This window comes from Oryctolagus cuniculus, chromosome 1 (assembly GCF_051225735.1).
Source record: "Oryctolagus cuniculus isolate XC-2025 breed Fujian yellow rabbit chromosome 1, ASM5122573v1, whole genome shotgun sequence".
In the NCBI taxonomy this organism is placed as follows: Eukaryota; Metazoa; Chordata; class Mammalia; order Lagomorpha; family Leporidae; genus Oryctolagus; species Oryctolagus cuniculus.
In genome coordinates this window covers 28,236,437-28,308,525 of record NC_142867.1, presented here as the reverse complement: position 1 = coordinate 28,308,525, position 72,089 = coordinate 28,236,437, and the positions used below count along the sequence as shown (strand labels likewise).

The 72,089-nt window shown below is 38.5% G+C and overlaps 1 protein-coding gene and 1 long non-coding RNA gene across 3 annotated transcripts; both read left to right on the top strand.

Annotated features, from left to right (window-relative positions):
- Positions 1 to 28,810: 28,810 nt before the first annotated feature.
- LOC149128326 (uncharacterized) lies at positions 28,811 to 48,123 on the top strand. Of its 2 annotated transcripts, none has more exons than XR_016212678.1 (3): positions 28,811 to 29,100; positions 32,366 to 32,526; positions 47,932 to 48,123. It is a non-coding gene; the product is annotated as an uncharacterized LOC149128326 (long non-coding RNA). The 2 variants fall into 2 exon arrangements; XR_016212677.1 differs by lacking the exon at positions 47,932 to 48,123 and adding an exon at positions 39,937 to 40,209.
- A 23,365-nt stretch (positions 48,124 to 71,488) lies between these two features.
- On the top strand, positions 71,489 to 71,872 carry LOC108178648 (large ribosomal subunit protein eL39-like). The gene has a single exon (XM_051827345.3). The coding sequence runs from the start codon at positions 71,546 to 71,548 to the stop codon at positions 71,699 to 71,701; it is 156 nt and encodes a 51-aa protein (XP_051683305.1). The 5' UTR covers positions 71,489 to 71,545; the 3' UTR covers positions 71,702 to 71,872.
- Positions 71,873 to 72,089: the final 217 nt, after the last annotated feature.

The window sequence follows — 72,089 nt, the reverse complement described above, 5'->3', positions numbered from 1 at the left end:
GCTAATGTGCTTGGGAAAGCTAAGGTGATAGCACCCACCACCCATGTCTAAGATCCAGAAGAAACTCTAGGGTCCTGGCTTTAGCACCGTTGTGACCACTTGGGGAACGAACTAGAGAATGAAAGCTATCTCTCTACCTCTCTCTCTCTAAGTCTCTCTCTCTCTCTCTCTCTGTCTCTCTCTTGCTCTCTCTCTCCCTGTAACTCTGCTTTTCAAATAAATCATAAATAAATTTTTAAAAATAGACTTGGTTTCCCAACTCTTAAAAAAAGAAGTAATTGTAGTGTTAATTGTAATAATACTGGTAGTGTAAGTGGTAATAGCTGCAGAAGTGGGCACATTTATTTTTATATTATGTTTAAAATAGAAATATATTAGGCTGCTTTTATCAAATTGCAATAAACAGATGAGCCATTTAAATATACATATAAATCTAAATATATATATTATATACTTAGAAAAAATGTTCAAGAAATATGAGTACAGTGCAGGAATATTATTCTAAAAAATCAGAAACTTCTTTATAATACAAAAATGAGACAAAGGTACAAATCAATTACTTTTATAAAAAAAGATGTATTTGATTTTACTCGTTTGAAAGGCAGAGTGACAGGATTAGAGAAAGTGAGATAGAAAGAGAAAAGGCCATAATATCTGAAGCTGAGCCAGGCTAAAGCCAGGTTCCCCACAAACTCCATCAGATTCTTCCACATGGGTAGCAGAAACTCCAGAATTTGAGCCAGCATCCACTATTTTCCAGGAACATTAGCAGGAAACTAGATTGGAAGCAGGGTACCTGGGACTCCAACCAGTGTTCCAACAGGGGATGTGGTTATCTGAAGTGGCAGCTTACGTGCTGTGTCCCAATGACTGCCGCAAATCAATTTTTTGAGTTCTTCATTTGAAAGTCAGAGTGACAAAGAGAGGAAGGGTCACAAAGAGAAATCATCTATCCCCTGATTCACTCTGCAATGGTTGCAACAGCCGTGTCTGGGCCAGACCAAAGCCAAGAGCCAGGAATCCCATCCTAGTTTCCCTATGGGTAGCAGGGGCCTAAGGGCATGGATTATCTTCCACTGCCTTTCAGACACATTAGCAGGAAGCTGGATCGAAAATGGAACAGCTGGGACTCAAGTCAGCACTCCTATATGGGATACTGGCCTCAAAACTAGAGGTTTAATGCTGGTGCCCTGCACCAAATAAATTTAATTTAATTTCTAATGCAGAATGAGAGTTAAATTAGATCTACACTTTATAAAACTATAATCAGGATTAAAATATTTCTAATACCCATTAGAATCTCTCAGAAGATGACACAGGACAAAAAAGAACAATCAAATCCTAAACAGTTACCATGAAGACTGTATTTTACATACAGATGCCCTAGTCTGTAGGAGAAATCCTGGCTACAGAATACCTGAAAGGCCATCACACTCTGCAAGTTGTGTGTGTACATCAAATGATTTGTAATTTCATCTCATGGTCTCCTATTGTGCCTTACTCTCCAAATTCAGATGCAATAAGAACCATCTAGAAACATAGCTTGGCAGAGATCATTTATAACAACAACAAATTACTACAGTCAAAACTTGGAGATTCTATCACCATTAGTTTTTTAAAAAAAATTGATTAAAATACAACTTTTTGACTGAAAATATAACTTTCGGGTGACAGTCATTTGGTGCAGTGATTAAACTGCTGCTTGGCACACTTGCATTCCGTATTCTTTGGACCATGTGTGAGCCCTGACTACTCCATTTGGGAACCAGCTTTCTGCTAATGCACATCCTAGGAGTTAGTAGGTGATGGCTCAGGTATTTGGATTCCTGCCACCCACATAAGATGCCTAGATTAAATTTCAGGCTCATGACCTTAGCCTGGTCTATGTCTGGGCATTGAGGGAATGAACCATCAGATGGAAAATTTCTCTGTATCAACATCCTCCTATTGTCCGTCTGTCTCTTTCTGCCTTTGAAATCAAAAATGAAAATAAACAAAGAAAAAAGCTTGTAAGATGTAGTATAGTCATATATAATAGGAATTACATCTATAAAAATATAAAAACATATAATATAAATGAGTAAAATGATAATAGACAATAAATTTAAACACAAATAAAATATAAATTATAGTATATAGAAATGCATGAAATTCATATATATATATAAAACTTTTGGATTTATAGATTGACACAGCTAATAAAAATTTCATGCCTAGAAAATATTTATAAATAAGTGACCTTGTGATTTTTTGAAGAATAATTTTCACAGAAGGAATTATTTTCAAAATTCTTTAATACAAATTATGGATCTACCATTGATACTACTGTGTTTATTTGGAGTACTGAATTATTGCTTTATCCCAGTAATATTTTTAGGGATATTTTCAGTAGCTGGGAGAGTGATGTTTGATGTTGGTGTGTTTGGGTGCATTGTAAAGCTAGATAAAGCCCTGTTTAGAAGAAAGCGCTGTTTGTATGATTTGACTTCACAACATTTCACTCTGAGAGTAAAGTGAGACTATGTGAACATAATTAAGTATCTGAGATTTCCCAAAGAGGAAGTATTAAGATCTTTCAAGTTTTCAATTAAACAAAAAATAAGGAAATATTTAATGAAGTGATTTTAGAGGTAAAAAAAAAGAGACTTTAGAATGAGCAGGAGTTGTGAATATGATGAAAATCACTTTCTAATAATTTCTGCCTTTCTCTGCTTCTCTTTCTCCCCTCCATTTATGTGTCATCCTCCTGCCCCCTACACTCACACTCAAACACACACACACAGAACGTAGTGTGAAAAAGGGATGCTGGGAGACAGAAAAACAAAGAAGAGACAAACAAAGCATGTTCCTTAGTGGTGACAAGAATACCATCAGTCCACAGGTGTTTTATTGACTATTCTCTGAATTAGGAGTGCATAACAAAAGTATTGGAAAAGATTGATCTGGTATTTACCCTCTTAGACCTTACAATATACTAAGAAAATCACATTTACTGATTTATTACACACATACTGCTTTAAATTGGACAATAGAAGAATTCTTTTAGAACATAAAGTGAAAATAGACTACATAGTTTGGGATCTCAGAGAATAACTCAAACATTATTAATAATCCAAATACCCCAATAAATATTTGGACTGGGATCAAATAGAATTTATCTATGAAAGCAGATAAAGGATGCAAAACATTAAATGCAATGAGAAAAACATTTTCAAAATCCTTGAAACTAGAAGCAGCACTTTTAAAGAACTGAGAGTAAGGGATAGGCCGGCGCCGCGGCTCACTAGGCTAATCCTCCGCCTAGCGGCGCCGGCACACCGGGTTCTAGTCCCGGTCGGGCGCCGGATTCTGTCCCGGTTGCCCCTCTTCCAGGCCAGCTCTCTGCTGTGGCCAGGGAGTGCAGTGGAGGATGGCCCAGGTGCTTGGGCCCTGCACCCCATGGGAGATCAGGAAAAGCACCTGGCTCCTGGCTCCTGCCACCGGATCAGCGCGGTGCGCCGGCCGCAGCGTGCCGGCCGCGGCGGCCATTGGAGGGTGAACCAACGGCAAAGGAAGACCTTTCTCTCTGTCTCTCTCTCTCTCACTGTCCACTCTGCCTGTCAAAAAAAAAATAATAAAATAAAATAAAAAATAAAAAAAATAAAAAAAAAAAGAACTGAGAGTAAGGGATAATAAAAAGCTACACTTGCTGATGTTCAGAGAAGAAAGTAGTAAGATATAAGCCTAGCAAGATAGGGCATGGCCAAACCACACAATTGCATAAGGTCATGTATAGGGCTTTTCTCTTTATTCTAAGAACACTAGGAAGAATTTGCAGATTTCAGGCAGAGAAACAGCATTGGTTCTTTCAAAGATCACTGTAGGTACTATTCAGCAAAGAAAATTAAAGAGACTCGTGTAGTTGGGGAAATAAGAATTCATTTAAGAATACAGACTGGTATTCTGCATGAGAGATAATGAAGAATTTTAGACTACTTGCAAGTTTAATTAGAAGGAAGAATGATAAACATGCATGTGATGTGGGCATCCATATTGATGCCCTCAGTGTAGAGATAATAGGAATCTAAAATATAGAGGCCATTCACAATACTTAGCTTCTGGGAGTCTAATTAGTACATCTCTGGAATGAGCTTGAAGGTCAGAATTCCATCTAGGGTGGATCATGTGAATCTACAGAGTTATGGAAATGGTTTACAAAATGTAGTGTTCATAAAGGCAAAATAGATGGACTGAGCTTGTGTTAGTCCTTTGTTATCATCCAAGATTTTTTTTAAAAAGATTTATTTATTTATTTGAAAGAGTTACACAGAGAGATAAGGAGAAGCAGAGAGAGAGAGAAAGAGAGGTCTTCCATTCACCGGTTCACTCCCCAGATGGTTGCAACAGCTGGATTGCAACTATCTGAAGCCAGGAGTGAGGAGCTTCTTCCCAGTCTCCCACTGGGTGCAGAGGCCCAAAGACTTGGGCCTTCTTCTACTGCTTTTCCCAGAGCAGAGAGCTGGATTGGAAGTGGAGCATCCGGGACTCGAACTGGAGCCCATATGGGATGCCAGCACTGCAGCCATCTGCTTTCCCTGCTATGCCACTGAGCCAGCCCCTGTCCTTCAATATTTGCTTTTTTTTTTTTTTTTTTTGAAGGACACAGAGTCATGAGCTAAGTGGAGATTAGATATGCACTGATACAAACGCATCAAGAGTACTGGTCTATTCATACATAAAGTAAATTAAGCATGTATACTTATGATTTTATTGAGAATTTCCCCTGTGTAATATCACAACCCCTTGCCAAGGTTTTTGTCCTGAGATCTTTTAGAAACTCTCATGGATTCTCTGATTAAGCATTTACTACAGAACAGGAAATATGTGAACATTCTGAGACTGTTAAAATGAAATCTTGTTGTCAGATCCAAGATGATCTGAATATTGAGAAGCTGCACTAACCTCAGCCACAGACAGATGCCAAAGGAAGGACCACATTCTCATAGAACTGACAGAGAAATTTTTAGTGGATAATGGGCAGAACAGAAGAGACATTTGTGGAGATGCGAGAAGAGAGGATAGACACACTGCCACCAACCGCTCCTGTAGCTACATGGCTAGCTCCAGGCTGGGAAACACCATCTTTCCAGGGGAAGATGAGAGGAGCCTGCATGGTCCTCAACACTTGTGTCTTTGACAGAGAGTTCCAAGGTACCCTCTGGCTTTGAGTCCAGCCTGAAAAATTGGCAGGGTTCTGGGTGACCATTTTGCTCCATGAAGTGAGGCCACATTGCTTCCCTCTCCTCCTCCACCACCAAAGTGCCAGTCCCAACCTGCTGAGGAGGAGCTGTAGCTGAACTTTGCCCTGAGTTAGGGAAGAATGGACAATTCTGATAATGGCAGAGTCTGCTGGGCCTGGAACAGGGCAACTTGCAAGATGGAACATGGAACCCATACATTTTATAACTGTGGGAGTTCTGGGCATTCACCATGGAACTGAGAGGGTCACAGGTTGCAACTTGATTCCTGTGAACCTGCCCAGTTTGACTCTAAAGACTTGATCTCCCTGCATTACGGGGATAGATCTCATGGAGGTGTCAAGGGACATTTTGGGAGTGGGTTGATGGTCTCTGTGGTGCATGTGCCTGTGTTTGTGGTATGCACTGGCACTGTGAGCTCACTCTAGGCTGTGAATCAACTGGCTCACACTGGAACATAAAAGGGCCGGGACTGTGAACACACTAGTCACCTCCAACGTTCCCTCTCCCTGCTAATTTTAGCCAGAGATGCTCCACTATGCCCAATTTGGGTGTCATTCTAGATAATCGTTCCACAAAAAACTCCCTGGCCCTACCTAAAACACAACCCTGGAAGTAAAGAGTAAGTCTTAAGTATTCCACAAAGCCCAGATGCACATTTCCAGGGAATAAAGTATTCAATCAATTAAAAAATCTTCTGGAGGAAATAGTAACAAGAGATTCTTCCTGGTGTACAAAAATCAATGTAGAAACACACACACACACACACACACACAACACAAACAAGGAAAGCAATATATCTCCCAAAAAGAACACAATAATTCATTAATATTTCAACGTTAAGAAGAAGAGATTAATAAATTGCTTGAAAAATAATTCAAAAGAATGATTAGAATGATTAGAGTATCTGAAAAATACATGGAAATAAGTAAGTAAAGTTAGAAATTTTTTTTAACTTTTATTTAATGAATATAAATTTCCAAAGTACAGAATATGGATTACAATGGCTTCCCCCCCATAACGTCCCTCCAACCCGCAACCCTCCCCTTATCCACTCCCTCTTCCCTTCCATTCATATCAAGATTCATTTTCGATTCTCTTTATATACAGAAGATCAGTTTAGCATACATTAAGTAAAGATTTCAACAGTTTGCTCCCACACAGAAACATAAAGTGAAAAATACTGTTTGAGTACTAGTTATAGCATTAGATCTCAATGTACAGCACACTAAGGACAAAGATCCTACATGAGGAGTAAGTGCACAGTGACTCCTGTTGTTGACTTAACAAATTGACACTCTTGTTTATGGCATCAGTAATCAACCTAGGCTCTTGTCATGAGCTGCCAAGGCTATGGAAGCCCCCTGAGTTCACTGACTGATCATATTTAGGCAAGGCCATGGTCAAAGTGGAAGTTCTCTCCTCCCTTCAGAGAAAGGTACCTCCTTCTTTGATGACCTGTTCTTTCCACTGGGATCTCACTCGTGGAGATCTTTCATTTAGGCTTTTTTCATTTAGAAATTTATTACATGACACGGGTGAATAATTCAACAAATAGATAGAGATCCTGAAGAAAAACCAAACATAAATATAATAAGTGACATATTCAATAAGTTAAATAAAAATACAGTGAGAAGCCTTCACAAAACACATGGTGAGGCAGAAGAAAATGTATCAAATCTAAAATACAGATCTTATGAAATAATTCAGTCAGACACATACAAAAAAAAAAACCCAAAATGACAAAGACCAACAACAGTTTTATAGGATTTGTGGGAGGTTTAGAAATTCCTGAAAGTATGGAAAATAAGAATGGCTTTGAAAACATATTAAATGAAATAATAGCAGAAAATTTCCACAATTTGCAGAAAGATATGGGCATCCAAATACAGGAAGCACATAGGCATGATCAGAAATTTTCCTCCACAACACATGTAGTTAGTTTCAAACATAAAACAGAAAGATAATATACTAAAATTTGTGAAAAGGAAATGACAGATCACTTTTAAAGGCTGTTTCATGATAGTAACAGATTTCTCAACAGAACCCCTATATTCCAAGAGAGAATGGAGAGATCCAATCCAAGTGTTTGAACAATAAAAGCCTGCCAACGCAGAATATGTTACCGAGTGAAACACTCATTCATAAACAAAGGTGAAATAAGGGCCTTCCAAAACCAGCCCTCCTTCAAATGATAATTAAGGATACAGTGCACACAGAAACAGAGAAAGGTAATCAGCATCTTGAAAAGATGTGAAAGCAGAAAATTTCCCAGTAAAAGAACAAATTATATTCATAACAATAGGGATATTTATGGAAAAATTGCAAGTTGAAGTTATTAATTATCAATAATAACCTTCAATGTCAATGGAATGAATTCTCAAAAGAAACAGACTGGCTGAATGGATAAATAAAAAAGAAGACCCATCTCTATGCTGCCTAGAAGAGATACAGCTTACCCAATAAAAAAAAAAATGAAAGGATGAAAAAGATATTCCATGTAAAAGGAAATTGGAAAGAGGAAAGAGTGGCTATACTTACACTAGACAAAATAGACTTTAAGACAAAAACTGCTAGAATAGACAAAGAAGTTCATTATGTAATGACTAAGGAATCAATTCAACAAGAAGATGAGACTGTGTTAAGTGTACATGCACCAAATTCCAAGGCACCCAATTCTGCAAAACAAATGTGAAAGGATCTAAGGAAAGATGTAAATTCCAATACAATAATAATGGTGTACTTCAACAGTACCCTTTCTTCAATGGATATATCAATCAGATAAAAATCAACAAAGCAGCAGAACACTACACCACACTATTACTACACTACCCTATTACTACAGCATTACACTATCCCAAATGGAATGTAAGTTATGTAACCATTTTGGAGGACACTGTGGAAACTTCAGAAAACTAAAAATAAGACTACCATATGAACTAGTCATCCCACACCTGGGAATATATCCAAAGGAAATGAAATCAGCATATGCAAGAGAGTTATCTGCACTCCCATATTTATAGTATGTCAATTCATAATAGCTGAGATGGTGAATCAACCTAGATGTTTGGATAAAGAAAATGTGGTGTACATATACTATGGAATATTACTCCACCACAAAAAAAGAAATGCAACAACATAGATAACATTGTATAGGGTGAAGTAAGAGAACCCCAAAGACTTATGTCAATGTTTTCCCCTATGTAGGGTAATTAATTCGTACAGAGTGTAAAAATTGTTTGAATGTGGGAAGAGTCGGCATTCTTGGGGTATCAGTTTTTGTTCTTAAGCATTGGTTGGTTACAAGTGTGATCAAATCACCACAATATATCTTTGTATATTTCTTGGTATGTATACTGTATTTCAATAAAATGTTTTAAAACAAGAAATGAAGTCTGAATTGATTAAGATTAACAGATCTAAATCATCATCAGATGCTTCTGTTAGAAGTGAAATAGAACCCAGTTAATAAATGGACTCCTGATCCAGTTCACAATGGCTGAAATAATGAGCTATATGATCTCTGAATGTAGAATTGGAATATACTTATTTAATAGTTAACAGAACTTCCACATTGGTTTCTTAACTATGAGTTGTCATATGGGGCAAGGTCAAATGGAAGACTAGCTGCTCTGATCCCTGAAAACAATGACAAAAATATTAGTGCCTGCCATAAGTACTGAAGTATACTATGATAATGTGTGTTGACTCCCTTCTTATTTCTACCCAGTTCAACATTTCTGGCCCCATACAAGCAAGACAATTGTCAATGGATATCAGAGGACTCATACAGACTTAACCAAGAAGCAGATCCAAAAGCACATGCTTTGACAGATGTGATAAAGAGCCAATTAACTCGGCCAGCGCTGCGGCTCACTAGGCTAATCCTCTGCCTTGCAGTGCCGGCACACCGGGTTCTAGTCCCGGTCAGGGCACCGGATTCTGTCCTGGTTGCCCCTCTTCCAGGCCAGCTCTCTGCTGTGGCCAGGGAGTGCAGTGGAGGATGGTCCAAGTGCTTGGGCCCTGCACCCCATGGGAGACCAGGATAAGTACCTGGCTCCTGCCATCGGATCAGTGCAGTGCGCCGGCTGCGGCGGCCATTGGAGGGTGAACCAACGGCAAAGGAAGACCTGTCTCTCCGTCTCTCTCTCTCACTGTGCACTCTGTCTGTCAAAAAAAAAAAAAAAAGAGCCAATTAACTCAGGATCAGTTACATGATATGTAACTATTAATTCAATAAATGTGTTCTCATCAATTCCTTTTAAAATGAAGAATATGACTGTATATATGGCTATTTTGAACAGACAAATATACAAATCTAAAGTCTCATTTCAAGGATCTGTCGATTCTTTTCCCTAGATAGAATACAAAGACAGCTGAACACTCCATAGAACATCACAGTGGTTCATTGTGTTGATTTTGTCAAGCTACCTATACTGGGCAAAAAGGAAGAGGCTGGTAGAGACTGAAATGTGGTACAGTGGGTTAAGTTGCTGCTTTCAAAAATAGCAGCTTATACAGGAGTGCCAATTAGAGCCTCAACTAATGTACTTCTAATCCAGCTTCCTGCTAATGCTCCTAAAAGCAGAAGATGGCCCAGATGATTGGGCTCTTCCAGCTCTTGTGGGAGACCACAGTGTAGTTCCTGAGTCTTGGCTTTGGTCTGACCCCAACCTGGTTGTTTTGGTCATTTGGAGAGTGAATTAGTTAATGGAATATCTCTATTTCTCTGTCTCTCTCTCTCTCTCTCATATCATCTCATTTTTTTCTCTGATGATCTACCTTTCAGATAATAAAATCTTTTTTAAAATAAAATGTTTGATTGCTTTAAGTAACATTCAAACCTCAGAATCAGCCCTTAAATCTTCCTGGTCTGACTGAAAAGCCTGTGAGAGCAATGCAGGCATGGAAAGCCAAGACACTGAGGCAAAAAATGCACTACATGAAGGATCTCTGTGAGTGAGACCCCAGTGGAAAGAAGTGGCCATCAAAGAGGATGTACTTTTCTCTAAAGGGAGGAGAGAACTTCTACTTTGCTTATGACTTTGTCTAAACACTGATAGAGTTTGTGGATTCAAAAGGCTTCCATAACCTAGGCAGCTCATGTCAAGAGCCTGGGGTGGTCACTGACGTCATACATAAGAGTGTTAATTGTTAAATTAACAGGAGTCACTGCACACTAACTTCCCATACAGGACCTCTGTCCTCAATGAGTTGTATTATGAGAGTTAATGGTAAAACTAGTTCTCAAAAAGTTTTTGTATGTGTGTGTACAAATTGTTGACTGTGGTGGAATGAGAAGGCCATGCCAAGGTGGCTGCTGGCAAGCAATAAGCAAACAGAGGGGTGGGCATTGTGGTGCAGTGGGTTGAGCTGCCACTTGGGACACCCACAACTCATGTTGGAGTGCCAGTTCAAGTCCTAGACACTATATACCTCCAATCCAGTTTCCTCTAATGTGCCTGAAAAAAACAGCAGATGATGCCTCAAGTACTTGCGTCCCTGTAGCCCACATGAAAGATCCTGGCAGAGTTTCTGGCCCCTGGCTTTGCCCTGGCCTAGCCTTAGCTGTTGTGGGCATTTGGGGAGTGAAAAGGAAGATGGAAGATTCCTCTCTCTCTCTCTCTCTCGCTTTTGCTCTCGCTCTGTCATGCTGCCTTTCAAATAAATAAAGAAATCTTTAAAAAAAAAAAACCAAGTAACATATGAACCATCAATATTTGAAGTTAAAAACAATAATTAAAGAAATATGTACAAATTCACTAAACTGATTAAATAGAAAACAGGAAACTTGGTAAATATGAATTCAGAATTAAACTGCTTTATGCTGGAGATGGATAGGTACTGGAGGCCCATTGTGTTGATTGTCTATTTGTTTGCTTTTTGAGGCCTGAGCTTTTTTATTTTTAAAACTTTTATTTAATAAATATAAATTTCCAAAGAACAGTTTATGGATTACAATGGCTTCCCCCCCCCATAACGTCCCTCCCACCCGCAACAATCCCATCTCCCGCTCCCTCTCCCATTCCATTCACATCAAGATTCATTTTCAATTCTCTTTATATACAGAAGATCAATTTAGTATAAATTAAGCGAAGATTTTAACAGTTTGCATCCACACATCACACAAAGTATAAAGTACTGTTTGAGTACTAGTTATAGCATTAATTCACATCGCTCAACACATTAAGAACAGAGATCCTACATGAGGAGTAAGTGCACAGTGACTCCTGTTGTTGACTTAACAATTGACACTCTTGTTTATGGCATCAGTAATCTCCCCAGGCTCTTGTCATGAGCTGCCAAGGCTATGGAAGCCTTTTGAGTTCGCTGACTTCAATCTTATTTAGACAAGGCCATGGTCAAAGTGGAAGTTCTCTCTTCCCTTCAGAGAAAGGTACCTCCTTTTTTGATGGCCTGTTCTTTCTACTGGGATCTCAGTTACAGAGATCTTTCATTTAGGTCTTTTTTTTTTTTTTTCTGTCAGAGTGTCTCGGCTTTCCATGCCTAAAATACTCTCATGGGCTCTTCAGCCAGATCCGAATGCCTTAAGGGCTGATTCTGAGGCCAGAGTGCTGTTTAGGACATCTGCCATTCTATGAGTCTGCTGTGTATCCCACTTCCCATGTTGGATCATTTTATCCTTCTTAATTCTATCAGATAATATTAGCAGACACTTGTCTTGTTTATGTGATCTTTTTGACTCTTTGACCTATCAGTGTGATCAATTGTGACCTGAAATTGATCACTTGGACTAGTGAGATGGCATTGGTACATGCCACCTTGATGGAATTGTATTGGAATCCCCTGGCATGTTTCTAACTCCACCATTTGGGTGGGGCAAGTCCGATTGAGCATGTCCCAAATTGTACATCTCCTCCCTTTCTTATTCCCATTCTTATATTTAACAGAGATCACTTTTCAGTTAAATTTAAACACCTAAGAATAATTGTGTGTTAATTACAGAGTTAAACCAATAGTATTAAGTATGACAAAAAATACTAAAAGGGATAAAGTATTAAGTTGTGTATCAACAATCAGGACAAGGAGGCCTGAGCTTTTATTGTACGAACTCTATTAAAAATATATATAAGACGGGGCTGGCACTGTGGTGTAGCCGATAAAGCTACCGCCTGCATTGCTGGCATCCCATATAGGCGCTGGTTTGAGTCCTGGTTGCTCCACATCCTATCCAGCTCTCTGCTGTGGTCTGAGAAAGCAGTAGAAGATGGCCCAAAGCTTTGGGACCCTGCACCTGCGTTGGAGACCTGGAAGAAGTTCCTGCCTCTCGGCTCCTGGCTTCAGATCAGAGCAGCTCTGGCCATTGTGGCCAATTGGGAAGTGAACCAGTGGAAGGAAGACTTCTCTCTCTCTCTCTCTGCCTCTCCTCTCTCTGTGTAACTCTGACTTTCAAGTAAAATAAATAAATCATATATATATATATATATGAGATAAAGATTTATACCAAGAATGTAATGGAGCACATATAATATTAGTTTCCATATAACAAACTTGGTTATTAAATTGAAAGTGCATAGCAAAATTCATAATTAGCATCAAGTAAGAGGAAGAAAAACCTTGAAAATAAGTCATTCCCCAAGTCAACAGAACAATCACAATCCCTTGCCATTTAGTATAAGGAGGCAATCAGTCTCAGCCCTTGAGAACATCTTAATTTTATAAATGATGATGGCAGAGTTGCCAAGCACTAGCTAAACTGTCTTCAATGTACTAAGATTAATAAACCTAAGTAGTTGGAATTCTTATGAAAGCTTTAGAGAAAAATCTTCTTGATAGTGGTCTGGGAAATATTTGGATATTATCATAAAAAGACAGATGACATAGGAACAAATCAGATTGCATCAAACTTAAAATATTCTGCATGGCAAGAAAAACCATCAACTTAATGAAGAAATATCCTATGAAATCAAAGAAAATAGTTATAGACAATATGTTTCAAAAGGAGATAGAATCTAAAACACAAAGAACTCAAAAACTCAATAGTCAGAAAACAAGTAACTGATTAAAAACTGCACAAAGGACCTGAATATATATTTATTTAAAGAAGTCAAAGACCAACAAATTTATGAAAAAATTGCTCAACATCACTATTCATCAGGAAAATGCAAAGCAAAACCACAATATGTTATCATTCATGTTTATTAGAATGACTGATATCAAAAATACAAAAGACAACAATTGACAGGGATCTAAAGAAAATGGAAACTGTGCACCATTGGTAGTAATATAAAATATCATAGCACTGTAGAGGTTGTACAAATGTTCCTCAAAAAATTGAAAATAATACTGAAATATAATCAAGCTAACCATTAATAGGATACCAATAAAATTAAAATTATATTTCCAAAGGATATCAGTACTCCTCTGCTCATTAATCCATTATCAAGAATAGTCAGGTAAGAAACATCCTAATTGCCCCTTGATGGAAGAATGAATGGAGAAAGTATGTTATATTTACACAAGGGGGTATTATTCAGTGTCCCCCACCCAAATAAGAAAATGATGTCTTTGCAACCTGAATGAACCTGGAGAATACCACAATAACTGAAAAAGCCAAATCCAGAAAGAAAATTGCTGAATGATCTTACATTTGAAATCTAAAATGTTGAACTGATGCAAATAGAGAGTAGACAGGTAGTAACCACAGGGTTGTGGATGGTGAGGGGAGAATGGAAAGTATTGATCAAAATATACAAAATTTTTGTTATGCGGGATGAATAACTTCTGTAGAACTACTGTACAGCATAGTAACTGTAACTAATAATACTGTATGTATATTGGAAATTTGAAAGAAGAGTAGATGTTAAATGTTCTCATAAAATTAGTAAATAGGTAAAGTGAAAGTATGTTAATGAACTGGATTGTGGTAATCATGTAAAAGTATGCTTGTGTCAAAATATCACATAGTGGAGCAAGCCTTGGGCGTGATGCTGAAGAAACTGCTTGTGATGCATACCTCCCATGTTGGAGTACCTGGATTCGAATCTCAGGTCAGCTTCCTACTAATGCAGAACCTGAGAGGCTGTGGTGATGATTCAAGAAGTTGAATCCTTGCTATGTACAGGGAGACCCAAACTGAGCTCCCTGCTCCTGACTTCAGGATAGTCCAGCTCCAGCTATTGCAGGAAAATGCTGTCATGAACTAGTGAGTGCCAATGTTTACGCTCTATCTCAACATAATCTTTTTAAAAAGAAAGATTATTTTAAAAACCACATAGTATACATTCAATTTATACATTTCTATTGTTAATTTCCCCCACTAAATACAGAAAGGAAATTCTAACAAAGATTTCAAAAAGGATGAATTTTTCTTGCAATTTAATAATTTATCAGCTTTTCTCATTTTGAAGGCAATTTTTGCCTGATGCAAAGAAAAATAAACCTTGGCAAAAAGAATTAGGTACAGAAAACCAACAGCATAACAACTATATCCAAAGACAACAGGTGTTCACTGTGACCGGAAACACACACACACACACACACTCTCATAAATAATTTTAAGCAAAAATCATACTATAGTAGCAATATAATTTTATCATATTTTGAACTTAATACATCCTATGTATATATACATATACATAAATATATATTTTTGCTTTTCATAGTTTTAACAATGTTTTAAACACAGTGAAATCTATTAGAGAAGGTCTTCGAAATGTGCCTAGAAAATGTGGATTATGAAAAAAATGCATGGATTTAAAATTTTTTTCCACCAAAATAAACTTAACTTTCAAGTCCATTTACCACAGAATTTTTGAAGTGACAATGAACATAATGTCACTAGAATATCTAAATTAACATAATTCTTGATAAGTTAACAGATGTTTGCATTTATAATATATTAGAAAGATAATATTTAAAGTAATTAAGTGTAAACTGAAAGATAAGCACATTATTTAGATGTTGTTATGTATTTATGTTTCCTAATTACCCTGTAAAAATATTATAAAAATTAAAAAAATGAGAAAGGAATAAGGGAGAAGGATGGAATCATGGGCAGGAGGGAGGGTAGGCGGGAATACCATTACACTCTTAAATATATATATATGAAATACATAAAATTTGTCCACCTTATATAAATAAAACACTTTAAATGCTATGAAATGTTAATCTCACCAAAGCTATTTTGTTATTTTCCAGTATTTTTCCATTTGAAAGGTAATAAATGCAATTATGTTTTTGTCTTATATGTATTTTTTATGATTGCTATATTTGCCTTTTAAAATTTTATTTTTTCTCACTAAGCTTTCTGTGCAAGTGGTCTATTCATATACATTATGTTCTTCCTTCTTTCTTTCTGTTTTGCAATTTTGTGTTTATCATCATCTATTTGATTTTTACATGTCCTTTTGTTACCTTATCAACATCTATTTAAAAAAAAAAAAAAGCTAGATACCACCAGGATTTCCTATAATTAAAATCTGACCCTTCTCTTCATGAATTTCAGATAATCCTGATTTTAGCAACAATGAAGAGAAAAGATGAAGCAACATTAGTAACTGAGAAGAAAATGGCAGAAATTGCTTTCAGAAAATATAAAAAAAGTCTGGATAAACAGGAAATTTTTTTTAAAAAATGTAAAAGTTGTAGTCAAACAATTGGAATCAAATTTTCAAAGAATAAAAACACAAGCAACATTCTATTCTATGAAAATCCATAATGTTGGGCACAGCAGTATGGTGCAGAGAATTAAACTGCTGCCTGTGATGCCAGCATCCCACATGAGTGTCACTTAGAGTACTAGCTACCCCACTTCCAATCCAGTTTAGTGGAAAAGTAACAGAAGATAGTTCAAGAGTTGGGGCCCCTGACACCCATAGAGGAGATTTGGATGGAGTTCCAGGCTCCTGGTTTTAGCCTGGCCTTGCCTGGCTGTTATAACCACTTGAAAAGAAAACAGTGCTTGGAAGATATCCTTCTCTCCATCTCTACTTCTCTCTATATAACTCTGCCTTTAAAACTAATAGGTAACTCTTCTTTAAAAAATTTGTAATGTTAGGACTAAATTGGTGCAATCATAATACAAAAAGAAAGAATAATAAAATCAATCAATAAAAGTTCATAGATACAAACTTCACATATATTTATTATACTTAGGTAACTTCTTGAAGATGTAAAGTGAAGTAAGACAAGCAATATTTTAAGAGTTATTACGTGTAAATTTTATGGACTGAAAATATAATGGAATACCACATAAAAATATTAATAGAGAAACAAGCACAAAGAGATGATGATATGATACTTGTGCAAGTTTTATTCACTATCTGAGTATATAAACCTGCATGACAGAATTATAAGATACTTCTCTTTTTGCACTTTGTTATCATTTTGCATTCAAAACCATATCATAAGGCAAATATTTGAAAAATAAAATGATTGACTTTTAGATAGATCATGAGATACTACACAATTAAGACAGTGTAAATGGAGATCCAAGTAGATGTAATCATCTCAATTTCATATATTTTCATCACATTCATCTGAATTGATTAAGTTGCATCAGTTTTAATGAATTTTTTATTTCAAAGATAAACAGAAAACTAAGACTTATAAAAGTAGAAAAATAAAGATAACCTCCATTTTCTCTAAAATAGTACAATGACAGGATATATTTATCTAAGGTAAAACAGTAGGCTTAAGCATAAATTGGTTAAATAGATCTCATTAAGAATATTTTCAGGAATGGACATTTGGTGCAGTGGTTGGGACCCTGCTGGCAATATTTATATTCCATATGAGAATACCTGATTTGAGCCCCACCTCCCCTTCTGATTCAGCTTCATGTTAATGCAGGCACTGTGAAGGAAAGATTATAACCCCAGGGCCTGGATCCCTGTCACTTACCTGGGAGACCCAGATTCAACTCCAATGACAAAATTCTATGACGACTGCTGTTGTAGTTCCAGCAATCCATCTGAGAGAGCAAATTCTCCTTTGCCCATCTTTTTGTTTCATTCCGTTTTCAACAGATGGGATAATGTTCAAAGGCACGGAGGAGGGCACCCTGCTTTATTCTATGTACTGACTCAAGTGCTAATTTCATACAGAAAAATGAGACACACCCAAAATAATGTTCACTCGAATTTTGGAGTAGCCTATAACCCAGCCAAATTGACACATAAAGTTAACCAATGTACATCTCAATTGTACGGAATATTTCACTCATCATTGCAAATAAGCCCTAATCCTTGTCCTTGTCTTGATAACAATGCCTTTCACAAACAAATCATCAAGCTTACAGAATAAATAATGTTATATTTTATCCCTCTTTCAACTCTTTATGTATTTTCATTTTGATCTTTTTATGCAACCTGTTCCAAAACAGCAGGAAAGACTGGGAAATTAACATTTATCCAACATGAGGAGTACTTACAAAATTATTTAACAAGCTTCTAAGTCTCTGATAATTATATCAGCAAGATTAAAAATATAGAGATCAAAGGAGGTAAAGTTAACAAAAACATACTTTGAAATATTGGAAATGAGTACAAGGGTATATTGGCTTCCTTTTACTCTTGCAACAAATTATCAGAGCCCTGATGGTTTAAAACAATATAAATATTATTGTAGTTCTGGAGGTCAAAATTAGTTAAAAATTAACATATTGTCAACATTCTGTTTCCTTTCGGAGGCTGGAAGAGAGAATCTGCTCCCTTGCCTTTTTCAGTTTTGAAGCTGTTTAAACACCCTTTGACTTGAAGCACCATTTTTCTGATTTCAAATCTAGCAACATCACATTAATTGATCACATTGCTATTTTTCTGGTTCTTTCTTTTCTTTCTTAAACTTAGAACCCTTGAAATCACATAGAACACATGTGGATAATGTTAGTCTCTTCCCATTTTAATGTCAGCTGATCCAGAATCTTTTTTTTTTTTTTTTGATTTTAGTTATTTATTTGAGAGTTACAGAAAGGAGGGAGAGACAGAGAGAAAGGTCTTCCTTCTGCTGGTTCATTCCCTCAGTGGCCGCAATGGCCAGTGCTGAGCGGATATGAAACCAGGATCCAGGAGCTGCTTCTGGATCACCCACATGGGTGCAGGGACCAAAGCACTTGGACTACCTTATACTGCATTCCCAGGCCATTACCAGACAGCTGGATTGGAAGAGGAGCAGCTGGGACAGGAACCACTGCTTATATGGGATGCCAGTACTGCAGGCAGAGGCTTAGCCTACTACACCCCAGCACTGGCCCTCTTCTCCTTTCCATTCCTTCTTCTTCCCCTCCCCTCCCCCTCCCCTCCTTCTCCCCTCCCCCTCCCTCTCCTCCTCCCCCTTGTTCTCCTTATTCCCTGTTCCTCCTCTTTCCCCTTCTCCTTCTTTGAATGATCAGGAATCTTAATTCTGTCTGCAGTCTTCAGTCCCTCTTTGTCATGTATATAGCATATTTATGTATGTATATGTAGCATATATGCCTTTCATGGAGTAGGACATGAACATTACTTGGGGGATAACTAGAGTGCCTAACATGCTATGCTTTGTTTCTCAAACATTTAAACTCATTCCATATGCAAAATATTTACTTCATTCCAACATTTCCAAAAATCTCGATTATTTACAGTATTAATTCAAATCCTAGATATTATATAAGTCTCATTAAGTCAAAAGTTCCAAATCTCATTCAGGAGTAGGGAACCTTTTTTCTGCCAAGAGCCATTTGAATATTTATAACATTATTCATGAGCCGTACAAATAATAAGCTTATAAACCAGCCTGCTATAGATATATTGGATTTAAAACCCCACAGGTGTTTGCCTTGGCAGGGCCATACCAAATGATTTCAATTGCCTTATATGTCCCAGAAGCTGGACATTCCACAATCCTGAATGTGAAATACATCTGGATAATAAGCTATTGATAAAATCCATCCTGGGTCATAATTCCTCTTTATTTGATTCCAAATCATCTTTGAGTAATATTGTCTTCAAATTTTGAAAAAGTAAATATTGAAAGGGTGAATTTGAAGACATTTACATAGGAGGTTGGCTATAGTAACATTACTTGAGAGTGAGAATGCTGTATTGCTCATAATAAACTATGAAAAATGTTGAAGATTGAGTTTAAGCATTAGATAATAGACTGAGAATACAGTAGTTCCTTTGGTCAGAAATCTTAACTCCTACAGAGATTTTTCTGATCAAGATTTGATGGAATTAGTTAACAGGAAATAGTAGGAAGATTAAATTACTCAATAAAAAGGGAAACATCTTTGGAATCTGGAATGAGATAACTGTAGACAAAGCAGAGACAACCAATCCTAAAGCAATTTTTGTTGTTAATCTTACCAAGCTGGCAAGGTAGGAAGAAGTCATTATTTCAATAAAGTGTTTGCAAAATATTATTTATGTCACAATATTTGTGGGTGTCCACATAATCAACTGAAAGACTTATCACTTAACAAGCACAGGTTAAAATTTTGTGTGCCTGTTGGGATAGTATGGTGTGTTCTCAATTAAACATTTCATCAAATATTTCTGTGAATGCCTTAATGGGATAGCAGTAATGTGTGAAGCACATTCAATATGTGGTAGAGACCTAAAAAATTCCTACATGGGTAAGGTTTGAGAGAATTAGAACTGTTCACAACAGAGAATTTTGAGATAATACAAAGTTCAATGGAATGTTTAAGATCTGATATCTTTATTTGGGATTATATTTATTTTATTACTTCATCCATTCACTTGTTGAATAAATATTCTTTGAATGGTTAATTATGTACTAAGTACCTTTTAAAAATGAGTGCACATTGGAGAGCATACATGTCTGCAGATACACATCCTGTTTTATGTATTTTTCATTTGTGTGATGAAGCATGAATTTTAATAGGAGACACACTGGTACAAAATTTGTAATAAATTATATAAAACTTCCACCCAAATATGGACTACATATCAGAGTTATATTTTGCTATTTAGTCTATGGAAAGAAAACCTACAAATATCAAGAAAATTCACTGAGCTAGAACTTAAAGAAATATTTAGGAATGAAGGTCAGAGTGGAACAAAAGAATTTCCAGGGAAAAAAAAATAACATGACTGAAGGCCTTTGGGAAAGAGCAAACTAGGGGTACCTACAAACTGGAAAATACCAGTACAACTTAAGCCAATAATTTGACAAAGGGCATTGTTGTCGGAGATAAATCTTAGTTTACTGTAAAGAGGAATTTCATAAATGTTACTGCCATTTACTAATCTTTATGAGATTTCATAGGCCCTGACTTCTACTTTGTGGTAAACACTAAGCCCTATTGCTTATGCCAAGTATTTTCATGTGCTGTCCAGCAAATGTTTTCATATTCATTATTTGATTTATTGTTGAATGTAATTTCCATCATTGAGTGAAAGGGATTTTCCAAAATTCTTCTAAATTACAGAAATGAATTACATTTTTACTGTAACAAGGATGATCAGAGTGTTGAATATTCTGTTTTATTCTTAAAAACCATAACTTTACTATAGCTGGTTTAAACATGAGTAACATATATCTTCCTTGACAGAATCATGCTTGGTTACTTATTTATATTTTGGCATATAAAATGTCTGGAAGTTAACACTTCACCCAAAAATAAGTAAAAAGCAGAACACACTGAAACAATCATTAATTTCTTAGAATGAAAGAGAAATAAAGCTATAGTGTAAAAAGTTGTAGCTCTCATCCCCCAAATTGTAGAGATTCATGGTTGAATACAGAGAATCTCAGTTTCCTGAAGTAAAAACTCATGAGTAGTAACCTCTGCAAGAATCAGTGCCCAGGTACAAAAATCTGAACTCTAATTGACAAATTGCTAGAGACTCCTTGTGGACAACTCTGAGAGCCATGGGGTGGGGGCATACCCTGAGTGTTACTTCCAGAAGCCATGTCACAGAGAAAATCAGAAAAGCATCCCCTGTGCTTCCAGCAGCAGCAGGGGCAAAGGAACTGTTTTGAAATACACAATAACATCTTGCTCTTTTAAATAAGTTCTGTCTTCAGGAGATACTATTTAAACAGAGCATATCATGCTGGGGTCTTATCAGAGAATAAGTAACCTGGAAGAAGAGAAATACCCAACTCCAACCCACTCTAGCCATCCTGTCCTACCTAACTAGTGAAGGGCGGGCAAAACCAGCAAGCAAGCAAGCAAACCTGAGAAGCATGTACGAAATTCACAGTTCAGAATATTCAATCACTGAGAGATTGAGGCCTAATTATAGGATCAAATATAGAATATTTGATATTCCAACACACCTTACACATTACTAGTAGCTTCTGTATAGCAATTCCTTTCACCCGTCCATCATGTCCCACTATGGAGGAAAATTATAAGACATACTAATAGGCAAAGCACAGTTTACAGAGAAAGAGCAAGCATAAAAAATAGACTCATACATGAAAGAATGTTGTTATTAGTAGACCAAAAATTTAAGACCACAATGATTCACTAGGCTAATCCTACGCTTGCAGCGCCGGCACCCCGGGGTTCTAGTCCCGGTTGGGGCGCCGGTTCTGTCCCAGTTGCTCCTCTTCCAGTCCATCTCTCTGCTGTGGCCTGGGAAGGCAGTGGAGGATGGCCCAAGTGCTTGGATCCTGCACCCACATGGGAGACCAGGAGGAAGCACCTGGTTCCTGGCTTTGGATCGGCACAGAGCTGACCATAGCGGCCACTTGGGGGGTGAACCAATGGAAGGAAGACCTTTCTCTCTGTCTCTCTCTCACTGTCTAACTCTGCCTGTCCAAAAAAAAAAAAAAAAAAGACCTCTCATGGTAAAGCAGACAGCATGCAAGAACAGATGTGCAGCATAGGCAGAGATGTTAGAAATCCAGATCTTTTTAATATTAGATACTCTTACAAATTTTGGAATTTTGCTTATGGATAAAAGTTTGCATTAGTGAACTTAAATGCTTGAGGCAGACCAGCATTATAAAAAGAGCTGTATTTTTGCTTATGGTTTTGGGGGTACAAGGCTGAAGAGCTTCAGCTGGAGATAACCTTCTTGCTGTCAGAGTCCTGTGGTGTGGCAGGAATGACAAAGAAAGACATAGGGAGCAGCCAGAACCGCGGCTCACTAGGCTAATCCTCCGCCTTGCGGCGCCAGCACACCGGGTTCTAGTCCCGGTCGGGGCGCCGGATTCTGTCCCGGTTGCCCCTCTTCCAGGCCAGCTCTCTGCTGTGGCCAGGGAGTGCAGTGGAGGATGGCCCAAGTGCTTGGGCCCTGCACCCCATGGGAGACCAGGAGAAGTACCTGGCTCCTGCCATCGGATCAGCGCAGCGCGCCGGCCGCGGTGGCCATTGGACGGTGAACCAATAGCAAAGGAAGACCTTTCTCTCTGTCTCTCTTTCTCACTGTCCACTCTGCCTGTCAAAAAAAAAAAAAAAAAAAAGACATAGGGAGCACCCCTGTGTGTGGGGTCTCTTCTGCTCTCTTCTTATGACAAAACCACCCAAATTCAGTGATGAGGGCTCCACCCTAATGACCTTATCACATCCTCATCAACTGCTCCCACAAGCTCCAGCTCTATTAAGCTCCTATTATCTTATTATCTCAGGAAAGATATTAAATCTGAACACATGACACCTTTGGGGACATACTTTTGTAAACTTCTAGAAAAGAAAGGGGAGATTAGTCTCATATCTTTTTTTGTTTGTTTGTTTTTTTGGACAGGCAGAGTTAGACAGTGAGAGAAAGACAGAGAGAAAGGTCTTCCTTTTCCGTGGGTTCACCCCCCAAATGGCTGCTACGTCCGGTGCTATGCTGATCCAAAGCCAGGAGCCAGGTGCTTCCTCCTGGTCTCCCAAGCGGCTGCAGGGCCCAAGCACTTGACCATCCTCCACTGCCTTCCCAGCCACAGCAGAGAGCTGGACTGGAAGAGGAGCAAACGGGACAGAACCAGCGCCCCAACCGGGACTAGAACCTGGGATGCTGGTGCCGCAGGCGGAGGATTAGCCAAGTGAGCCGCAGCGCCGGCCTCAAATCATTTTTGAGATCAATAAAACCGTGGTACTAAAATCTAGTGAAAGTGATACAATATTTTTCATAGACAAAAAGTATGGAAATGCATGACAAAATATTAGCTATTTAATCTTCAGGGAAAATACATCATAGAGAAGCCTGTTTAATATTTGTAATGCAGTAATCTAGATGATGCATATATTTGCAACAAAAAAAGTGATAAATATATTATCTTCCCATTGAATTGTCTTAGTGCCCTTGCCAAAATCAATTGAACCTAATTGTAAGGGTCCATTCTCAAATAAATAAATAAAATCTTAAAAAAAAAATTTGAGAGGTAGAGTTACTGACAGTGAGAAGGAGAGACAGAGAGAAAGGTCTTCTTTCCGTTGGTTCACTCCCCAGATGGCCGCAACGGCCGGAGCTGTGCCGATCCGAAACCAGGAGCCAGGTGCTTCTTCCCGGTCTCCACTTGGATACAGGGGCCCAAGGACTTGGGCCATCTTCTACTGCTTTCCCAGGCCACACCAGAGAGCTGGATCGCAAGAGGAGCAGCCGGGACTAGAACTGGGACCCATATGGGATGCCGGTGCCACAGGTGGAGGATTAACCTACTCTGCCATGGCACCGGCCCCAAATAAAATCTTTAAAAAAGAAAAAAAAGTAGAAGGTATGTACTTTTGCCTCTCTATTCAAGCTAGTATTGGACATTTCAACCATTTCAGTGAAAGAAGCAATAAAGTAAAAAAAAAAGAGAGAAAGTAATAAAAGGTAAACGTATCATAAAATAAGGAGTGAAAATGTCCTATTTACAGATGTTACCATTAACTGCCTTTAAAATGTTGAAAAAATCCACCAAGAAAAGCTCTTAGAAAAAAAAATTGAGGCAGCAAGTATGCAGTAGAGTAAGATAAACATGCGAAAAATAGTCTTTCCATACACTACTAATCAACATGTGGAAATCAAGATGAAAAATGAATAACATTTTCAATCACCCAAGAAATGAAACACTTGACTTTATATCTAACAGAATTTGTACACTTTTGTACTGAAAACTATTTTATACTGAATACTGTTGATGAAACTTATAAAAAAAGACCTAAATAAATGAAGAGACATATTGCATTCATGGATGCAAATAAATCAACATAGTAAGATACCAATGCAGCCCAATTTGACATATAAATTTAATAAAAGTCCCAAAAGATTTTGAACAATAAATTTTGGGGTGATAAACCAGATTCTTCCAGGATATGTGAGGGAAATTGAATAGCTAAAGTATCGTTAAGATGCACAGGAAAAGTATTTGATAAAATCAAGCAACCGTTCCTGATACAAATTCTCAACAAACTAGTAAGAAAATTGTACTTTCTCAACTTTATGAAAAATATCTTCAAAAACTCTAAGTAATGTTGTAATCAAAATTGAGAAAATAGAAGCTTTCCTAAGAAGATCAGATACAAGGAACAAATTTCCTGTCACCATTCCTTTTCACCATTTTACTGTAAGAAGTATTTAATAAATAAGACAAGTTGGGAGAATAAAATGTATACAAGTTGGGAAGAAATAAATAAAACTTTCAGCAGTTTTATTATTGTTTTAATAAAAAAATAAAAATTTCATCACATTGTTAGCAGATGAAATTATAGTATATGTGAAAAATCCAAAAAATTCAACTCCAAACTCCTGGCACTGGTAAGTGATTTGTAATAAGGACACAAGATACAAGATTAATATACACAAGCCAGTTACTCTTCATATATTACCATGATCTTTATTTGAAGTAAAATTTGAATTAAAAGGCATGGTAACTTTTGTAAAACTTGCTTCATTGAAGGCTTTAAATATGCTATATAGTCTAAATGTTTGTGGGAAAAAAAAAGTATGAGTTCATTTTGGTGCAAAGAATTTTGAAATCCATTGATATGAGAAATCTTAAAAAAAAAAAAAAAGAAAGAAAAGAAAACAGGAGCCAGCACCGTGGAGCTCTAGGTTAACCTTCTGCCTGCGGTGCCGGCATCCCATATGGGCGCCGGGTTCTAGTCCCGGTTGCTCTTCTTCCAGGCCAGCTCTCTGCTGTGGCCTGGGAAGGCAGTGGAGGATGGCCCAGGTGCTTGGGCCCCTGCACCCGCTTGGGACACCAGGAGGAAGCACCTGGCTCCTGGCTTCGGATCTGCGTAGCTCCAGCCGTTGCGGCCATTTGGGAAGTGAACCAACAGAAGGAAGACCTCTCTCTCTCTCTCTCTCTGTAACTCCACCTGTCAAAGAAATTAATTAATTAATTAAAAAAAACCATAAAACAGAAAAATCCTCAGTCTCACAGGTTAGAAAACAGGTGGTAGCTTTAAGGAGCCTAAACATCTGGTATGATAACATGTTGATTGGATTTGAATCCTGTATCCTGCCTGTAGCTGTCTGTATAAGCTATGTAGTTAGAAGGAATTATTTACTCTCTTGGTGCCTAGATTTCTATATCAGTAAAAATATGGTTGGTGCATTAATTAAAATTTTATGTTTATAAGCTACTTACCAATACTTTCCAAGATTTCAGGTTAAAGCAATTATCCATAACAAACTCCCTTGCCTTTAAAATGTACACATCTTAGTAGGGGATAGTGGGGGATGCATTACACACAAGAAAGAGTAAAATGCATATTTTAATGTCTAATGCTTATTTTTATGTATTTGAAAAGTAGAGCAAGTGAGAGAGAGAGATACCTTCCATCCATTGGTTCACCAGTTCACTCCTGAAATGCTCAGAACAGGTAGATTTGGGGCAGACCAAAATCAGGAGTCAGTGTATCGATTCAGGTATCCCACATTGGTGCCAGGAATCCACACATCATGATCTGTTGCCTCCCAGGGTGCACATTAACAGAAAACTGTCCCAGAAGTGGAGGGGAGATTCAAACCCAGGTATTTTGATATGGATGCATGCATTCCAAATGGCAATTTAATCAATTGCATGATAATACCTACCCTTGTAAAATGTAATTTGGCAAGAAGTCAGGATTTTGTGAAAATAAGAGGATGTTTTAATTTAGATAGGTGAGCTACAAAGTGCTCACTGGAAACCTGATATTTTATTAAAGACCATAAAGGACGAGCAAATGGCCTTCCAGACCTTAGTTTCAATTGGCTATGAATCCACCAGCCACCCAATAATATCAACAAGCTGGCGTTGATTGAGCGATTACAGAGGATTGTGTATTTAGAGGAGCAGACAATATTACCCCAATTCAGTATCCTCAGAAAGTAGGTGTTATAGAGGTTAAATAACTTCCCCAAAGTTGTACAACCAGAAACTAGCAGCACTCATACCTGATTTGGAGTCCTACAGCTTCCGTCCATCTTACTTCTTCAAACACAGAGAGGATACAGCGGCCATTCAATGTATACATATTAAGAACTGTATTAAAATTGGAGCTCCATCAGTAAACGAAACAGGTGAAAATCCTATGTGGTTGTGCCTATAATCCCCAGTCAAAAGAGATAAGTGTACCACATATTTTTATATATATAATCTAATCATAAGAGATGGTTATTCTGAAAAATGTAGAGCCAAACAAAGGGTATAAGAATGATGAGGTAGAGTTGTAATTATAAGTAACTTGAATGTAATGTTTCACTTAATGAACACTGATTAAGCCAGGATGTTCCTACCAATCCAGGTAGAATAACCTTCAAAAAACATGAAGAATTCTCACATGCAGAAAATGGCATGATATGTTACAGTGCTGCACTTTCAAAAAATTAGGGTAATCTGAGAAAATAAAGGGGGTGGGGGTAAGGGGAGTCTGCCTTTTCAAGCAGCAAAAACAATTGTGTGTGTACACAGATACGTAAATACACACATTCACCAATCCATAGACATGTATGTATGCACATACTCATTGTACAGATAATATACAAATAAATGAAAACATGCATATAAATACAGCAAGTGTGTTTCACTATTTAAGTAAATCTTTGTTTTGCATGCATATTAATGTTATCATAATTAATAAGTGACTTCTGTGACTATCAAAGTATTTATTAAGAGAAGCATCTCTTTAAAGTTGGCAAGATAATGTCACTTGAAGTTATTCGAACTAGAAGAAAATAAAATGCAAAAAAATGTGAAAAGTGAATTACTCTGAAACTCACCAGTTAAATGGCATCTTTATAGCTTTCAGAATTTCAATAATAGGTTTCTTCCTCAAATAGAAAAACCTCAATTTAAAAGAATTCTCCTCTGGGTAACATTTACCTTTTTAAAGTAGAAAAGAAAGTGTCAGTGACAAAATGGTATAAATACAGTTTCAAAGAATATGGTCTGCCATCAAAGTTTCTTTTTTAAAAATCATTATTTAAAGGGGAGAAAACAGGCAGCAACGTTAATGATCAAAAGGCAAGGTTGGTGTACAATACTAGCTTTGTCCTTTGGCTTTTTCTGGATTGTGATCTCTCCTATCTCTAAATGTAAGATCACAAGCTCTTGCTTACTCAAAGTACAGGACTGCTTATTTACAGGGTTTTGGAAAAATGGCATTTCTAACCTTCATCTCCTTATACCAGTGCTAAATGCCAAGGTTTCTTCATGTAACCCTTAGAAAGCTTTGCTTATTGAAATCAAATCAGTAAGGAATACTTATTTTAATATTTTAATAGACCCACAGTCATTAGGAATAACCTGCATATTTCAAAAATTCAAAGGGAGAATGTTAGAAAATGAGATGAAGATGTGAGACATGTAGGAATTAGGAATGGAATCTCTCTCCTTTCTCAGTCCAACCATATTTTAGAAGGCAAAAATGTTTTTAGAGTACTGGATGAGAACTTAAGATCATTCTCAATGAAGCCATCTATATTTTAAGTGTTTTTCTTCCTGATGGTTTGTTTTCTTGTCTTTCTGTATACTAGTTGACATATTTTCTAATCACTCTAAAAATCTTTAGAATCATTTAGTATGTATGTTTCCTTTGTGAAATGTCTGCTCATATATTTTTTTAATGATTTACTTATTTGTTTGAAAGGCAGAATTACAGAGAGGCAGAGGCAGAGAGAGAGGTCTTCCATCCACTGGTTCACTCCCTAGATGGCTGCAATGGCTGGAACTGTGCAATCTGAAGCCAGGAGCCAGAGCTTTTTCCCTGTCTCCCATGTGGGTGCAGAGGCCCAAGGACTTGGGCCATCTTCTACTGCTTTCCCAGGCCATAGCAGAGAGCTGGATTGGAAGTGGAGCAGCCAGGACTCGAACCAGTGCCCATATGGGATGCTGGCACTGCAGGCGGCGGCTTTATCCACTGTGCCACAGCACCAGCCCCTGCTCATACATTTTACCCAGGTTTTCCATTAAGTTACTTGTCTTTTTCTTACTGATTCATAAGACTTCTCTTATATTAATTTAGTTCGTTTATTTATTTTTTTTTTCACAAATGTCTTTGGCCAGTGTGTGACCTGTGTTTTCACTTTTTCAAAAGAATGTTTTTGTTTTTTATCAACTCAAGCCCATAACAAGTGAACTTCCTCTATGCAAAATAAGCTACATTGATGTCAGTCCCCTGATTGGCTCATAGGTTTTAACTTTATTTGCATCTGTACAGGCCAATCAGATGAACTTCCTACTTTAGAAACACATAAACACTTGAGATGCAGCTCTTGATTGGCACCCCCTTTCAGGTTCCCTCCTGGCTGTCATCTGTCAGGAGTTTTCTGTCAATGAGCTTGTTTCACTCCGTACATTCTTCCTTGTCTACCTGCTTCATTGTTTGCGGTTGTGAGAATAAGAACCCGGCAGGGAGAAAAGAGCTGGAACACAAAGAGCTGTAAAACAAGGAACTGTAACCGAAGAGCTGTGACATTTCTAAAGAATTCAGCAAAGATAAAAATCTATAATGCTTCCTGGGGCTTCATCTGGGTTTTTCAGAAGGGTAAGTAAAACAGATTATTTCCACTTTTTTCCCAGTCTCCACACTCTAATCTTTCTCCACTAAAACACCAGGAATGTGTCAGCCAGTTAAAAGCAATTAGTATGGCTGCCAGTCTTAGGACTCAAAGGACAAGCTTGCTGAGATGGGCCTGATCAATCCCCCTCTATCTCTTGCTGTCGGGAATGTTGGACTTGTCCTGTCTTGGTTTCCTTTCGCAGAGATCTATCCAACACACAAGACTGGGATGAAGTCTTGGAGCACCTACAGGTTTCTGGCTAGAATGACTCCCCAGTGTCACCTGAAGGCTCCTGGTTGGACCCAGACTCCAATTGCCCCTCAGAGTATTGGACTGAAATCTGCGCTCTACTCCACTTATTCCTTCCTTTACTTTGAAATGTCGTCTGGTCAGAAATTCTGTCCCACCAAAGGAATTGAGTTTAATTGGAGCATCCTTTTGGACTAGAATTTTAGACTTAGCCTTTTTTGTTTTTGACAGGCAGAGTGGATAGTGAGAGAGAGAGACAGAGAGAAAGGTCTTCCTTTGCCATTGGTTCACCCTCAATGGTGCATCGCGCTGATCCGAAGGCAGGAGCCAGGTGCTTCTCCTGGTCTCCCATGGGGTGCAGGGCCCAAGCACTTGGGCCATCCTCCACTGCCTTCCCGGGCCACAGCAGAGAGCTGGCCTGGAAGAGGAGCAACCGGGACAGAATCCAGCGCCCTGACCGGGACTAGAACCCGGTGTGCCGGCGCTGCAAGGCGGAGGATTAGCCTAGTGAGCTGCGGCGCTGGCCCTAGACCTAGCCTTTTAAGGATGCAACATTAAGAATGCTGCTCAGTGATCTTTTTCCCCAGTTTGCTTTCGGGCTAAGGCTTATGATAACTAGGCAGATGCCTTGTGGCACAGATGACTGGTTAATGTAGGGCCTGTCAGGAATTCCAGACTCAGGGGACAGAGGCCCAGAGCAGTGGTAAAGTGAGAACAACTACTGCTGGCTGGGAGCTCCCTGATTGTGACTGATGTGGTGCTACATATTCGCAATCCCAACCCTACGGGTCCTGGGGACAGGAGACAGAGGACTGAAGTTGAGCCCAGGTAAGGGCATCTACTCCTGTTGGCTAGACCCTCCATGATTGTGAATACTGGGGAGCCACACATTCGCAGTCCAGACGTTCAACTAGATAAAGGCAGAGGAACAGAACCTAAGGATGCCTTTTTCTCTCTCCTTTCATTCCAGGTGGGTTATCATCTTTCCCTGGTCAGCATTCCTCTTGAGGACATCCTGAGAGTTTGGGACTCCTTTGAGTCTCAGACACTGAAGAAAACATGCCTAACATTTTTCTGTGAAACAGTATGGCCTGGTTATAAGCTGGAGGCCTCTGGAGGGAAGTTTAATTCCATCATCTTTCAGCTGGATCTATTCTGTCAGAGGAATGGCGAATGGCCAGAGCTCCCGTATGTTCAGGTCTTCATGGCCTTAAGATAAAATCACAAGCTCTGCTTCCTGTGCAAGGTTGGCCTTATTTTATTGATCACTGTAACCTCTAAAGGACCTCCTTTCAATGCACATAAGACCTTGACTCACCGGAAGGAAACTCAACAGGAGAATTCTTAAATGCTAATGAAGGTGGCTCATCCTCCCCCTATCCCTTCCTGCCTTTCTTATCTGGGATTTTTCTTGGCCCCTGGGCCCCAGAGGGAGAAGCCAAAAGTTATTTTTTCCTTGTAGCTGGTACATAGTGAATTCATCACTGCTCTGGTACAGGTCTCCCCATTACAAGACCTGATACAGATAAAGGGGGAGCTGGAAAGATTTTCAGATGATCCTGACTTATACATGGAGGTCTTCCAAAATTAGACTCAGATTTTTCAAGGTTACTTGAAAAGGTACAGTGTTGGGGCCGGCACACACAACATACATATACACACACAGAGAGAATTCTCTTAGATATTTGTAAGACAAACCTCCAGGTTTTCACGGTTTGGGTGTTATTTAAGGAACAATTTAGTGGTTAATAAGAGACACTATAAAAAAAAAAAAAGGCTGGCGCTGTGGCTCACTTGGTTAATCCTCCACCTGCGGCGCCAGCACACCAGGTTCTAGTCCCGGTTGGGGCGCCGGATTCTGTTCCGGTTGCTCCTCTTCCAGTCCAGCTCTCTGCTGTGGCCCGGGAGTGCAATGGAGGATGGCTCAAGTGCTTGGGCCCTGCACCTGCATGGGAGACCAGGAGGAAGCACCTGGCTCCTGGTTTCAGATCGGCACAGCACGCCAGCTATAGCAGCCATTTAGGGGGTGAACCAATGGAAGGAAGACCTTTCTGTCTCTCTCTCTCTCTCTCACTGTCTAACTCTGCCTGTCAAGAAAAAAAAAAAAAAAAGAGACACTATGATTTGTCCTTAAGATTAACTAAAAAAAAATTTGCTTGTCTTATTTGTGATATTGGTTTCCCAATTTGAGTAATAGTATCTAAAGCCTTCCTTCGAAGCTATTATAGTAATGGTGAATGAGCAAACCTGTGACTTATCATGGCCAGTGTGTGGAAGCTAGTTTTTCTGCATATTGACATGTTTAATCTAGAAAGAAATTTAGAGTCATTTAAAAGTTAAGATAGTTTTCACAAAAGCAGTATCTATGAAACAGTTCAATAGAAAGCAATAAGCAATTCTGACTTATCAGAGTCAAGTTCTCAAGCCCTGGCTTCCTCAAAATATTGCCTGATGGTGTTGTTGGGATCATTGTTTGATTTTTAAGATCATTGCAAAATAACTTCACATTAATAGGTAATAATTTTTCTACAGAAAAAGGTTGACATACGTTTTGCTTTGTTTCTTGATTTTTTATGAAAAATTTAGTGTACGTTCAATTATATATTGTAATTTTTATTTATATTCAAGTATATATGTATATACATGCATGCATAAATAAGTATTATGTGTGTATATATCAGTTAGTTTAATTAGGATTTTTATTTTCTTTCTCCATTTCAGAAAATTATTGCTTATGGGCACTTGACTGGCAATGCTCCAGATAGCACAATGCCAGGGGAAAAATTAATGGATAGGATTATTGAAATGATTTATGGCTGCTTCTAAGTCCTCAGGCAGATGAGGAGTTCAGTTACTGATAACAAAGATAATTAATTATATAAAGTGAATTTGTTATTTGTAATCTATACTTTTAAAATCAGAAGTCTCTCAGCTGGGAAATATTGGAAAAGGTCATTTCATGTATATTCCATCTCTCATAATGCTACTGATTAAAATTAGGTCTGGGCTGCTTGATGCTGATTGAGGACCAATAAACCAGAATCAAGAATTACTGCAAGGGAACAGGTTTATTTGAGTGGCCACTCATGCGGAAGAGTGGGCTCCTGTCCCAAATACGCTTTTACCAGGTTGCAAGTTGGCAAGACTTTTAGAGGAAAAAGGTGAGTTTGGGGAGATTGGGGAGATTGTAAAACAGGTTTCCAGGGTCTGTGCTGATGTTACTTAAGTGGAGGCTTCTTTGAGATATGAAACCAAGTGGAAATTCCTTAGATACGAGAAACTCGGCTGCTTTTTGGCTGGTGGTTGTGAATTCTTTCATTACTGGGGTCTGCAGATGGGCCATCTATCTTTCTGTTAGCCATTTCTGAAATTCTTGAATCTGCATTTGCTTGAATAAATGTTTTAAATTTTTAGTCATGATATTAGTATAAAGAGGGCAGCTTTACTGTAGTTCTTAGAATTCTAAGAATATTAATGATATTTCCCTTCCTCCCTTTCACTGTCTCTCACTCTCCCTCTCACTCATTCTCTTTCTTTCTTTCTTTTACAGTCTCTGAGATAACATATTTTTAGTTTACATTGTAGTCACTTGTCTTCTTAAGCATGCCCAACAGCCCAGTTCCCCTACTGGGGAGAGACATCTTGATTTTGATAGGAACCACCTTCATTGTAGCCCCAGGACAGAATTTATGCCTCCTCTTTGTTGAAACAGAAGTCAAGCCAGAGGTTTAGGCAACCCAGGGAAAGACCAGTGACTGCATGTCAGTCCACATCCATATGGACAGACCTCATTGAGAGACCTCTCAAAATTCACTCATTCTCAGACCACTGTTTTGCAATTTGTAGATGAGGAGATACCACAAGAAGGTTCTAAGACTCTTCTCAAGTTCTTGGTGGAGACGGGCTGCAGAGTATCCGTATCCAAAGCCAAACTCTGCCATCTCTCAGTAAAGTAGGCCTGAGTGTATCTGAAGGAGCCAGTCAGTAGGAAAGAAAGTGGTGGAGGATAGTGTTAGCATCAGAAGGCATTGTTGCCATTGCAAGGTTAAGAAAGAGGGTTTTGATGGAAAGAAATGTTTTTTGATAGAAAGAGAAAATGAGGGAATAAACGTGCTGTAGAAGGTTTGTGGAAGTGGAAAACTGTGTAAACTGAGAATGGATTCGATTTGATGAATGAGGGAAGAAAGGTAGATGCAAGCCTTGGAACAGGGAACCCGTAGAGAAGAGTATGCAGGAGTCACCCTAGAAGGGGCTATTGGGAGTTTTCCTCTTTCCCTGGGAACAAGTGCTCGATTGGCAGAGTTGATAGCTCTGACAATGGCCCTCAAGCTGAGCAAGGATATGGGGCTAAACATCTACGCAGACTTGAAGTGTGCCTGTTTAGTGCTGCATAGTCATGCAGCTAATTTGAACGGGAGACACTTCCTCACAGCCAATGGATTTCCTGTTACACACTACCAGGTTATTGATAGCCCACTATTCTCTGTCCTCCTTGCACAAGAAGTACTGGCAATACACTACAAGGGACAACAAAAGGGAGTGGATGAAATAGCCAAGGGAAATTGATTGACAGACCTTGCTGCCAAGTCAACAACACAGGAGCTCCTCTCCCTGGGAAAAAAAAAAATAGAAGCTATTTTAATTTGAGAAGACTCCTTGTGAGAAGGGAATATGGGAAGGCCTTGTATAGTGATTCTCTCCACTCCCACTACAGTAAAGATGTCTGGATTGGACTCCTGGATTCACCCTTCTTGTCTAAATCCCTGAACCTCTCAGCCATGGGAGGGTTCTAGAGGAGGAAACACTGCAGAAGGGGGGTGGCTATAGCTCCTGTGAGGCCACAGAAGAACTCAAGTTGTTATTCAAGAGGATGCATACTTCATATACAGATAAGTGACGATTCCAAGGGAACAGGCTCAGCACCATTGTGCCAGATTATTAGGATTAAGCTTCATATTCTTTCTTATTATTTGCCTTGCTCTCTTACTCCCCTGTTTTCCTGATATAACCCTGTGGTACCACCTCTAATCTATAGGGAAGGTGGTTACACACCTGGATAGGGTTAAAGACATTGGTACCCAGATAGACAACTTCTCTGAAAGGTGGTACTCAATAAAAAGTCAACTCTTAGGTGGCTATGGCCCTTAGTTAACCCTTTTCTCTTTTTATTGATAGCCATGAGTCCCCATCCTTGCATCTTAAATTTTCTGAACCCATTCATGTCCTCACATTTAGTCAGTCAAGTTTCAGATGATTATGCAGACAGAGCATGACATGGAAGCCTCCTTCTACTGGGAGCTTGTGAATAGGCCTCTGAGTAGGCCTGACTTCTGCTCCTCAATGAAATCCTCTCCCACCATGAAGCATTCAGAGTGGCCATTGTCCTTTCCCTAAGGCAGTTAGTGTTACCTCCTCAGAGGTAGGCTTGATAGGGACTCCAGGGTCCCCTGGAAAAGAAGAAACGTGTGGTGTAATCCTCCAGGACCCCTGAGAGACAGGAGAAATATAGACAGGAGAAATATTCAGATGCTATTTCATGAGCTGGACGTCTAACACATCCCAGACCTGGTGGAACATTCTGCCATCTTCCTCTATTCACTGGTGATAGTCCACAAAATGCCTTGCAGTTTTTTGCCTAACTTGCATACATACAGGCCAATCATATGAACTTCCTCTTCAGAAACACATAACAATTCTTAGACATAGCAACTCATTTCAAGGCTCCCTCCCAGTTGTGGGAAGCTTTCTTTTCTCTCAGTAAACTTGCTTCCCATGGCTCATTCTTCCTTTTCTGCATGCTGTATTCTTCATGGTTGAAGAATTCTTCATTAAGAACCTGGGAGAGAGAAAAGAGCTGTAACACAAAAGGTCTAAGATATGAGCTATGCATTTTTAAAGAATTTGATGCAAAGAAAAATACACAGCAATGTTGCTGGGAAGCAAATAATGACAACTTAGCTATTGGGGTCCTTATCAATCATGTGGGAGATCCAGATGGAGTTTCTGGTTCATGGCTTCAGTGGGTCCCAATCCTGGCTCTTACAGCCATTTGGGGAGTGAGCCAGTGGATGAAAGATCTCTCTCTCTCTCTTTTTTTGTTGCTCTCTATTTCTCTCTCTTTCTGCCTTTCAAATATAAAAAAATATATCATTTAAAATATAGCATTCAAACTCACAGAACACACCCAAGAGAAACTCCTGGCTGAGTTTTTCAGGAGATATATTCATGAATGTTCATTGAAGTACAATTTGTGACAAGAGAAATAAAAGTCACTAAATCTCAATCTCCTTAGTAGGAGATTGAGAAAATAGTTCAGACTAAAAGAAGAATATTATGCTATAATAAATAAGCAGCATGCAGACAAGGAAGAATGAGCCAGGGGAAGCAAGTTTACTGGTTGAACTATGAAAGATAATATTGTGTGGAAAAATTCAGAATACTATCCTTATTATAATATAGTGTTTTATCATTTCAGAAAATTCAAAATAAGCAAAAATAAACATTATATGTGTGATTTAATCATTTATTATCAAAATCAATGAGTTAAATAATATAAAATCCAAAAGAATAAAGCATAGGTCTGGGACATTGTCACTAGGGGCGGAGTAGTAAGAGGTAAAGCACATGTGTAGATATCATTATATCCCTCTAGTACAAAAATGCCTATGTCTGTGTTTTAAAGCAAATTAATAAACATTATGGGCCATGGCCATGTGTAGATCTATTGTAATAATGTGATAGATAAGTAGAATGGAAAAGAAACAAAAATGGGAGGTTCAAAAAATTTAATAGAGCATACATTCCAAAGAATTTGTGTAAAAACATGATATAAAAGTCTATTACTTTTATTGCCTAACTGGCCCCAGTTCTTGGAGATATTCCACTATTAGCTATGCTTCCAGAAATATCTACTATATAAACATGTATGTTTTGATCTGCAATATCATAACTTTAATACTATGTTCTAGCATTGCAGAGAATACTTGAATAATGTAAACATGAAAACTCTGAAATGTAATATCCTTCCCTTTTAAGTCTATATCTATCTAGAAGAAAAAAATAGGAAGGGAAGGAGAAAGATCGAGTAGAGGAAGGAGAGCAATATATAGAGACAGGGAGTGAGACAAAGAGAATATGAATGTGGGCATTATTTTCATACTGTTAAACATTTACACTTTCCTCACACTCACAGCTGTGTTCTTCTGCAAAGCCAGGGTGTTGAAATATTCTGCTCACTCTTGTAGGAATTCCATGCAGCAGTATATTTAATAGGAAAAGCTTCTTTTAGAGAAACATGTGAGTAGATTCCAATATTTATGGGAATGTTTCATAAAATGTAATTCTGATATATTTTTAAATTACACACACACACACACACACACATATGGATAAATACATAGACAGACACAGTTATAGAGGCCAGCATTGTGACATAGTGGGATTATCCACTGCTTGTGATGCCAGTATTCTCACATCAGACGACTGATTTAAGTCTCAGCTGTTTTGCTCTGCTTCTGATCAAACATCCTACTTTTTGAATCTGGGAAGGCAGTTGAAAATAGCTCAAGCACTTGGGCTTCTTCCACCCATCTGGGGAATCAGAATATAGTTTCTGACTTCAGGATTCTACTTGACCCAGTCCAGGCAATAGATGGGGAAAAAGATTTGGGGAAAAAACCAATGGTTGGGAGATCTGTCTCTCCCTGTCTTTCCTTTTCTCTATCACTTTGCCTTTTAAAATAAATAAAGAAATCTTTAAAAAATAAACGAGATGGGTATACTTACAAGCACAGTTGTAGGTGTATATATACATGCACAATAGTTGGAAAGTTAGATGGAAGGATGTGTTCCAAAATATTAACAGTAGTAACTTCTAATTTCTAGGATTATACAGAATTAATTATTTTTACAATAATGTCCTGTATCTCCACATTTTTCTCTCATTAAAGTATATTGAGCTTATAATAAAATAGGTTGTAAGTATTATTTAAGAGAACATTAATCCTTGTAAGCAATCAAATAAATTAGGAGGGACTATTTTTTATCTATCAGATTAACAGAGATTAATACCATCAACTATAAAAAGTTGCTAAAAATTCAATATTCATTCATTGCTAATGGAGGTATCAATTGGTCCAATTAAAAGAGAAAGGAATTTGGAAATAGAGTGAAGATCCATAAAAATTCACATCTTTTGGCTCTGTATAACAACTTTTGGCAGGCAATCCCATCTCCCTCCAAATAATACAAAACAAAACAATCAACCCAAATCAAATTAATGTGAATACATGAACTGTTTATTATGAGCAATGAATTGTTACATATTTCTTGCTTTATAATAAGGGAAATATTTAATATTGAACACTTATGTAATGATTAGAAAATCATTAAACATGACTATGACAACATTAATAGTTTTGAAACTCATGATGTTAAATGCACAAAGCAGAACGAAGCTTTGAAGTTTTTACAACGGCTTAGATAGAGATGTGTGAGAGAGAAACAAACAGATTGGACTCAATCCTTTTGGTCAAGAGGTTTAAAATCTAATTTGGCAGACAGTAAAAGAAATACAGAAATTGCTCAAATTTGTTTCATTTAATTTTGGTTTTATATGACAGATGGAATAACAGGATCATTTTGCTTTTACATTATGATTAAATCTGCACTGAAGTTTTCATGCCTGACCTTTAGAAACTAAATGAGAATCCTTAAAAAGATTTTTTTTTTCAAATTGGAATAATGATGCTATAATTTTTAGTTACATAGCTGATTCTTTTTTTAAAATTATATTCATGTTTTAAAAATCATTCATTTATTTGAAAGACAGAGAGCTCTCATTTGTTCAATTATTCCTTGAACACCTGGGGTTAGATCAGGTCTGGAGTCTTTAATTCAATATAGATCACTCAGCTGGGTGGTAGGAACTTCATTACCTGAGTCACCATAACTGCCTTCCAGGGTTTGCCGTAGCAGGAAGATGAAGTTAGGAATCAGAGTCTAGAATCAAACCCAGGTACTCTCATGTGGGGTGTGGGCATTTTAGTGAGTTTCTTAGCTTCTTTTTTAAAAAAATATCTCTTGAGGCCGGCGCCGTGGCTCAATAGGCTAATCCTCTGCCTTGCGGCGCCAGCACACAGGGTTCTAGTCCCAGTTGGGGTGCCGGATTCTTTCCCAGTTGCCCCTCTTCCAGGCCAGCTCTCTGCTATTGCTGGGGAGTGCAGTGGAGGATGGCCCAAGTACTTGGGCCCTGCACCCCATGGGAGACCAGAAGCACCTGGCTCCTGGCTTCAGATCAGTGCAGTGTGCCGGCTGCGGCGGCCATTGGAGGGTGAACCAAGGGCAAAGGAAGACCTTTCTCTCTGTCTCTCTCTCTCTCACTGTCCACTCTGCCTGTCAAAAAAAAAAAAAAAATCTGTTGATTTACTTGAAAGGCAGATTGGCAGGGGAAGCTGGACGCAGAAGGAGGGTGGGGGAGAGAGAGGGAGAAAAGGAAAGAGAGAATCTTTCAGGCCAGGCAGAAGCCAGCAACCTGAAACTCCATGTGGGTCTCTACTTTATATGACAGAGACCCAAGTACTTGGTCCATCATCTGTTGACTTCCCAGACATGTTAACAGAAAGCTGGATTGGAAGCAGAGCAGTCAGGAGGCTCAAACAAGCACTATGATAAGAGATGGGAGTATGGCATGCAGTGACTTCACCCATTCATCCCTAACCACTGTCTTAAATGCTAGGCTAAATGCCTGTCTTGTAGCTGACTCTTTATGCCGTCTCCCCTAATTGTAGAAATCGAGGTGGAGAAAATGCTCATTCCAGTCATTGTTTTTCAAAAAAAAAAAAAAAAAAAAACCTCAGTCCAAATATAAAGGCACATTTAACTTTTTTTTAAGATTTATTTATTATTTTATTTGAAAGTCAGAGTTACACAGAGAGAGGAGAAGCAGAGAGAAAGAGAGAAGTCTTCCGTCCTCTTGTTCACTCCCTATTTGGCCACAACGTCCGGAGCTGAGCCGATTCGAAGCCAGGAGACAGGCGCCTTTTCCCGGTCTCCCACATGGGTGCAGGGGCCCAAGGGCTAGGGCCATCTTCTACTGCTTTCCCAGGCCACAGCAGAGAGCTGGATGGGAAGTGGAGCAGCTGGGACTACAACCAGCGACCATATGGGATGCCTGTGCTTCAGGCCAGGGTGTCAACCCGCTGCGCCCCAGTGCCGGCCCCATATTTAACTTTTATTATAGTATGTCTTTGGACAAATTATATAACTGTCTCACTGTGAGTTTTCAAAAGAGAAGGACAGGGATAGAGTTAGAGATAAGAGATAAAAAGAGAGGGAGGGAGAGAGAGAGATGAAAATCGGTTATCCGTGTTAATTCTCTGGGTTTGGAACAAAAAAAAGTGCCCCAATTTTTCTCATATCATATTTGTTGTCAATGATGAAGTAACAACTTTTAGAACAAAGATTTTTTTTCAAAGTATGACCTAGAACCTGAACACAGATTTTTTTTGAACTTAAATGGCACAATTAATGATCAATGAAACAATTTTAAAATCTTTTGTTTTGGGTGCCAGGACTATGGTGTAGCTGATGAAGCCACCTGTGATGCCGACATCCCATGTGAGTGCCGGTTCAAGTCTCAGCCACTTCACTTCTGATCCAGCTCCCTGCTAACTCACCTGGGAAAGCAGTGAAGGATAGCCCAAGTGCTTGGGCCCCCCACCCACATGGGAGACCCAGAAGAGGCTCCTGGCTCTTGGCTTTGGACTTGCCCAGCTCTGGCCATTGTAATCATTTGGAAGGTAAACCAGCAGATGGAAGATCTCTCTCTCTCTCTCTCTCTCTCTCCCTCCCTCCCTTTCCCTCTTCCTCTCCCTCTCCATATAAAATAAATGGATAAATTTTAAAAACAAAACAAAACAAAATACTTTGGATTGTGTCTATATCAGTTTAAAATTTTTCGTACATGTTTCCAGTGATAACATTTAAAGATAGAAGAGCAAAAGAACCTACATTTATCTTTTCCTTCTCTAAATCTTGTTTTTCCTTATGTAGTCTGTGTATAAATGTAGTTGGACCTAACTCCATAAAGCAGAATGTTTTTCTCTGTCAAATTGATATTTCCTCCTTCAATACATATTGGAATCATCCAAATAGTGCAGTGAAAAATTCAATCTGATAACTTAAAAAAATTCCATCATGGACAACAATTGTAATTAGTTTTTTGAAATAAGTATTTATTTATTTTTGTGTTTTTGAAAGGCAGAGTGACAGACGGAAGGAGAGAGAGAGGGACATCTTCCATGCAGTGTTTCATTCTCCAAATGCCCACAAGAGCCAGGATTGGGCCAGGCAGAAGCCAGGAACCTAGAACCCTATCTTTATTCCCCATGTTCATGGCAAGGATCCAAGTACTTGAGCCAATAGCTGCTGCAGGGTGCACATTTTCAGGTAACTGAATCTGAAGCACAGGTGGGAGTCAAACGCCAGCATTCTGACCTGAGATGCTAGTGTCCCAAGCTGCATTTTTTAAAAGATTTTTATTTTTTTTATTTGAGATGCAGAGTTACAGATAGAGAGGGAGAAACAGAGATAGAGAGAGATCTTCCATCTGCTGGTTTACTTCCCAAATGGCTGCTACAACCAGAGCTGAACCAGACTAAAGCCAGGAGCCAGGAGCTTCTGTGTCTCCTACATGAGTCCAGGGTCCTAAGCACTTGGGGCATCTCCTCTGCTTTCCCAGGTGCATTAGCAGGCAGCTGGATCATTAATGGAGCAGCTGGTATAAGAACTGGCACCCATATGGGATTGCCAGCATCACAAGTAGCAGCTTTATCTGCTATACCACAATGTTGGCCCCTCCAAGTTGCATCTTAACTACTGTACCCCACTTCCCACCCAGTTTGTTTTGTTAAGGAGTCAGATCCACTTGCTTTCCCCTGAAACACAAGCACATAAATTTGTAGCAAATGTAAATCAAAGCTATAGCAGAGTGAAATGGATTTCAATAGTTAATGTTGGCTGTACTCTGCCAAAATTCAAAACTGGTAGTTTTTAATGTCCTACTGTATACAATAATTAAAGAAATGATTATTTTTCAGGGACAAAGATTGAGAAATTTAAGTCACAGAATAAAACAGACCCTCATATCTTCCTGTGAAATAGAACATAGCCTTAATTATGGTAATTTCTAGTGACCACTTTCATTGCAGCTCTGTGACCACAAAAAGTGATTAATTAGTTACCTGGTATTGTCTATAACTGATTCACAGTGGTTTGGAGGTGTAAATTGATGTGTGCAGGTTAAAATTAAAGTATTTCTACTACAAACAGCCACAAAATCTTGAGCAAAAGGAGCAAAGCCAGAGGGCATGACACTACTTGATTTCAGAATCCACTACAAAGCAGTAATAATCCAAACAGCATGTTGTTGTGTGAATTTAGATACGTAGGTCAGTAGAACACAATACAGATCTGTGAAATACATCCTCAAATTCATAGCCAATCGATCTTCAACAAATTTGCCAAAAATATTCAATGGGGAAAGGCAATGTCTTTAATAAACGACTTTGAGAAAACTAGGTATCTATATGCAGAAGAATGAAATTGGATACTTACCTCACTCAAAATGGGTTAAATATTATATGAAATATCAAATCAAAATTTTTTAAAGGTTAAAATCTAAGATCTGAACCTATAAAACTGTTAGAAGAAAGCATAGGGGAGATTTTATAGACATTTGGGTAATAAATTTAGATAAATATGGTCCCCAAACCACAGGCAGCAAAACAAATAATGTAGAATAAAAATGTTTCTGAACAATAAAGGATGTAATCAGCAGAATGAAGAGGAATCTATGGAATAAAAGAAAATATTTTTAAGTCATACATCTGATAAGATGTTAGTGTCAAAAGAACTAACAGTTAACAAGGAAACATATAATCTGGTTTAAAACTGAACATTGGGTCTGAATAGGCATTACTTCAAGGAAGGCATATGCATGGCTAACAAGAGCATCTTTTGGCCATGTTTTCATTGGCTCATCATGGAGTGTGCTTACATAGACTAACATAGCTACAACATCACTGAGGGTTTACTGTTGTAGGACCACCATCATACGCTCAGTCCATTATTGACTGAAAGAGCAGTACGGAGCATACAACTGTATCTATATCTACGTGTCTACATACACTGCTCCAAGTCGACAGAAAAAGCACAAACTGCATGATTTGAAAGTCCAGTTTTATCTGAGAAAGATTGAAAAGATGATTAAGAGGCCAGCACTGTGATGTATGTAGCAGGTTAAGCCTCTGCCAGTGGTTCTGGCATCCCTCAGAGGCAATGCTTCTAGTCCCAGCTGCTCCACTTCTGATCCAGCTCCCTGCTGATGGGCTTGGAAAGCAGTGGAAGATGGCTCAAGTGCTTGGGCCCCTGAACCCGTGTGGGAGACCTGGAAGAAGCTCCTGGCTCCTCGCTTTGGATAAGCCAGCTCTGGCTGGTGTGGCCATTTGGGGAGTGAACCAGTGGATGGAACACCTCTCTCTCTTTCCTTCTCTCATAATTCTGCTTCTCAAATAAATAAATAAATCTTAAAAAAGAGAAATAAATAACTAAAAAGCTTAAAACAATTCTTAAATTAGTAAAGAATTACCATTATGTAAATTATACTCAGAATTCATATCTATATAAAGTAAATCAGGTGCGACCTACTGGAAAGAAGATGACATTAATATGAGAGAAACGAAGTTAATAGTACTAATGATACAACAATTGAGACACTGTTTAATGTGTTGTATAAGATCTTTTATCACAGTAATAAGTAAAGAGTAAAGCACTATATGAGAATTCAGTTTTTAAATTTAAGGGTTTGGAGAGGAAAGCAGTAACAACACAGATTTACCAGACACACAAACCCAAACACTCTGTAATTGTAGTATAACATTCTTATAAACTAAAATGGGAATTAATGTATCATTATGGGGGACTGGCACTGTGGAGCAGCAGGTTAAACCCTGGCCTGCAATGCCAGCATCCTAAAAGGGTGCCCTGTTTGAGCCCTGGCTGCTCCATTCTGATCCAGCTCTCTGCTGTGGGCTGAGAAAGCAATAGAAGATGGCCCGAGTGCTTGGGCCCCTGCACCTGTGTGGGAGACCTGGAAGAAGCACCTGGCTCCTGGCTTTGGATCGGCTCAGCTCCAGCTGTTGCGGCCATTTGGGAAGTGAACCAGCAGATGGGAGACCTCTTTCTCTCTCTGACTTTACCTCTCTCTGTAACTCTGTCTTTCAAATAAATAAAATAAATCTTTTAAAAACTGTATTTGTCAAGGTTATATTTTTACATTTTCTATACCAATATTATGTACAAAGAGCAGGGTCTCTGGGCCCAGTGTGTAGAGGTTTAAAACCTGGGACTTCCATTATAACTTTGAGAAAATTAAATAAACTTTCTGTGCTTTGGTTTCCTTTCTTTTAAAGATTTATTTATTTATTTATTTATTTATTTGAAAAGCAGAGTTACAGAGAGGGAGGGAGAGGAGAGAGACAGATCTTTCAACTGCTGGCTCACTCCCCAAATGGCCACAATGATCAGGGCTGGGCCAGGCTGAAGCCAGGAACCAGGAGCTTCTTCTGGGTCTCCCCACTTGGGTGCAATGGTCCAAGTACTTGGCCATCTTCTGCTGTTTTCCCAGGTGCATTAGCAGGGAGCTGGATCAAAAGTGGAACAGGTGAGTCTTACACTGGCACCCATATGGAATGCTGGCACTGCAGATGGCAGCTTTACCAGATATGCTACAGCGCGGGCCCCAGGTTTCTTTTCTTTTAAATTAGAGTTTAAATATGCTTCACTTCACACCTAGTTTGAGAATTAAATTAGCTAAACAGGTAAAGCACCTGTTATTATATTTAATGCATACTGAACACCAAATAAATGCTTGCTATTATTGTTATTACTCCGAGGATATAAAATACTCAAAGAGAAAGTTTAGCATAAATTATGTAAAACAAAATTCTACTATGTATTTTCTTCCTATAATATACTATATCATCTTAATAACCCATTGAATATATGAGTCTGAAATCTGGTGTCCTATCAAATATACTCATAAAATCCAGGGTGCTAACGGATTTAGCAAAGAAAGGCCCTCATAGTAAAACTTTATGGTCAGCACCCTATGAATAGAGGGGAAAATTAATGCTTTACTAAATCATCTCTGCCTTGCAAGGCTACGGAGTTTAATCAATAATCACAATTACTTCACATCATTCTGGAAGCACATGGCAATTGGATCTGAAAAATATGGACTGGAAAAAATACTACAAACAACGAACCAAAATCATTATTATTTACTGGTGCTTAATTCGTATATTTTGAAGTCAGAATCAATTGAAAGACTGAGAGAAAATGGAAAGCTTCTGCAGGCAGCTGGGAAAAGAAAACATAAGGCAGATACCAGTAATTCCACTCTGTGAGAGCAACTTGCATCCAGAAAACAAAATGCACAACCAACGCTCCATTCATAAAAGCAACAAATGCTGAAAATAACCCAGAACAACCTTAAAGAAATTCACATTACCTGTATAATAAAATATTAAAATTTTACTGAATGGTGTAGGATAATTCCAAGTATATGTAGACATATGCTTATTGGAAAATTCAATACAGTAAAGGAACCAATATTCCCATGATTACTATTTTAATTATATTGTAAACCTACTTAAAATCTAATGGAGAGTTTAAACATTGTGAGCCTGGTAAAAATATTTGAATTATATCTGCATGTATACTCATAAAAATAAGGTAAAATTTTAGAGAAACAAAAGTAATGAAAAATTATTACCTTTACCTGAATTAAAATGTTTTATGAAGCTGCAGCAATTTAGACAATGTTATTAGTATGCATTAGGAGGCAGTTTAATGAAGGAGAATAGGTAGTTCAGAAATATATCTGGTATATATTACATAAAAACAACTAACTACATTGATTAGGGAAGGATAGGCACATTACTTCTTTCTAATATATAAAATCCAGAGAAGAGCCTTTGGTTTAACACATGGCATTTTTCTATGTCCTCTGATATTGAGATGTCCTGTTAGTTTTGCAAACTGGCTTTCAAAGTGTGATACTCAACTAACAGAGCTAACATTTCTAGTCAGCTTGTTAGAAACACAGCACAGTTAGCCCTCATGTCTGTGATCTCTGCATTCAGGGAGTCACCCAACCATGGATCAAGATCTGGGAAAAATTGCTGTCATCCTAAATATATACAGTCATTTTTCGTGTTATTCCCTAAATAATACAAAATAATAATTATTGACATACATTTACATTGTGTCAGTTACTGTAAGTAATCTATAGATGATTTAATGATTGCAAGAGGATGTGTGCAGATTATACATAACTACTACTTCATTTATTTTTAAAATTTATATCTCCTTTTTGAGAGACAGAGAGGTATCCAAACTAGTGAGTCACTTATGAAAGGAGATCAATTATGGGAATTAGCTTTTGTGATTAGGGCAGCTGAAAAGCTCCAAGACAGATTGTCTGAGGATGCTAGTAGCATGTCTCAGTCCAAGTCCAAAGGCTTCAGAACTAGGGAGGCTGATGGTGTGACCCTCACTTTGACGCTGAGTATGTACCTGAGTATATACCTGGGGATCCGATGAGCGCTAATAGTGTAATTCCTGGTGTCCGAAGGGTAGTAATCTTAGAATTCCAATGTGCAACGCAGGAGATGTGTGTGTCTCAGCTTTCAGAGTGAGAGACCAGATTCCCTCCTGTATTCATTTTCTCCAGATCTCTAGCAGGTTATATTATGTCTGCTTACTTTCAGGAAAAGATCTTGTCCATCTAATCCATTCAGATTCACTCTGGAATCTCTTTTGAAATACTCTTATAGACATGTCCCATATAAGGCTTAACAGATTTCTCAGTATTAATCCAGTCAAGATTATTTAAAATTAAGCATCTCAGAAGATTGTTGAGATATTGGGATGGTCCCATCCTAGATACCCAAGGAAGACAAGTATACTACCTAAAGGAATTTAGAAAGTGACTCCTGGAGAGTAAAGTTCCAAGGTTGACCCGATTGTCTTTTCATGCATCAGATACATCTAACCATTCTGCATCCCATGGATATTCTACTACCATGTAAGCCAGCTTCAGGGTAGCTTTTTAATAATAAAGATTACATGTTCTGAAGATAGGAATTTCATTAATTAGTTTGATATATTTGATATAAAATTTTCCATGAAATTTGTAATCAATTTGCATTATCACCAGAATATTCAATATTGTGTATGTTAGTAAAGAAAAGGCAGATCATTCCTAATGATCTAAATTTTTCAGTGGTTATGGAAGGGGTGTTAAATATTTTATCACTTTTCTGTTAGAGCAAAGTTTCTCCTTTATTGTAACTTTCAAGAATTGGAAGTGATCATCACTAAAAATCCTGACAAGGGATTTCTTGTGAATATTTCAAGTTTAAAAACCTTATGTACTTTTTTTTCCTTTTTTTCTTTTTCTTTTTTTTTTTTTTTTGACAGGCAGAGTGGACAGTGAGAGAGAGAGACAGAGAGAAAGGTCTTCCTTTGCTGTTGCTTCACCCTCCAATGGCCGCCGCGGCCAGTGCACCGCACTGATCCGATGGCAGGAGCCAGGTACTTCTCCTGGTCTCCCATGGGGTACAGGGCCCAAGGACTTGGGCCATCCTCCACTGCACTCCCTGGCCACAGCAGAGAGCTGGCCTGGAAGAGGGGCAACCGGGACAGAATCCAGCGCCCCGAGCAGGACTAGAACCCGGTGTGCCGGCGCCACAAGACGGAGGATTAGCCTAGTGAGCCGCGGTGCCAGCCAATGTACTTTTTTTAAGAACAGAAACCCACTCCAATTTCTTATTTAAATGTTTTGTTTGTAAGTTTTAGATAATGTGATTTAATATTTTCTTAATGCTTCTTGATTCTTTTCTTACCATAATTCATATGATCTTTCTTGATGAATCTTAGTGAAAACTAAGCATTTTTCTTAGTTTCCACTATCAACTTTACAAATATTATCAGATACACAGATAGACCTTGAAGTGAACCTCAATGATCTACACTTCAGGAGTTCATGCCCTTGTAGAATCCCCTTCTTTCTGATGCTGGTGAGACCTGTAAGTTGTGTCTAACCAATAGATTCCGGCAAAGAATGTCACCATACTAGTTGTCTTACACTGTAGGACAAAGTGATGGGATGTCACTCTCATCATTATTTTATGTTTTAAAAAACTCCCTGCTAACAGCCTTGCTCTAGAGATTCATTTATGTCTTGATGAAATGAGCAGCTATGTTGCAGATAGACAGGTGAATTATTAGAAATGTCTAAGGGCTAATGATAGTTTCTGATTTGCCACCCATAAAAAGTAGATTCTCAGTCTGATAGACACAAAAAAAGCGTATTGTGGTGACATTATGAAAGCTAAGCCTCTGGACCAGCACCGTGTTGTCACAGGTAAAGCTGCTACCTGCAATGGCAGCATCCCATATGGATGTTGGTTTGAGTTCTGACTTTCCACTTCTCTTACTAGGAAAGCCACAGAAGATGGCCCAAGTCTTTCAGCCTCTATATTCACATGAGAAACCCAGAAGAAACTCCTGGCTTCAGATCCACCCAGTTCCAGCTGTTGCAGATATTTGGGAGTGAACCAGTGGATGGAAGATCTCTTTCTCTCTGTCTCCCCTCTCTCTTTCTCCCCCTGTAATTCTGCCTTTCAAATACATAAAATAAATCTTTTAACAAAAATGAATTTTAAAAAATTCCAAGCCTCCAGATGAGAAGCTGTTTTAGGCAAACCTGGGCAGAGGATGCAGTTAGGCTAACTGCTAGATAATTGTGTCTTGTTTTAAGATGTTACATTTCTAGTGATTTGTTATATGATAACAGACAATTATTGCCATCCAATTGTGAATATTGTTGGAAAGTACTGAACTAGATACATCTTAATTGTCTGTAGGCAAATCATGTTCATTAATACCAGTGATATCGTCCATTGACTACAGGTAACTTCACTGGTGTTCAGCCTTTATCTAGTAATTACATTAAAATAGCAGTTCACAAAACACTATCCACTCAAGAACTTGCTGACATTCCCTAGGATTGTATTTTAATTGCCTCTTCATCAGTATGACTGTTCCTTTTAGCTGATCCCTGTTGCCCAAAATGCTATCATTCTTTCTGCTAATAAAACATCCATTAGCCCAAGCATTTCTGTCATCTTAGCTACTTCATATTGATCTGATCAGTGTCAGTACTGTACCTATTGGTGTTTTCTATTCCAACACAAAAATCATCAATGATTATGACAAATTTCTGATGTGTGTTTTCTAATGTGTTGTAAGAAGCAAGCAGTCTCTTCTCCTATTTATGAAGGAAGATGACTGTGAAATTTCACAATCTAGCTTTGTTGGCAACTAAGTTTAAGAAAACAGTGGACATAGCTGTTTTAGCTTTTGTTTACACAGCATAGACTAAAAATGGAATGAATGGGATAGAATCAGATCTAGAGGCTGGCATTGTGGCCTAGTGGGTTAATCTCTGCCTGCAATACTGGCATCCCATGTGAGCACTGGTTGAAGTCCTAGCTGCTCCACTTTTGATTCAGTTCACTGATAATTCACCAGGGAAAGCAGCAGAAAATAGGCCAACTGTGAGGGCCCCTGTAGCCATGTGAGAGACCCTAATGGAATTCTAGGATCCTGGCTTTGGCCTGCCCAGCAATTGCAACCATTTGGGGAGTGATCCCTCAGATGGAATATCTCTTTCTCTCTGTTTCCCTCTCTCTAAGTCTGCCTCTCAAATAAACAAATAAATATTTTTTTAAAAAGGATTAGACTCCACCTAACATGGTCATGGATGGCAGTTCCAAATATGTGTGTTGAGGTTGATACAGGGTACCCAAAGCATTTTTCATGCCTCAAATTATTTTCACAATAATTCCAAGAAATTGTTAAACTTTTTATTTCCCCATTAGTTCACATTAGCATTTCCCAGAGCCCATATACATGCTTGTTTATTCTTATATCTTAATTATTGTCAGTTTGATTTCAATATATTAAATATAAGAAACTACCAGTGATATATTTGTAAATAAGCTTTTATAAAAACTTCTTGATTTTCAAAATTTGTATTCAATTCCTATTGTGTGAATATTCCCACTATGGTTGATTTCACTCTACCAGGTAACTTAACTGAATGATGATTTGAGAAGGGAAACATATGATCATGATCAGCTCTTGTATGTTAGTAAAAGCTCCAGCATACTACAGATTATCCACATCATCAACTGAGAATCGTGAATTCAAAAATAATTTTAAGACTGCACCAAAGTCTTATAACCAAAAGTGCTTAGAACCCTGCTGTAGAGGTGTCTAATCTTCTTCATAGGATTTCTAATGTATTTATATCTGTTTGTATCCTACTCTGTATTACAAAGACTTTTTCAGAGAGTAGCCATAATGAAAATCAGTGAATGGGAAATGTCAGAGGACACTTCTAAGTGTCTTAAGATGTAATTAAACCTTACTTTATTCTAAGTAGTGCCCCAGTAACATATAATTGAGTATAAAATGTTAACAAGTTCTTAATAAAAAATTGTGATTATCTAACAATTTCTTTCAATAGGATAGAAAAATAAATATTTAGCCAATTTCCATTGAATGATTATTATGAGCTAGGTGCTCTCTATTATGCAAACACAGCAGATATCAAAATATAAAAAGTATATGAACTCTTTAAACTTATATCCTGGAAGCTGAAAGGAAAGTAGATAAACACACACCCATACAGACAGTGATAAATGCTGTGAAAAGATACAAAGCACACAATGCCTAGAGAATGAATGAATGAACTATTGTTCTATGTATGTTGACTCAGGTTGCAGACAGGATGACAGTCGAGTAGAGACCTGAAAGAAGTGATGGCCCAAACCACAAAGTTAATTAATAGAAGAGCAAATGGAAAAGATAGGACACAGGGCCATAAAGAATGGATTTAAACTTGGTACTCTGAAAGGTGCCTAAACAAGGAGATCACGTAAATCTGGAATTTGCTAGGGCAAAGCAGGGTGACAGATTACTACTTCTAAACATTTTCAAATTATCCCTTTTCATAATTCTTGCCCTACTCTGGACTTCACTGGGATCCTACGACTCAAGTATTCTAAACAGCTTGGTGAATGATTTGTTCTTAAATACCCCTGGGAATAATACAAGTGAACCCAAACAATGAGAAACAAAAATTTGGACCCAGACGTGTTCTGAATCCATGCTTAGGCATTTAGATATACATTTTCCTGACCCAGGGAGATCTTTTCCTAGTTTGCAGAAAGTTTGTCCACCAAGATATCATTGGTTGAAAAGCAGCAACCAGAAAATTAAAAAAAAAAAAAATGGACAAACTGGGAAAGCCACCTCACTCATGTCTTGAGAATCAGTTTCTCTCCTTTGAGAGGAGCTCTTTCCCTGAGGGAGTAGCAACAAGCTTCACATATGTCTATCTTCTTGCATCTCAGGAACATCTGCAATTGCAATCCCTGTCTTTAGTGCCCTTTTGCTGCAACATTTTTAAATAGTGCGTAGGATAAAGGCTTCCACGATACCCTCTGTTGATCTTAGACATTTATCCTGGCTTATCTTAATCATGTTTATTTAAATATATTCATACATTTACTAACGGCCCAAATGCAATATCCTGACAACTCTGATAAGTGACCCAGTGGTACTTAGCCTCTTGGCATTCTCCTGAGTTTTTCTGACACACGCTACTCTTTCCCTGACTCATTGGCATATTTCAGCTAGTGTCTAAATTTCTTTCCTGAGTACATGGCAGGGAATTCCTCAAAAATATACTTAATTTTAGTGTCTCATAATTTTGAGAGTGTCTGAATAATCATTCATATGAAATGCTTCATCTCTGGAAGCTTGTCTTTCTTGGCATCAGCAGTCTTGAACAAAAAGCACTTGCCCATATTTAAGGAACCTGACCTTCTTAGATAAGAACACATTTAGGAATTATAGAAATATAGTATTTGTGGAAAGCCAACTTAAAAGCCTTTCATAGATATGACCTTTTACTACTTTCTCCCTAATTATTATAAACATCAATATTTTTAGTATATATAATAGTATTGTATTTACCTTCTCTTCCCATCCACTTACATCACTGTCTCCCATAGACTCTATCTAGAAAATATGTCTGCATTATTTGTAGTATACTCCATTATTCAACCTTCACTTTGTTTCTCTCTGTCCTGACCTATGCCATGTGTCCTCCAGTGGCCAAAAAAGCTGCTTCACAGATGGTTTGCCTTCTAAATTATACTCATCTATGGAAATCCATGGAAGAACTTCTTGGTGATACAATAATTTACCCATTCTAGTGAGATATATATATATATATATATATATATTTAAAGATTTATTTACTTATTTGAAAGGCAGAGTTACAGAGGCAGAGAAAGTGGTTTTCCATCCACTGGTACACTCCCCAAATAGCCACACAATGGGAACTGCACTGATCTGAAGTCAGGAGCCTGGATCTGCTTCCAGGTCTCCCACGCAAGTGCAAGGGGCCCGAAGACTTGGGCCATCCTCTACTGCTTTCCAAGACCATAAAAGAGAGATGGATTGGAAGTAGAGCAGCCAGGACTCGAACAAGCACCCATATGGGATGCTGGCGCTGCAGGCAGCAGCTTTACCCGCTACACCATAGCGCTGGCCCTGATATGTAATTTGAATGGCCATGTAAGTAAGATCTTTCCTAGTTTCAGGATGAGTGGTTCATAGTTGGTTAAGTATCATTTATCTCAGTTTCCAGGACCATTCCTGACCTGCACTCCCAGGTCACCAATGCTGACTCCAGGTAAGGTTTAATTTCTTTCCTTATGATAAATGGCTTCCCAGCAACCTCAATGTTATACCATGCAATTTTCATTTTTTATGCCAAATCAGTGGCTATGATGGGTCAGATATAGACATTCCAATCCCAGAATATAGCTAGGGAAACTTCTGATTCTAACATGGAAAATGGGTATACAAAAATAATGGTTTTAAAACCAGAGATATCATTCTCAACCACATTATTTTATTTAAAGTTTCTTTTTTTTTAAACTTTTATTTAATGCATATAAATTTCCAAAGTACGACTTATGGATTACAATGGCTTCCCCCCCATACCGTCCCTCCCACCCACAACCCTCCCCTTTCCCACTCCCTCTCCCCTTCCATTCACATCAAGATTCATTTTCGATTATCTTAATATACAGAAGATCAGCTTAGTATACATTAAGTATGGATTTCAACAGTTTGCTCCCACACAGAAACATAAAGTGAAAAATAATAGATGATTTTTTTAAATGATGATGAAATCAGAGCAGACCTATTGTCATGTTTAATCCCAGTGAGAGTCAAGTTGGGAGTTGATAATTTCTTTTTTTTTCTTTTTTCTTTTTCTTTTTTTTTTTTTTTTACAGAGGATCAGTTTAGTATGCATTAAGTAAGGATTTCAACAGTTTGCACCCCCATAGAAACACAAAGTGAAATATACTGTTTGAGTACTCGTTATAGCATTAAATCTCAATGCACAGCACATTAATGACAGAGATCCTACATGAGGAGTAAGTGCACAGTGACTCCTGTTGTTGACTTTACCAATTGACACTCCTGTCTATGGCATCAGTAATCTCCCTATGCTCCAGTCATGAGTTTCCAAGGCTATGGAAGCCCTCTGAGTTCTCCAACTCTTATCTTGTTTAGACAAGGTCATAGTCAAAGTGGAGGTTCTCTCCTCCCTTCAGAGAAAGGTACCTCCTTCTTTGATGACCTGTTCTTTCCACTGGGATCTCACTCGCAGAGATCTTTTGCCAGAGTGTCTTGGCTTTCCATGCCTGAAGTACTCTCATGAGCTTTTCAGCCAGGTCCGAATGCCTTTAGGGCTGATTCTGAGGCCAGAGTGCTATTTAGGACATCTGCCATTCTATGAGTTTCAATAACATAATTCTAGATATTTGTTGTTATGTTTTCCTGTAATCTCATTTTAGACTTGGAGCGATTTGTTAAAATTGTGTGACCTGTACAAATGTTTTCCTGAATTTTATTTTTTCATTTGTACCTATCTCAAATCTCTATTTCAACTTACCAGTATTCTTCATATTATCCTCTGAATTCTCTTTATTTAAATCCATTCCAAGGTTAGGATATACTATTCATCTATTTTTTGATAAAATTGAGTCTCAGGTTCCTGTCTCCGTATCTTCCCTTCATTCTCTAATAGGTAACAGAATGGGTGATTTAGAAAAAGCTATTCTAGAACATACTCCCAAGCACTGCCCGCACCAGTGCTGTTCCTGATTCAGGTGCTCTTCGCCATCATTCAATAATTTCTACTTCTCTTTCTTGTCTCATTTTAGAAATTGTGTCCTCCAATGCACTTTGTTTGATGCCCTATGATTGGATTGTATGTAGTTTATATCACTCTCATAATACTCTGTATTACTTTATTGTTTGACTAATAGCCATGTAATATAATTACACGTTTACATTCTTCATGTCTTGAAGACTTGTAAAATACCTAAGGTAATTGCAAGGGAAGCAATTTTAAATACGTGCTTATGGTTGGGCACTTGACAGTCAAGATAGCACTTGAGACACCCACATGTCATATTAGAGTGCCTGGGGTTGAGTTCTGGGTTTGAGCCATAGTTCTACTTCTAATTCCAACTTCTTGACACTGCATACCCTGGGAGGGAGCTATTATGGCTCAGTCATTTGGGTTCTGGCCACCCAGAATTGGGTTCCCAGCTCCTGGCTTTGGTCCTGGCGGGGTCCTTACTATTGTTGCATTTGGGGAGGAGACCAGCAGGTGTGAGCTCTGCCTGCCTGGCTGACTTCCTCTCTGCTTCTCACAAAAATAAAATTAATAAATAAAAATTATTTTAAAAAAGTGAACTCTTAGTGAAATTTAATCATTTAGTGTCACAATTTATGATTTTAGGGATATTAGCAGACATTAAATTTGTCAAATCCATTATAAACCTTTGGAAATTGAGCTTGGAGAGATAAAACACTTTTGTCCTAAGTAATTATTTGAGTTTTTGCAAATAATAGAAAGTGTTCAAAATCAGTATCAAACGCTATACCATTTTTTTTTCTACAGTACCAAAAAGTCTGATATCAGATACTGACATAGGACAAACATAATTCCTTCTTCCAGGATTTTTCTCCTAATTTTTCAAGAGTGCAAATTAAACCATTTGAGAACAAAAGTAATAGATATATCTTTTTTTATCATTATGCAGTAAATAATATAAAATATACTATACCTCTACAAAATTATTTAATTCTTCATGGAAAGATGATACTGACACAGCTATTTTAATCGATATATTTCTATTTACAAAGTAGAAAAAGGAAAACTGTTTTGAATATTTGTCTGTATACAGGCATTTTTTTCTAGCTTAAGAATGCTGATAATCAAATTGTTATCCCTTGGATATTTCCAATCTATTAATGTAAGTAACATATAGGCATTAAAAACTAGGCTCTATTTGAAGAGAGCCATTGGTTTGGATGGAGGGAAATGTTATTGAATTTAGGAAGAAGGGCTTTCATTCTGTTTTTTAATTTTATAAAGCTCCATGTAGAGGAAGAGCCAAAATTAACTGGGTATTGTACATGAAAAGATACATAGGCAGAAAGTATCTTACAGTGAATAACATAAATGCAACATCACATAATAACGTTTAGGCAAATTCAAATAATCTTTTATTATGAAAGTATCGTAAGTCCACAATTATTAAAGGTGGGACGAGTAGCTGAAAAAAAAAAAAAAAAAAAACAAAGACAGCCTAAAATATCTCCCCAAAACTTTTTGATTCATTAGTGATTCAAGTTTGAAATTTTTTGAGAGGAAAACACACAGAAATAAAGATATGGGTTTTTCTCAGCTATGGCCTGGGAAAGCAGTAGAAGATGGCCCAAGTCCTTGGGCCCCTGCACCTATGTGGGAGACCTGGAGGAAGCTCCTGGCTTCTGGCTTTGGATCGGCCCAGTTTTGGCCATTGCAGCCAATTGAGGAGTGAACCAGTGGATGGAAGACCTTTTTCTCTCTGCCTCTCCTCTCTCTGTGTAACTCTGACTTTCAAATAAATAAACAAATCTTAAAAAAAGAAAGAAAAAATAAAGATATGGGTTTTTCAAAATCATCTAGTTATTTGGGGGGGAGAGAGAGAGAAAGAAAGAGAGAGAGAATCTCAGTCCATTCCTTCCTTTAGTCCCCAAATTCTCACAACAGTCAGGATGCCAGAAGCCAGGTTCTCTAGCCAGGTCTTCCCCATGAGTGACATGGACAGACCTACATGAATCTCACTGCTGCTTTCCAGGGTCTGCTTGCAGGAATCTGGAATCAGGAGTGCAGCTGGGATTTGAATTCAAGCATTCTGATACAGGATGCCGGCATTCCTAGAGGAGTTGTAACAGCTGCACCAGATGTCCACTCCAAAGATGTGTTTTATGTGGTGGATCATGCTGCCGTGGACATAAGGCAGACAACTAGCTTGTGGAATATGCCTCACTCCAATCAGATAAGTACAATTAGGTAAGCTACAGATTGGTACTGTTTTGGGGTAACTTTAAGCCAAAATTAATATTTTGGGTTCTTTTCTGAAGTTTAGAGAGGCATTCTAAGCTCAAACACACGAGACAGACAACATGGTAAGATTCAGGATTTATTCAGAGAGTGAGAGAAATACAGAGACCCCAGGGCTTTATTAAGGGAGAGGTGTCCGAGTTCCATACCAGCAACTCAGAGTGCAGACCAGGGGCTACATGCAGGAGTCTGTAGGCCGGAGCCTTGCAGAGGAGCCACGCAGGCAGGAGTGGCAGGGCGCAGGAGTCTCACAGAAGAGCAGGGGCAGGCCCAGCATGCTCCTTGCTTCTTATTCACTTCCAAAAGGGGAGTTATTACATAGTCTGTTTGGCAGGTGGGTATTAAACAGATGAGATCACATAGGGGCAAGAGGGGCCCTTACCTTCCTGCATATTTCTCTCACTGAATAAATGCTAAAACTGTACCATGTTGCCTGTTTCATTTATAAGCAGCTGATATTGAGAATTCTTATCTAAATGTATGGCAAGAACCCTTGAAACTTTGAGTAAAGTTTCCTGATTTCAATACCACTTAGTATCTTCTCTACCTGCAGTGGCCTTGTTTTAACTATTGAAATAGACTTTATGGATCATGGTCTTTATATAAACTGTTTCTTCTCACTGTCATACACACTTTGATTTTTTTTTTCTTTTTTCACCTTTAAGTTACACAGAAAATATTTTAAAAACAAACTTTTGGGAGCCCAATGTTGTGACATTGCCTGTGACACCAGCATCCCATATGGGCTCCAGTTCATATCTCGGTTGCTCCACTTCTCATCATCTCCATGTTAATGGCCTGGGAAAAGCAATGGGAGATGGCCCATAGACTTGAGGACCTGCCACCCATATGGGAGGCTCAGAAGAAGCTTCTAACCTCAGCCTGGTCCAGTGCTGGCTGTTGTAGCCATCTATCATGTAACTACAGGATGAAATATTTCTCTCTCTCTCATTTACAAAAAGCATGCTTTCCCCCAAAAGCTACATTTTGGCAAGACAAAAGTGTCAAACCCACCTGAGTTTCTAGTTTTATTATGAGAATAGAAAGAAGTTACTAATCACACCCTTCTGATGTTTTTTTATTTCACCATGAGCAGACTAGGCAGGATTCTAATTCCAGCCTCCTGTTGGGGTTTGTCCGCCACCCTTTGATTATTCCCCAAATTATACTTAAAAGAATCCACTTCAACCAGTTTCATGGGTCTTCCCCTCTTGGAATTCCCATCCAGGCTGCTGCAGCAGGAGGTTTTTGGCTTAAATAAAATCTTATTTTGCTGAATAAAATGAATTTAGTTTTTCAAAGATAAAAGTGATGTCTGACCAGATTGACTGCTGTTATCATTCTCCCACATGCAGACGATCTGAAACACTCAGGTCCCAGCAAGCAGTCAACTCAACTCCCTATTCCCACCACCCACCGAAAGGACTTGGGACCGTGGAAGTCACGTATGCTCCTTACAAGGAAGTGATTCTACCCCAAAAAAGGGAACAAGAAATTAAAAAATGTGCTGGATCTGAAATTGGAGAACACCCCCTAAAGTTTACACTAAAATGTGGCCCTTTAAAGTTCCCTAGAAATGCTATCCGGGGTGCCACATGCGCTACCAGAATTTGGGGTGCCTTACGATTTCACCACGGGCTTATTACTAAATCCCCAATATTAATAAGCCCAAGAGGGTTCTTGCCTAATATTTAGAGAAGAATTCTAAATACCGGGACAGATAAACGAGGCAGCATGGTATGTTTTAAACTTTTATTTAGTGAGAAGGATGCATAGGAGAGTGAGAGCTTATTTAGGAGAGAGAGGTGAACAGGGGTTCATACCAAGCACCAGGAACCAGCCATGTGGATGAGCATCTAGGCCAGGAAGCCTAGAGCACATGGCCCAAAGGCCATGTGCTCTGGAGGCACAGGGCTACAGCAAGCCCTGTCTTGGCAAGTGGCCAGGGAAGAAGAGCAGCCTGGCACACAGTGCCCTAAGCTTTTAACCCACTCCAAAGGGGAGTGGTTAATTAACCTGCTTGGCTGGTGGGCACCCAGGTGTGGCCAGGTAGGGGAATGAGGCCACTCAGGGGCGTGGCAAAGGCATCAGGTAGGGGCATGAGGTCACACAGGGGCGTGGCAAACGCGTGGTCTTCCAGTTCACAAATTTAACAATTTTAACCTTTATGCCTGCCTACTTCAGATCAACTATAATCATGACATAGATAAGACCCTTTCCTCCTTTTGAGAGGATTGCATGAGACTGTGGAAATAAAAATACTTACTCCTGTGCTAAGTTACTTGCAGTTTATTCTTCAGATGTCCTGCCATTTCATCAAGGAAATTTCTCCAATTTTCTAGTGCACATTGATACTTTTATGTAGAAATCTAGAATTCTTTTTTTTTTAAAAAATTATTTATTTATTTAATTGAAAGGCAGAGAGTTACAGAGAGGCAGAGAAAGGAAGGGAGACAGAAAAGTCTTCCATCCGCTGGTTCACTCCCCAAATGGCTGCAGTGGGCGGAGCTGGACTGATCCAAACACAGGCGCCTGGGTCTCCCATGTGGGTGCAGGGACTCAAAGACTTGGGCCAACTTCTACTGCTTTCCTATCCCATAGTAGAGAGCTGGATCGGAACTGAAGCAACCTGGACTTGAGCCAGCACCTATATGAGATACCGGCACTGCAGGCAGCCCGTTTATCTGTTTACCTGCTATGCCACAGTGCCAGTCCCCGGAGATTCTTTAATATGCTCATTTGTATTATGAATTCCTAACAGCATGCCGTAGCTCCATTGTAGATGATAGAATAATTTCCTTCCTCTTTGTAAACTGGAAATAGATCTTTGTAAAAATTAAGAGTGGGAAAGTGAGAGGGATGAGGAGGAAGGGCTGGAGCCTGGGCAGGAGGGAGGGTGGGGGGAGTGTCACTATGTTCCCAAATCTGTATATCTGAAATACATGAAACTTGTGTAACTTACATGAAATTTAAAAAATAATTTCCTTGCTGAGCATTCTATAAAATTACTGATCCAAAAAGTATAGTTCAAAAAATACTGTTTTCTGATAACCAGATATGTGACCACATAACTGGTGTGACCCCAGTGCCACCACCAGCAATATTACTTGCATCTACCCATCATCTGGCATGTTGGTCTGTGCAGACTGGATTAGGCCATAGAAGTTATTAAGCCTCAGCATATTTCTTCCATTTGTTTTTTTTTAACTCAATATTTTATTTTTTTGAGATTTTTAAAAATTCATATTATAATCAAAGGCTTAATGGCTTCATTAAATAAAGGATTCAGCAAATAAAAAAGTAAAGACACCATAGTCCAGCAAGAAAATAGGCCAGGGCTAGAAGCAATAATTAAATGAAAAGATGTTCATCACCATTCTCATAAGGTAAATTTTAAAATAGAAAATCATTAACACTATAGTATCATGTATTCCTATTAATTTGTTTGATGAATATTTAAAAATGTTTAACATTTTATTTGTAACATTTTAATTATACAAAATCTGAGGAGGATCTGGTTAACTCTCCAGGTTATCCGTCCATCCTGGTGCAGCTCAACAATTCAGGCTTTTCCTGGCCAACATGAGAACCTTCTATGATTACTGTGAGAGAGAGACAGAATGGAGATCACAAAGGAGTAATTAAATGCTTTGGTCTAGAAGTGACACATATCCCTTCCACAGGAAGATCATTAGGAGATCTTTCCCATCTTCAAGGCATGCAGGAAATGTGTTCCTCCATCAACTCAGGAGGTAGAGCAGAGTCTATAGTAGGAGTACCCTATGTGGTATTTTAATGATCCACTGTTACTGAACAGTATCTTTCAAGCTGTCAAATTCAGAAATCAGAGAACAGATCCCAACTTGATTTTGTTCTATTCTTGATGTTTTTCAGCTGAGAATGTCTGAGTTTTAGTGAAATTCTCAATTATCTTGTTTTGTTTTCATTTTCATATCAGGGTACTATTAGAGATGGTTTGAAATATTGTCAATATGTATTTATATCTTGGTACTGTTTGCCACACATATCATCTGAATTCTTAATTTTTTTGGATTAGTTAACTCCAATATATTTGATTCTTGATTGACTAGTAGTTTGTGGCAGTCGAGAATTAAAAGTTCGATATGAAAAACTCCTGTAGATTGTCAGGCATGAGAATGGAAAATAAACAGCAGAAAAAGGAATAGGAATAAAAGAAACCCTGTCACATAATTCTGATATGTAATTGATATTGTAATGTAGAATGTTTGTATTATACTAGAAAATATAAAATTATGATATAATTAGAATATATACAATTACTATATAATTGTATTACTAGTATTTTAGAAGCAGAGACTAAGAGAAAGTTGGAAGGGGAGAGAGAATGTGTGTGTATGTGACAGAGAGAGAGAGAGAGAGAGAGAGAGAGAGAGAGAGAAACTCTATACTGAATCACTTTCCAACTGTCTGCAATGACTGGGCCAGAGCAGGACCAAGGCTAGTCACCAGAAACTCATTCAAGTCATTCATGTGGGAGGCAGGAACTCAATTATTTGAGCCATCACTGCTGCCTTCCAGGTCTATGTTAGCAGGAAGCTGGAACCAGGATCTGAAGATGCAAGTTCTATCAAGATACTCAGACATGGGATGTAGGCATTTTACCCAGCATTTTAACACCAGCTTCTTAGAATTCAGCTCCTAGTTACATAACAATTTTTGTGAAATCTTATGCCAATGTTAATTCATATGACTGTTAAAGCAATGTAGATGGCTGAAAGGAAATCTAGGGAAGATATTTGCATAAATTTGACTCTTTCAACTATTTTAAGAGAAAAATATCATTAATAATAATCTCATGTAACAGATTATGAAGTGGGTTTGGGAATATATATCATTTGTCCAATTTCACATAACATAAATGGCAAGATCAAAGTTTTAAATGAATTCAACCTGACTCTGAAAAGTGCTCAATGATCTTTCTATTAATCATTTGAAAATAACAGAAACTTAGAGAAATATTCTGAATGTGCTTTGCTGAATAAGAGCGCTCCACAGTCCACAGCCCTCACCTATCTCTTAGAGGACTGAGTGTGTGTGTGTGTGTGTGTTCATGTATTCGGTCAGAATATCAGGAATATCAACGTTTAACTCTTATTCAAACCAATTTGTTTGACCAAAGTTCTATGGTAAAAATGTTAAAAATTGACAGCATCTTTGGGTCAAAGAATAATTACCATGATAGATTAATTTAGTCACATCAGAGGGATTGCACTTTAGTCATTTCTTTAGTGCTAGTAGCAATATTCTCCTCTCATTAATAGGAAGTCAGATTTTCTAATAAATAAATAAGGAAACATAAAATACCACCACATCAAAGGAGAAAACAGGGTTCTTTTTGGCTGAAGTGAATTTATAATTTACTCCTTCAATTATAGGCATAAAATCTTAGTGCTTCTTTCTTTCTTTTTTACCCACAATTTCTTGGTTAATCCTACTTTCCCAGGTATTGTCACCTAACTCAGATTTGCTCTGCAGGAATGCCCTACTAAGCAGAGGCTGTCTTGGCCAGAGAAAAATGGTTATTTTTCTCTATCTTCCATTAAGGTTCAAAAGAATTTCTAGTGTCATGATTATTGAGATATGATTACTGTCTAGAAATTTTCCCCACTCTCAATTCTCCCCTAGATTGCGCAAAAATAACACAAATTGGGACAGGCCTTTGGCCTAGAGATAAAATAGCTGTTGAAGACATCTGCAATCCATATGGAAGTGCATGGGGTCAATAATCAGCTCTGCTCCGGACTCCAGCTTCCTGCTTATGCAGACCTTGCAAAAGTGTGGAAATGACTCCAGTGATTGGGTCCTTGCCATCCATGTGGGAGACCTGGATTGAGTCCCTGGTTGGCCTCTGAGGATATTGTATGAGTGAACCAGCAGATGAGATTTCTCTCTCTCTCTCTTTCAATTTGTTTCTTTCTCTCTGACTCTCTAATATAACATAATAATATAAACTGTGCTTGAACTACAATCTTTTGCTTTTAATCAACATTAAAAAGCAATAATGTTGTATTTATTTATCACAATGAAGTGTATTTCATTTATATTAAAATAATACTGTAAAAAGAAATATTCTGCCACACCTTTAAATGTCCTATTTACAAAAACCCAAGGGGGGACATTTCTACATCAAGGTATGGAAGTAAAAATCTCTCTACAAAGCAGCTTTATTTTTTATATAGCCATAAGATGATTTTTCTTTTTTTTTTTTGAAGATTTATTTATTTACTTGAAAGTCAGAGTTACACAGAGAGGAGGAGAAGAAGAAAGAGAGAGAGAGAGAGAGAGAGAGAAGTCTTCTATCTGCTGGATCACTCTGCAATTGGCTGCCAAGGTCAGAGCTGTGTTGATCCAAAGCCAGGAGCAAGGAGCTTCCTCTGGGTCTCCCACAGGGTGCAGCAATCCAAGTTCTTGGGCCATCTTCCACTGCTTCCTCAGGCTACAACAGAGAGATGGATCTGAAGTGGAGCAGCCGGGACTCAAAAACCAGTGCCCATATGGGATGCTGGCTCTGCAGGTGGCGGCTTCACCTGCTAAGCCACAGCACAGGCCCCAGAGATTTTTTTCATCTTGCTTATTCGCACGATTCATATGATTAACAAGTTCCTCCAGTCTTGTTTGGATGCTCAGGTGCTATTTTGACCTGTGTCCATTAAACATGCAGCAGATAGAAGCCTCCTGATTGCTCACACAAGAGAAAACCTCCACCTGCTTATGAAATTACATTTTCCTTTGTTATTTATTATCAATTCGCTATTATATTTGCATTTTATTATCTCTTTTCCTGTGCTAATTGTAAATTCCGTGGAACTAAGAACTTTGTTGGTTTTCTCATTATATTATAATGGGGAAGCAGAATTCCTGGGAAGTGGTAGCAGCTCACTGAGTAAACAAATGCGGGAACAGCCTGTATGGGGATGATGATTTATTTTGGGGGTGAGGGATGGGTCTGACTCTAATTTTAACCTAGTTTGGGCTACATTTTCTAAAACTATCACTGTCTTTTTTCTTATCAGTGTTCATCTTACTGTGTTGTTGTTAAATCGACACAAATCCCCATTAATACATCATAAATGAGTAAAATCAAAGCTCTTTGATCCTTCTACCCTCTCTCTGGGTGGTATATGTGTAGATAGTTTTCCATGCGCACTTATCAGACAACTTCCATTAAAGAAGAAAATCAGCTACTCCAAATGCAATACTGGATCATCTTTTTATCGTTCTGATTTCTCTTTGAGTAATCTTTTCTGACTGCTGACTCTGCTTGCTCCTGTCTGCTGTTGTCTTTGATGACGGGGCTACTCTTGAGTTCACTGCCTCTGATTCATTTGGAATTGTCTCACCAACACAACTATCTTCTAACTTTAACCAGTGATTTTGGGACCAAATTACAGATTTAGCTGTCCCAGCAGACTACCTGAATGGTATATTTGCATACCAACTAAGTCGTTGTCTCCTTATATTCACATATATCCCTTGTGCTTTATCTAAAACACATCTACACAAAGCCTTTTACCGTCACAACATTGCTCTTGAGAACTACTTCACTTGTCATCATTTTCCCTACCTTATAAATCAATGCAAGATTTTTTCCCTACTTCTATTTGTTTTAAAAGTGCTCTCTGCTATCTTTATTTGTCTCAAAACTGTTGTCTCAGGAGTAAGGAATGCAAATTGAAAATCTTGACTCTATTGAAACCAAACTGAGAGACAAAAACAAACTCTTGCAGCTAAAGTGAGTAACAGTAGAAATCAAATAACATGCTGCTTCATGATCATAAAAGAGAGGCAGAAAGTCACATATTTGCAAGTAGTCATAAACTGCAAATATATCGAAATGTTTTGAAGGCTGTGTGTTGTGATATTTGATTAACCTTGTACTTTACTAAAGCTTCGTCTCAGCTTGTCCTACATTGTGCATTTTCATTAAGTTAAATGTGCCTCGCTCAACAAGAGAGAAGAAACTTGAACTCTCTATTCCTACTTAATTATGCCTTGTTGTTACTCAATAAAGGTTCTTGAATGAGTGAATAAAGTTGTGGGATGGAAGATAATTTTAAGATTCCAGGTACGTACAGACATAACACTATCTTGGGAACGTTCTTTTGGTTTGATTAGATGTGTAATCCTAGCATTATCACATCTATATTCTAAGTTGTCAAACAAATGGATTACTTGCAAGATCAACTATGTCTGTATATCGAGAGGCTTCAAAAAGTTTATAGAAAGCTTGCACGATGTTTTGATTTTAAATTATTCTATTTTTAAAAATTCCAGTCAGCATGTAATATGTGTACATATTTATGTATATGGCACAGTATTTCAATACTAATACATGGAGTAAATCCATCAAATAGGCGAGCCTGTCCATTTTCCTGTATTTTCTTTGGAACTTCCTTAATGTCCATGTTTATTGCATCACTATTCACAATAGCAAAGATATGGAATACACATAGGTGCCCATAGGTAGATGAATGAACAAAGTAAATATGATATGTACAACAATAAAATATTATTCAGCTATTAAAAGAAATGAGATTTTGACATTTGCAACAGAGTGGATGGAACTAGAGGTCATTATGTGAAGTAAAATAAGTTGATGCAGAAAGACAAATATTGCATATTGTCTCTCACATGGAAATTTAAAAAAAAATCTCACTCTGACCTTAGAATAGTAATTACACAGACTGGCAAGGATGGAGGGAGGAGGGATGGATGGAGTTTTAATAAAAGACACTCAAACACAACTAGATAAAAGGAATATTTTTTGATGCTCCACAGCACACTAAGGGTGATTATAGTTTTCACTATCTTAAGCCCCATGATGTTAATATGTATGTGGGGAAAGAGTGATGTGTAGCAGAGATGATAGTACCTAATGCAGTGGAACTCTGTAGGGACTAAATAAAATCATCCTAGGAAAGAATCATGCTATGATATGCATTATCTCATCTAATATGTGAAATCACCCAGTTTGCAGATTATATAGATGAGTCTCAGTGAGATTATTCAATTTACATTAAATCAATTATTATTCACTGATGAAGTCTACCTTGGTCATGATCTGTTTTCAAACTGCATGGAAGTTTCAGCACACTTCTGACAAACTCCAGAAGATGAGAATTATTCCTTACAAGATTGTATACAGAGTTATTTCCTGTTACAAAAATATTCCTTTTTGAAAGAAAGTAAGAAAGTAATCAAGAACTTGAAACTGAAAGAAGTTTGTTGTTTTATAAGTCTGGTTGGTGTTTTGCCCTAGTCACATACACGGTCATTTAAAATAAATATAAGTGCTTGAGACCAATTTGATTTTAAGACCCTAATTTGGCTCTCACAAAGAGATAATCCTAAAGTTCTCATTTGCTTAGTAAGAGAGGGTTTTAAGAGAGCAGATATACACAAAAGCATCAACGCAAAAAGAATGTCAAGATGTAAGCGGTGGATTCTTTCCTTCTAACTGCAGTTTTACTTCCAAAAGTTTCTGCTGGAATTGTAAAACTGCTTATTTATGTTGGAAATTGTTGCCTTTTGTGTGGGAGGCAGATGGCATTTTCTTGGCACAGCACAGAGTGGATCTGCGCTACTAGCAGAAGGGGGAGGCTACAGAGAGGCGATGAGATGCTTCTTTATGACACCTTTTCAGCAACAGCTGCCATGGCCCGCAGTTGACTTGGCATGGAGGATCCATTCCCCAGGAGGAAGAAATGGAGATCTCCAGAGACTCCATTACAAATTACAAGAGGAGACACTTATCTCAAGCCCCATCAGAAAACTGTACAGCATTCAGAGGGATCTTGCAATGAACTGAAGGTCTGTTTTGCCTGCTACCCTGTGCTAAAGTAGAAATTAAATAAATCAACTTATAGGCAGTTTTGTAACATTTTCATTGTTTTAAATAAATGGCATACAGTATTCTCAAACTGGAAATCCTGGGATTACATTTTGATTCCGGACATGTTCTTTTTATCCTAGATAGGATTTTAAAAATAACTAATGGGTGATTAGTATAAGGAGATTTCATAGAAATATCTCTTGAGGAGTCAAAGAACTCGGTCCCCATACCCTCTAAGCCCTAATATGCTGCTGCTTAGGAGATGGAGCAATCAATCTCTGTAGTCTCAATGGCCCTTTTCTCTGACTTGTTCGGATCCATTATTAATCTTTTTTTTTTTTTTTTAACAGGCAGAGTGGACAGTGAGAGAGAGAGACAGAGAGAAAGGTCTTCCTTCCGTTGGTTCACCTTCCAATGGCCACTGCGGCCAGCGCGCTGTGGACGGTGCACCGCGCTGATCCGATGGCAGGAGCCAGGTACTTATCCTGGTCTCCCATGGGGTGCAGGGCCCAAGGACTTGAGCCATCTTCCACTGCACTCCTTGGCCACAGCAGAGAGCTGGCCTGGAAGAGGGGCAACTGGGTCAGAATCCGGCGCCCCGACCGGGACTAGAACCCGGTGTGCCAGCACCGCAAGGTGGAGGATTAGCCTAGTGAGCCGCGGTGCCAGCCATTATTAATCTTAAATAAGAGACTGCATGATCATTTATGAGTATGTCAATGATAACGGAACATGTCAGGCAGACCAAGGTCATTTCTGTTTTGGAGAATATTAACAAGTCTCTAGATCAATACTACCAGTCTCTAGATCTGGTAAGAGGATTACATATATTTCAGTAGATTTTCAAGACCTGAAAGTGACATTAGGGATCCAGTGGCTTATGGAATCCAGCATACAGAAGCCTTGCTGTTTATGGAATGGACTCAAGAGCTCTCCAAGTAAATCCTTTTTCCAGTTCCAACTCCAGATATATTTTATATGTGGCATGGAACCACAGATATTCAAAGAAATATTTTACTGGGATAAAAAGAAACTAACATAAAGGACTGTTTTAAACATAATCAATTTGCTGTACAGTGGAAGAAACACAAACAAAAAAAATAAAGCGAGTTGTTCTAGATCTGGCTTATAAGGGATTTGGTAAAGGACTGGGTTTTTGTTCTATGACCAGGAATCAAATACTTTTTCCATGCATTTGAGATAAATTCTCTTTGGCAATACAAAACAATGAGACTTCAGAGGTTGGCTTAACAGGGTCATAGTTCTCAACTGGCAGTATGGAGCCTTGATTAAATTTTAGAGCCAAAACTCCTTCCCCACCCTGTATACTCATACCCAGAGCACACACGTGCATAGTAACTTTTTCGTGGAATGTTCTCTCTACTTTGTCCTCTTCATGAAGACAATGAAGTCTTTAATCAGATTTATTTATTTATTTGAATGGCAATGAGACAGAGACAGAGGGAGAAGAAGAGAGAGTGAAAGAGACAGAGAGAGATTTTCCATCCTCTATTCACTCCCCAAAATGATCATAATTGCCAGGTCTAAGCCAGTCCAAAAACAGGATCCAGGAACTCCACTCTGGTCTCCCACATGTGTGACAGGGGTACAAGTTCTTGCGCGAGCTTCTGCTGCCTTCTCAGTCTCATTACCAGAAATGAAAAGTGGAGTATCCAGAACTCCAGCCTACATGACAACAGGGCAGGCTAGTGTCACAAGCAGCAGCTTGACTAAAAGTTTTGCCGTTCCTGTCCCCATTAAAGCACAGCTTTCCCCACCATTTTTCCAACTACTCTGCTACAGAGGTAGTGTCATGAAAAAAATTCTGTTTGAACTAAGACTGTCTATAGTGTTTGGGTGAACCCACTAGCAGTACAGGTTTGAGCATGTTATTTAACCTCACAAAACCTCAGGTTCCTCATCCTTAAAATGGAGATAATAATACAGACTCTGTATATATGTCCTGAGAGTTAAAGACAATGACTTTGAAAGTATCTATTATATTGTCTGATAAATAGAGGTTAACAAATATTATCTACTTTCCCCAAGCTATCAGCTAATCAATTTGAAATACCTTTTCCAAAAGACATTTTAATTTTGGTACTCGCCATCAGTGTCTTAAACCATGAGAGTGAGTGTATGGGAATTTTATTCACTGCAAAGGATTTATATTGTGGAAATGTCGTGCATGTTTGTGGAGTAGGGGTTGTGGTGAAGTGCATTAATTTGCCACTCGGGATTCTCACATCTTATATCAGAGTTCCTGGGCTTGAGTTATACCTCTGCTTCCTACTTAGTTTCTTGTTAGTGTGCTTGGGAAGTAGCAGATGATGGCTCAAGTGTTGATTCACCATCACCAATATGGGAGACCCACATAATGTTCCTGGATCTTGGCTTCATCCTGGCTTATCTGTAGCTGTGGTCAGTACTGGGGCTGAAATAGCTGATGGAAGCTCTCTCTGTCACTCTTTGCAGTTCAAATAAATAAAAATGAATATATTTTTAAAAATATTGAAATAGAGGTGAATGTTGTGGCACAGCCACTGGGGCTGCTTTCTTACAAAGCCTGCATCCCGTATCACAGTGCAGTTCATGTAGGGGCTGTTCCATTTACAACCCAGCTTCCTGCTAACGCACTAGGAAGGAAGTGGAAGGTAACCCAAGTACTTGGGATTCTGCCAGCCATGTGGGAGACCAAGATGGAGTTCCAGGCTAATGGCTTCAGCCTGGCCCAGACTCACTCTCACATTTTGCAAACAGGGGACTGAATCAGCTGATAGAAGATCTCGCTCTCTCTCTCTCTCTCTGTATTTCAAATAAATGCATATTTTTTAAAAAAATAAAATATAAGATAAAAGGTATTCTCACCTTTAAAAATGCATCGTATTTTCTCTGAAAGTAACTGCACAAGGTTTTAACTTCTACTGTTTAGCAATCTCTGTAAAAAACAGTATCTCTCCTTACCTACCCAGCCTCCAAATAATAAGACTATTTTGCATCTGTCTGTAATTGTATGTGAGCAATATCCAGGGCAATCTTCAAGTATTTTGTTGGATTCTTTCCTTTTCCTCAAATACAGCCTCTTTCAGGGAATGGCTGGAGTCACCAAGGTAGCTTAGAGCAGCTATTGATATTTAGGAGTGCTTTTTCCCAAGATCAATTCAACTTACCTCTAAGAAGAAGCTGAAAACTCTTTTGTGACTTGCTCTGTCCCCTTCCTGCAGGGCTGTTCTAGAGGAGTCCTACCATCAGGGCTGCTAAAAAGACATGTGTCCTGGGGAGTAAATGGGAACTAAATAAAAACACAGCAACAGGGAACCAGGCTTCATTTGTGCTCCTTTGAAACGTAAAAAGAACACCCAGTGCAGTCAAGAATCCGTGAATGCTGATCACAATGCATAAAAGGCACAGTCCAAACGGAAAGCATCTCCTTCCCAGGGACATATTGCTCATAGCTTTGCGATTGGAACAGCTACGAAATGCAGGGCCTCCTGCTTCCTTTTTTCTGCGGTCCTCCGGGATTTAGAGAGCGCTCCAAACACAGTCTTAATTGGCCTGCTCTGGCTTAACAGGGCCATCTGCTGTGGCTTCTAAGACTGCCTCTTGGGTCTCTGTTTTCTTTTCTGGGCACAGAAGTGATACTTCACTCATTCTTGCATCCGCTGCATGCTAAATATCTATATATATATCCATCTCATTTTAAATATTTTTTTCTAAAGGAATTTTTTTTTAAAGTCACTGAGGTCTTTTGCAGGCAGTGTTTAATTTTCCATTGGCAATGTGGAATGAAAACATTTTTAAAATGCAAACAAACAATAACAACCAGAAGAAGAAAAATACAGTGCCTACACAGGAACTCTTCTTTATATTTGTGACTAAAGTGGGACATACAAAAACACAAATTCAGCTCAGAATGAAATTTGTACACATTAGGAAAATGATTTTGTGATGCATTCATTTTCTTAGCAAACACATGGAACTGCCAAAATGAATATTGAAGCTACCACTATCTGGCTTCCACTACTTGAATCAGTATTTTAAAATAATCTGTTACACTGGATCTTCTTTTGACTAAATTAATGCCTATTGGCTCATTCCTCCGGATGTCATCGATGTCTTGCCGAGCATACCTGCCAATATTGTTTTGTGCTCCTGTGAACATGCACAATGTGACTTCATCACTGTGAGACTGATATCGGAGATGACCCCCTAAAATACAAATTACCGGAATTTGGGGTGCCATATCATATCACCATATGCTTATTAATGAATCCCCAATATTAATAAGCTTGAGAGGGTTCTTGCCTATTATTTAGAGAAGAATTCTAAATACTGGCATAAATAAACGAGGCAGCATGGTACATTTTAGGCTTTTATTTACTGAGAAAGATAAGTAGGAGAATGAGAGCTTTATCTAAGAGAGAGGTAAATCGGGGTTCATACCAAGCACCAGGAACCAGACTCGTTGAGAAGCATCTAGGCCAGGAAGCCCAGGGCGGGTGGCACAAAGGCCATGCACCCTGGGGGCGCAGGGCTACAGCAAGCCCCCTCCTGGCAAGAGGCCAGGGAAGAAGAGAAGGGCGGGACACTATGTGTCCCAGGCTTTTAACCCACTTTTTTTTTTTTTTTTTTTGACAGGCAGAGTGGACAGTGAGAGAGAGAGAGACAGAGAGAAAGGTCTTCCTTTTTGCCGTTGGTTCACCCTCCAATGGCTGCCACAGCTGGCACGCTGCAGCCGGCGCTTCGCGCTGATCCGGAGCCAGGTGCTTCTCCTGGTCTCCCATGTGGGTGCAGGGCCCAAGCACTTGGGCCATCCTCCACTGTACTCCCGGGCCATAGCAGAGAGCTGGCCTGGAATAGGGGCAACCAGGACAGAATCCGGCGCCCCGACCGGGACTAGAACCCGGTGTGGTGGCGCTGTAAGGCAGAGGATTAGCCTATTGAGCCACGGCGCGGGCTTTAACCCACTTTCAATGGGCAGTGGTTAATTAACCTGATTGGCTGGTGGGCACCCAGGTGTGGCCAGGTAGGGACTAGAGATCATACAGGGGCGTGGTGAAGGTATCAGGTAGGGCTTGAGGTCACACAGGGGCGTGGTGAAGGCGTGGTCTTCCAGCTCACAAACCTAATCAATTTTAGCCTGTATGCCTGCCTACTTCAAGACTAGTTCACATTCAGTGGATTGAGAAAATTAACTCCAGGTGATATTTGGGAAATTAGGGGTTTATCAAATCTCTCTCAAAATCAGGGAGCTACTATGAAATGTGTTACAATAATCTCTGTTTTGATATACATAATATGGGACTGCAAATAAATATATTATGGTTTATATAAAACATTTATACATCTGGATAAATTGATGCCTTTCCAATTGAATCCATGTGACTTTAGATTTTACAGTTGTAATACTGTGATTTATAATAAAAAAGATATATTTTTGATTTTGATCTCCATCCTGGTAGAGTTTCTAATCTCTTTGAATTTCTTGGGTTATTGGAGCATATTGAGAGCTCCTGGAATACAGGCTGCTAACTAGGTACACCAAACCGCAGCTAAAAGTTTGGAAATCAGCTTTTTTTCTCCTTTCCTCCGCCATCGTGGTGGGTGTCCCTGATTCTTCCTCGCCATGTCTTCTCACAAGACCTTCAGAATCAAGAGGTTCCTGGCCAAAAAACAAAAACAAAACCGCCCCATTCCGCAATGGATTCGGATGAAAACTGGTAATAAACTCAGGTATAACTCCAAGAGGAGACATTGGAGAAGAACCAAGCTGGGTCTATAAGGAATTGCACTTGAATGGCGTGCTCATTTCTTCTGTCTCAATGTCACAATGTCACTATCACCACATCAAGCTGAAGATGTCACCATCATCTGGACAGCTGGACATGTTTGATTAGGGCTGTGACCAGTGGGCTGGTTCAGTAATAAATATGTGAGCCCTTTTGAAAAAAAAAAAAAAGTTTGGAAATCAGTCCAGCCTCCCTTTCCTCCAAGAAGGGAGGAAAGCTGTTCAGATCAAATAAGTAATCAAACCAGCTTATGTAATATTACTTCCAAAAAAATAAGAAACTACGGAGTTTGGTATCAAGAGTTTCCAATTTTTTGAACACATCCATGCACTGGGATGGCAGGACACTTCAACTCCAAAGGAACATTAGCTCTTGTATTTC

Coding starts and splice junctions, on each gene's coding strand:
- LOC108178648 (XM_051827345.3), top strand. CDS start 71,546: ATGTCTTCTCACAAGACCTTCAGAATCAAGAGGTTCCTGGCCAAAAAA.